Below are 72,089 nucleotides of genomic sequence, written 5' to 3'. Positions count from 1 at the left end.
AGTTCAAATAGACAAGGAACCAAAAGCTGGTATGTTGGGTATACGACTTTTGTAGTATGTAGCATCATTCACAATAGTGTAATTCATAGCTAAACTAATGGGTAAATGATATCTTCTCATTGATATTATAGACTTTTGTAATATGTAGCATCATTCACAATAGTGAAATTCATAGCTAAACTAATGGGTAAATGATAATTTCTCATTAACATTACATGATAAATGAAAAGCAAAAATAACCATGAGTTGTTTATTTTTGTGATAATGACTTGATTACTATTTGATATAATTGATTTTTCATGAAGGAAGATGTAATGGTTACCATATTGGGAGAACAAATTTATCCCCAAGAGATTAAGGATATCCCTATGAGAGTAACACATTTATGATGAAGTCCTTAGATGAGTACTTATTAAGTAGTTTTCGTAATGATATGTAATTAGGGAGAGCTCAATTATGATTCTATAGTGGAATGATTTTGTGACTATATAAATTTATAATTAATAGGCGAAAAGTTGAAACTTAAATATAAATTATTTGAGCTTTAACTATATATGTCTAATTGATCCTTTCGCTAGCTTGTTGAAATCGAAAATGAATTGCATGTAGATACAAATGAACAGAAATGATGAAGTTGGAGAAATAAGTCACATTCACAAATTAATACGTTTTCTCACTAAGTATAAAAATGACATGAGAATCAGTTTAAGGTTAATTAAAGAATTGAAGTTCAAAATGAAATTAAATTAATTAGTCATTACGAATCCGTTGAATAAAGAAATTAAATATATTTCCTCCGAGATTTTTACGGTAAAATTGTTATGATTTTAACGGAATTAGAATTAGGTTGAAATAAAAATTTATTTGGAAATTAATAGAATAAATCATATTTATTTTGGAAAATATAAAACTAGTATTGGGTTGGATTAAATTATAATGTTTTAGTTTAAAAATACTAAAAGCATATATAATTAAACTCAATACAGAAGAGACTCAAATCCCCTTATACAAGATGAGAGGGGTGGCAACCCTAATAGTTTTTATTAGGGTGTGTCGTCCACCCCTACTCTAGTTGGAGTAGGAATGTGCTTTCTGTTAAATAAATATTTTTGTGTAAGTCTTATTTAACTAGAATTCTCCTATATCTCCATATATATATATACATTGATAGAGCTATTGACACGCAAGTTTCATATATCATTATTCTGTCGGAAAGTTGTTAGAATTTATTTTTAGAACAAATTTTATTTTATGAGAATTATGATTTTTATTTCTATTGAAAATAATAGAATCATTTCTTATTTTGTGTTTGGTTCATGTTACTCGAACCTACACTTGGCACAATTTGAGATATAAGGATAATAGAGAAGGTCGTTCGATTTAAAGCCGAGAACGGTTTAAACCCACCTTGCACAATTTAATAAAAAATTATTGCTATAAAAATTGACTATTTAAAATTCTTTTAAATTTCCTTTATTGTCCTATAATAATTTCCCTTCTATATCGGATATGGGATTCCACAATACATGGTTGTCAAGCTCACGTACATAAAAGAACATATTTCAAATAAATAAGTTTGAATTGTGCATATTTTAGGGAGAAAATGAGAAAAAATATTTCAATAAAAATGGTGTAAAGATGAGAGGTTTTTTTTAAAGTTACGAGATTTGTTAATTAGTGTTTAAAATGATAATTATTAAATTCGTTGAATTAAATTTTATTATTTTAAAATTGTATATAGTAAATATATTATTTTATGTGTAATATTATGTTAGTTTAGTTTTTTATATAATATAGATAAAAAAGACATTTTATAATTCATGGATTTAAAGACTACTATTAATTTAAAACTGAAATTTTAAAATTTATAAAATATAGTAACTAAGAAATGAATAAATTAAAAATAAAATTAAATCCACAACTTACGCATAGCATAAGATTAATAATAGAATTTGATCTAATGAATATATTACCTATTGCTTGTTTGAGAACTAAATTTCAAAATTCAAAAATATTAAGATAAAATTGACTAAATTAAATTATAAAAATAAATATATTACTGCATATAATACAAAAACTAATCTCAAGTTAAACAATATTAGTAGAAATATTTGAAAAACTTTGTTTAAGTAATGTTATTTAAATTAGATTGAATTGACTAATTGGAATAATTGAATTGAAAATAAGTTAAAGTATGGGTTTGAAAAGAGTTTAGATAAATTAATTTATGAATCACTTTAAAATAAATTAAAATTAATTGAATTAGCAATTAAATTAATTTTTTATTTTAAATAATTTTAACTTCTTAACTTCTATTAATTTTCATAATTAAAATCAACTAATTAAATAAAAATTAAGGCATTGATTAACAAAATTACTGATTTTCTAAGATTCGTGCATTGTATGGCTCGAAACGTGTCCATTTCTGCATCGGCGTTCTTGTCTTGTTTTGCTCCTGTCCTGGCTCCCACGTGAGGGCGGCTTCACTCGCGCGTGCCTAACTTTTTATAGGACGCATACGAAAGGTTTAAGTGAAATTTAAAAAAATATATTTTGTGAATCGTTTTTATCATATTATTTATGATTTCATTCAATTAAAAGAAGATTTAATATTATTAAATATACATATAATATGAAAAGAGATAACATATAATTTTTTAATTAGAAGGTACAATAAATAATATGATAAAAAAATTTCATAAAAATAATTTATTGACGTGACGGAGGGATAAAGCGAGTACGTGAGTTGATGAGGATATGTTAGAATGGGAATGATGTGGCTGAGAAATGCTCAGATGAGATGGTAAGAACCCATCAATCAATCAAATCATGCCTCGGACTTTTCTTTTTCATTTGCTAAAATGAAACAGTTTAAATTTTAAAAGATGTTTGGATTGTTGTCAAGTCTTTGGTTCTTACAAGATCTATGCGTTTGATTCGGTCGGTAAGAAAGTTTGTATTAAAATATGGAGTCGATATCTTCCAAAATAGAGGTAAGTCCTAGCACTAGAACTAGAGCTGAACTCATTTGACAGAAATAATCATCATTTTCACATATCACAATCCATTAAAAATGAAGAAGCAATTACCTACAATGCAAAATTATTTATGCATTTTAATCTTTTATTAAAAACAAGTAAATTAATTTTATATAATTTTTAAATTTTTATATATATATATATTTTAAAATTTCATAAATTATAATTTTTATTTACAATTTTTTATTTATTAATATAACATATATAATAAAATAGTGCTGCGTCAATAATGAAATATTGACTGCCCAATTGCTTCAAATAAAGCAGTAGTGGTGAAGATGAATAAAATGTATAGGTGAATGACTAAATTTTGTATTATGATTTATTCATAAAGCACCAAAATAAGCAACATTAATTTTATCTCTTCCATTTAGCATTTAAGGGTTTAGTTTTCTCATTTTTACAAAAAAAAAATCAAAATACAATTCGAACTACATTATTATAACAAATATCGATAATGACGGTAGAACGATCACAAAGTAATAAGAAAAGAAAATAAGAATACATAGATTTTACGTGAAAAACTATTTTGGGGAAATTTACGGGCAAAGGAGGAGAAATTTACTAATGTTGAAAAAAGAATGATACAAGAGAAGTTTTGACTACATCTATTTAAGGGTTGAAAAATCCTATTCTAATCAAAGTAAAATAGAAGAAGTACAGTTCTATATGGATTCAACTTGTTTTGCCCCCACAAATCCCTTTATTTTGCCTATATAATTATTTTTTAACAAGTGACTGGATTCGAATTATACAATCTCTAACAAATATCATACATATATGTTATACCTAACTACTTCACTTAAGGGAATTCAACGTCATTGAAACTAATCACTTTAATCAGATGACTCGTTAAAATTTTCACATATTTTTTAATTAGATTGTGGTCATATCACATCAAAGTTGTTTTAAAAATTTCTTCAATCATATCTCATGAAATTCTTTGAGGATAGACCAACTCACGTCTAATTACATTATAACAGTAGTGGTAACACTTCATGACCCTACACGTTAATAAAGTCTCATGTCAAGCTACTTTACATAACCCTTTTCATCTCTAATAAGAGGCTAGGCACTCCCTAACTAGTAAAACTCTCTCAAATTTCTCCACCACCGTCCGACATTCTCAATCCTTGACTAGGAGCTTTTCACACCACCTTGGAAACTGCTATTGATCCCTATTTTCAAACCACTTATCAACACCATCAAATATAAGATATTGGTTCTTTCTTTTTTAAAGTAAATTTTTATTCCACTTGACATTAATCATGAAATTAGCAACGATGCCTTCGGTATTGTAACACCCCTAACCCATATTCGTCGCCGGAACAGGGTTACAGAGCATTACCAGAGTTTACAGAACAAATACAATTAATTCATGTCTTTTACTATTCATATCCGAAACAAATCATAATTCAATCATATTGTCTTTTAAATAGGTCATCGATGCCCTTAATACACGTTAGAATCAAATCGAGACTAAACCGAAAACTCAGAAATTTTTTTGTGAAATTTCAAAATTTTTCTTAGGTGTAGGGGACACATGCCCGTGTGGCTCATACGGCCAAGTGACACGTCTATGTCTTAGGTCGTGTGGGCTTTTGATGTGAGGCACACGGCCATGTCCCAGCCCGTATTCAAATTAGGGTAGCTACTAACTTGGGTCACACGGCCAGCCACACGCCCATGTGTTAGGCCGTGTGGACAATTTAATTTTCAAAAATTAGGTTCAGGATTCACACGGCTAAGACACACACCCGTGTATTAGGCCGTGTGTTTCACACGGCTGAGACACACACCTGTGTCTCTGCCCGTATGACTAATTATAAGCATTCTGTTTCTCAATTTTTAATATGCAGGGGACACACGACCAAGCCAGACGCCAATGCGCATGCCTGTGTGTCACACACGGCTGAGACACACGCCTGTGTGTCTACCCATGTGGACAAAAATAGGTCATTTTCATGGCCACTTTTCTCACCCAAATTGTTTTCAACCTACATCAATACTTACATACATGTACCAACCAATTCAAGACATTAAAACCAAGCCAATATTAACATTATATAAGATATAGCATCAAATGTATTCAAACTTGCCTTTTGTAAGACATATATACTTTCTATAATTCAATCTAACCATACTAAACACATATATATTATCCATACTATAACCTCAAATATATGTATATTCACTAAACATATCATCATTAGTCATTCCAATGGCTAAATTAAAAATAACCATTTGTAACACCCCCTAACCCCAAACCGCAGTCAAAACAAGGTTACGGAGCATTACGAAACCTATCGGACAATTTACATAAAATACCTATGTTCAACCAATCTAAACACATTTAAATATGCTCAAAACTTGCTAAATTTACACATTTTATATATTATCCAATACTCAATTCTAAGTACTTATCAAATATTATCAAATAAATCAAATTCATACTAAATCAGTCAAGTCCTATTATATACCATTACCAAAATCTAAATCTACTTATTTCACTTTTACATTCACCATTCAAAATGACACACATAAGACACCTTAGGTACATGCCATTATCAAAAATTAACACGCTTTACCTCGTTGAATTCGGGATCGGCCTGGGATGCTGATTCGCATTCTTACTTTAACTTAACCTGCGCATGAAAATAAACCGTACGCTGAGTATGGGTATACTTAGTGGTATTTCTATAATCCGAACACTTAATAAAATAAAATATAACAAACACTTAAAATCAGATAACAATCATAACTATTCAATTATTTAATTCATTGATATATTTATTGTAACTTATTTCATTATTTTCACTTACTAACCTATATAGCTTTCCACGATTTATTCACAAGTCATTAAACAATTATAATATTCACTTTTATCCAATCTAGAGCTACATAATTCATTTGTCTCAATCATACTTCAGTTTACTGTTTAATATCAATAAACTGTATTCAACTATTCACTTTTCAATCAGTGTTCTGTACATATCCATTTCAATAACAGTCATTACCATTCATATCAAATCAACTTGCTATCCCAGATAGCTTTCACTATATAATACGATTCGTGTGTTTCAGCCTACATTTCAGTTCTTCATTCAGTACCAATCTGATCACTGTTATATTTAATAACCCCTATTAACATGACTCGGACTCAGACGGATACACGGATCCAACCAAACACACTAGAATGGCACCCAGTGCCTCATCGGATAGTTCGAAGCAATATAGTGCACCCAGTGTCTCATCGGCCTAGCCGAGTAAAGTGGTACCCAGTACGTCATCGAATCTATCCGAAGAAATATAGCGACACCCAGTGTCTCATCGACTCGAGGTCGAAGTATCCCTGCACTCTTCCAATCCTATGGCATGCCAACTATATCCGACCTAACCCGATACTGTTAATAGGGTTTCCAATTCACTTTCCAGTTTCCAATCATTATACACTTCAACAATCACATTTATTCCCAATTAAATATAACTCAATTCACTTTTCAATAACAAATATTCAATTTCACAATAGTCACTTATTCATATTAGTTTCATCACATACTAAATCAATTCATTTCAATTATAAAAAAACACAATACAAATAATTCACATCTTAATTTTTATCATAACATTTACCGAATTCAATTAGCATAATTGCACAATATCACATTCACACACACATATATATTTATAATATATATAATTCAATTCAATATTGATTCAATAAATTCATAACATACCAAATCAACCCTCTTCCATTAACAAACACAATAATTCTCACTTTAACATTCACTAAAGGCATTGAATAAAATATAACAATTAATAACTAGGTTTGGATTATAGAAATACAAACCGTTCCGAGTTAGCTCTCGTCGACTTTGCATTTTTCCTTACTTAGCTAAGATTTCCGAAACAACGCTAGCTACAGAAATTAATTAAATATTATCAATACACTACCATTCAATTTTAATTTCTATTCAAATTTTGCTTAAATTCCAATTTAGTCCCTAAACCGAGACTAACTTTTATTCTTCATATTTAACTCAATGTTTTCATTCAATTTTCACTTTAGACTTATTTCAACTCTCTAATTTCACCATAGGACCATAATTTTGAAATTCTTTCAATTTAGTCCCTACCATTCAAAACTTATGAATTACTTTACAATTCAATCCTTATTTCACTTCTAACTTGAATTTCTATCAATTTAGACCATAATTCATCATTTTATTCATCATGAACAATATCTAGAAATCTAAAAACTTTCAAAATATCCTCTTAATCTCATCAAAACCTTATTCCAAAGCTTCCAAAATATCAAAATTAAGTAAAAAGGGCTAAATTAACTTACCAATTAAACTTTCAAACCTTAAAATCTCAAATTTTCCTTTTCTCCCTTTCTTTCTTTTCTTTCCTTCCTTTCTCTGTTTCGTTTCATGCTATTCTGTTTTTCTATTCTTTTCTTCCTTTTATTTGCTTTGTATATATATAATATAATAACTTATTAAAATATCTATTTAATAATCAATATATTTATTACAATTATAATATTACTTATATTTACACATGTAACATATCATCATCATACATTTGTCATGTTTTAATTTATTTATTACATAAAAATCTTAATTAATAAATATCTTTTATAATTAATAAATATCTATTAATAATTAAATACATATATTACAAATGCATATATTTTATTTATACACTTGTATCAAATCATATCTACACATTTGTCTTTATTTAATTTATTCATCATATAATATCAATTTAATAATAATAAATACATTAATATTTATTTAAATAATAAGCAAATACATACATGTATTATAAATGTATGTATAATATTTATTACATTTGTACCAAATCATTTTATACACTTGTCTTTTATTTATTTATTTTATTTATTTCATATAAAATCTATTTAAATAGAAAGCAATTAAATAAAATATACTACAATGGTACAAATATATGTATTACACTTATATATTTTATTTACCATACATTTGTCTTTATTTAATTTATTTCATAATATAATATCAATTTAATAATAACAATAACATTAATATTTACTTAAATAATAAGTAAATACATACATATATTACAAATGTATGTATAGTATTTATTACACATGTATTTTATTTTTATCACACACTTGTCACAATTTAATTTATTTATCATATAAATATCTTATAATATAATTATAATAACTTAATTTAATACCATATATTACTAATAAATATATATATATATATATTTTATAATTAAAATCTAAGTAAAATTTTAGATTTTTACTTTATATGCCACCTCACTTATGCTAAATGGCATAATTGCCATTTTGGTCTTTTTATTTTCTTTTAATCTATAATTAAACTTTCACACTTTATTCAATTTAATCCTTTTATCCAATTATCCTTAATTAAGCTAAATTTACTTAATTAAACTCTAATTAACCACTCAATTAACTTTGTAAATATTTTTGATAAATATTTACTGATCTATTTTTCAGCAACGGAGACCCGAAAATACACTTTTCTGATAACCATAAAATTCGGGTCATTACACCATTTATATGCTAACATTGGCCAAGTTAGCCTATACATGTCATTATACCAAAATAAGTTTTCTATTTATACCAAAACGAGCTGAAGGATAGCGTGATGGTGCTCTGACTGATTCTAACCTTTACGAGCTTTTGAGCACTATAAAACAGAGAAAAGAAAACTGAGTAAGCATTTCAAATGCTTAGTAAGTTCAAAACTGCATAAGATTTCAAATGCTTAGTAAGTTCGTATAACAGGAAATTAACTAACCAATCATATTCATTTAAAGTAAGCATACAAACATGCATCCAAAACTATGTGACCAATTGCCTAGACACATGTTCTCATCAAACAAGTTAGTCATGAAATTTACATGATTATCATGAAAATAGAGATGAGCTCATCATACATCTATTTCCAGGTATTTCAGGGATTTTCAAGATATAATTCATTTAATTCTCATATTTTTTCATATCAAAAGTTTTTTCTGTTGGATTATTGAAATATAGATGGATACCCAGGTAGTACACACAAGGTGTATATATCATGGATCTGTTAACTCTTATATGGGGGTATTCTTTAGAGTACATAATCGGGAATCACACTCTCGAGCTTTATCACAGGAAGATCACAAAGAGCCGTTTCAGAAAACTCACAAAGAGCTTATCAAGAAGCTTATTTGGGCTATATAACGGGAAGCTTATAGGAGCCATAATCGGGAAGTTCACAAAGAACCATATCGGGAAGCTCACAAAGAGTCATGTAACGGAAAACTTCAGATAGCCATATACCAAGAAGTTCAAGTGAGCACTATCGAGAAGCTCACAAAGAGCTAATTTAATAGGAAGCTCATGAAGAGCATATAATAGGGATGTTCATAAGAGCTAAGGTGTGTCCACAACAAATGTAGGATTACAACCTATCGGGATGCTCCGAAGTGCTGTAACGGAAAGCTCGCAAGAGCCATATACGGGAAGCTCGAGAGGCTAATATGGGATGCTGTTTTGAGCTATGGTGTGTCTGCAACATATGCAAGACCACAACCAATACGGGAAACTTGTATCCATCGATTTTCTTTTATTCAAATGGAATTTAACACTTATCAGGTAGTATTGGATTTTCAATCAATTTCATAAACATGACAATTACAAAATTCACATATACAATATATAATTCAAATATTTAAATGTACACAATTTAGTTACACGAACTTACTTCGATAAACGTTTGTATACAAGGATCTACTAATCGAATACTTTTTGTTTTCCTCGATTTAACTCAGTATTAAGTCTTTCTGGATCTATGTAAATTAATTTAACATCAATTTAATCCATTTCATACTCAATTTAATACAATTCACATCCTAGGAAAAATTACTATTTTTCCCCTATACTTTTTATAAATGACGATTTCGTCCTTAGGCTCGGAAAATGAAATTTATGCAATTTAATCCTTATTCCAAGCCTAGTCAATTTTTACATATAACATTTACAGCACATATATTTCATAAAAATAAGAAATTTTCCATGAATTTTATATCTTTACAATTTAGTCCCTAAATCACAATTTCATGAAAATTCACTTTACAAAAGTTGTTTATCTATCAATAACCTTTCATTTTCTACCATAAAGTTCAAATTTTCAACATATTCATCCATGGAAAAATTTCAATACTTTAATATCTTTTCAAATTGATCCCCAAAATAGATAGATTATGTTATTCCGATTTCAAAAAAAAAAATTACTAAAAATGGGACATGATTACTTACCTAATTAAGCTTGCTTGATTTTCTTTCTCTTTCCTAGGGTTTCTATAGAAAATTTGGGGAAGATGATGAGATAAGATGATATTAGGCTATTATCATCTTTATTTATTCCAAATTCCAAATTAGTTCTTTTCTTTTTTTAATTTTCCATGGATGATTCATCATAAATATCTACTAACTCCATTTAATGGTCTAATTACCATATAAGGATCTCAAGTTTTGAATTCCATAGCTATTTGATACTTATAGCTACTAGAACTCAACTTTTGCATTTTATGCAATTTGGTCCTTTCTATAATTAAATTTGAAATCGGTAAAATTTTCTTATCAAAATTTTTATACGTATTTCCTATCATGATGCAGACCATGCAATAATTTTAAGATAAGTTTTCTTTCTAACTCGGATTTGTGGTCCCGAAACCACTATTACGATTTCACTGAAAAATGGCTGTTACAGGTACTTTTTCAATGTTAAGGCTCCATTTATTTCATTGAAAACTACTTTCGGAAAATGATTTTTGAAAAACAACTTACTTTTCTGGAGCAGCTAATATTTTCTAGTGTTTAGATGAATTTGTGTAAAATATTTTCTTTTGTTTGGCAAGTTCATTAAAAATATTTCATAAAAGTTATTTTAATTAAACAAATATACATTTGAGATTTTCTTTCTTATCTTTTCATTGTTTAAGTGAGTTTATTTTATATCTATAATTTTATATTTTACATTGTTTTTACACATATTAAAAATATTTTGTTAAATTTAGATTCATTACAACGTCATTTTTTATTTACATGACTATCAAGTGAGTATTTTTATTTAAAATGTGACATTAATAAAATTGGCAAAAAAAATATCAATGTCAACAATTGGACTTGATTTTTAAATCGAGCAGAGAAAGACTAAATTCTTGAAAATAAAAGTACAGAGACTAAATTGTAAATTTGTGAAGAGTACATGAACTTGTATGACACATTTTAACCTTTATACTACAAAATATTTATTATTAATATATTTATAATTATAATAAATATTTATTATTAAAATATTAATATTGATATTTTCAATAATATGTGAATAATATTATTTAAAATTATTATTTTTAAATTTTATTATTAAAATAATAAATTATATTAATTATATTAATAATTTATTATATGACTAAATATAAATAATTAAATATGTATGGTTAATAATATTGAAAATATAATATTTTATATTAATATTTTAAATATTTTAAAAATAAAAATAAAATTTATTATCAATATAATAATATTAAACTTGATTTAAGTTAATTTTATACAAAAATAAAATTATTTACGGAGGAGCTCTTTTCTTGACTTACCATTTTCGAGAGGGCAAGTCATTTTACAGGAAAAATGTTTATTTTACATTGATCTATAAGTCATTTTCCGTTGACTAAACTGTTTTCTATGAAACAAGCATATGAAAATGCATAAAATATTTTCCGTAAAACATTTTACATGTAATCAAACGGGCTCTAAAATTCAAATATAATACAACTAATTAAAATTTTAAAAAAATTATGTTAACATGTTTGATTCACTTAAGAATGTGGTGTTAATTTTAAAATTACGTTCATTAAATTTATTAAAATTTTATTAATTTTAGTATTTCCAGTGATATTTATTATTATGTAAATGAAGAACATGCAAAATACATTACAGAAAAATGTCAAAAGTGAGTAACTTTGCATGAAATATGGCTACCCGAGCTATTAATGCGTGTTCTTAATAGCACTCCTATTTATCCAATGAAAGGGTATATGCCAAAAGTGGGATTTTAATATATTACAATAAGCAACTAAAACTACAACCTTTGAAAGATTAAGAAGGGAAGAAGCAAGAGCGTTAATGATTTCTAAACATTTTGTCTCTACCATAACATTATTGATGCCATCATCCATAAGCTAAGAGAGTGTCTCTCGAATCAATAATATGTGGTTCCAATATAGCAAGTAAATGACCTGATAAAGCACGTATAAAATTGCCACGATCATCGCGTAATATAGAAGCAAAAATTGGTGGCCTGATTAGCCTCAAAGGTTGCAGTATCAACATTACATTTCACCCGTCCTGAGATTAGTTTAGACTAGATAGCAGCGGTAACATCTTGGTGATTAGGACTGAGACTGTACGCGACCAAAAGCCACCTGTGAAACTTGCCAATCTTGTAAGAACTGATTTGAAAAAGAAATAATATGTGACGGGGGGGCATCAGTAGCTTTCTAACAAAAAATTATGAAAATACCAGAGGCTCTAAAACATGACTGCTGCTTGTAAAAAAAGAACATCATTAGCAAATGATAATAAGGCAAGCAACCAATTATAAAGAGATTGATTTGAGACAACTAGCCCAGCAGCTAAACCACACTTCCTTAGCCTTTGGACAGCTGAGTGTAACATAATCCAAATCTTAAATACCACTACATCGGGAACAGTTTAGGTTTACATCACAACCCTTATCAGCTAGCCGATGGCAGCATGGAACAAAACTTCTTACGAGTCTCCAAACAAAGTCTTCAACCTTGGGAGCTAGGCTTGAATTCCACAGTTTCGTCCAAGGTCCTTCAATCGCAAAGTCATGCAGATCGGTGTACGTACTTAGTGCAGTTATGTAAGCAGACTTGACGCTATCTAGGTGCATCTCAAAAATGGCCTTACGAAATTCAACAAGATGAAAAGGAGTAGTTAGAAAAGCATTATCCTGATCTCGAACCATAGCTTGCGTACCATCCAAGGCATCGAAATTCATCACAGTTTATTGAGGAAAAATATTATTAAAATAATCAACAACAATGTTACCCATACCGACCTCATCTAAACAAGGCCGCTCCTGCGTATCAAGCAACTATTGGGATGTGATCTGCTCTTCGTTTTAAAGCTTGACCATGGAAATACTTTGATTTTGCCTCTCCGTAACTCATCCAAAAAACTTTAGATCTCCATCGCCAATACACTGCCTTTTGCGCAACAAGATTATTGATCGCGTTTCTTAAAACTATCATTGAAGTATCAGTAACCCCACAAAATTGAGCCTCCTCAATTTTTCGCTTAGCCTCTTTCAGTCGAGATGCAAAATTACCACCCAAAGAAAACTACCAGATCACAAGTCAAGAACTACATGATTTTAGTTTGTCGAGAGCGTCATGCGACGGGCAAGCATGCCCCCCCTCTTGCACGACATCAAAGAAGCCATCGTCAGCGAGCCAATGATTTTTGAACTTGAAACGTCTGGGTTTTTGTGAGGGGAAATATGAAGCAGATACCAACTTTAACGGGTTATGGTCGGAGGTATCACTCACCAAGTTATCGAGTTTATCATAAGGAAAAACATCTACCCACTGTTGATTGATAAAAGCACAATCAAGCTTCTCCATGACAAACGCATTGGACCCCCTCTCTTTTTCCAAGTATAGCTAAATCCAATAAAAGGCAACTCCATAAGATGGCAACCAGCTACACATTATCGAAAACCTTCTATCAAAGAAACTAGGTGACACCACCATATTTATCGTTTGGAGACTTAAGGTTATTGAAGTCACTGATGCAAACCCATGGAAGCTCATGTAACCAAGAAAGTGATTATAGAAGTGCTGAACTAGCTTGCTTCCAACTAGCTTGAGGGTGTCCTAATAAAAAAAAAAAGTTTAAGTACCACTTAAATTCACCATTTAGAATCAATATCTTCTTTCATAATGAAAGTACCAATTGTGGAAAAAAGTTTAAGTATTAACTTGCTTCTAATTAAAAAGTAATTTAGGTACAGCTCATGACAAAGTACTAAAGTAATTAAAAAGTAGCCGGGGGAGGGGGGCATGGGCCCCGGCCCCCTAAAATGGAAAATTTCATTTTAGGTCTTTAAAATTTTTTAAAAATTTTAAATTAGTAAAGGTAAAATTACATTTTGGTCCCCTCTAAAATTATAAAAATTCAATTTAATCCTTTACAAATTATAGAAATATAAACTATAAAAAATTAAAATTTCATCCGACCCCCCTAAAAAAATTTTCTGGCTTCGCCCCAGAGAATGATGAGTTTTCATCATAAAATATTCCACTTAATTAAGGGTAAAATATTACAGAGTTATTTAGACAAAAGAAATTTACTAAGGGGTAGATTGTAGTGTGTGAGGCATGAGGTATATTCGATTTCTTAAAACAAAATATTCTGTTTTCTCAAATAAAATAAAAATGTAGCATAATTTATTACTTATTAGTAAAGATAATTAGGTTTGGTTGGAAAGGAAGGGTGAAATTGATATAAAGCCCAATCCTTAGTAGAAAGCTTCGGTCCCCAGAGGCAGGCCTTTAGCTCATTACAATGTGGGAGAATCAGATCAGACACCATAATCAGTCCACTACAAAGTTACTTTTCCATCCAGGTTCTTCAACTTTCTCAAACACTAATCTCTGTAGATCATCTACTTCTTTTTTTTTTTTCTTTACAAATTTTAAATTGAGTGGGAGGATGATTTTGCATAGATGCTCATGCCAGTTTTTTCGTTTTTGCAACATTAAAATATCATTTCGCTACACACTCGAGTCACAAGAAGAAACAAGCATAAACATACAAAGATTCACAAGACCAAGGCCGACAATCAATCCATCGGGCAAGACAAAGCAAAGCAAACCAAGACAAAGCCCAAGATCGATACATAGAAAAAACAAGACGAATCAAACATTAAGAGGCAAAATGGGGGCCAACCCCTGAACTCTTTTAAGGCAGAATGATTATACAAGTTTTCCAGGACCGTGTGGACTGCAATCAAAGCTTGAAGTGACGTTGTTTTGCAGGATCAGCCATCATTGACTCACTGATGCTTTGACAGTGTTTTGATATACTCATCCAATAGGTGAAACACCATGTATAACACCGTGAAGAAAATAATGGATCAATAAAACTGGATGTTCCTTTCCAAATAAGAACAATTGAGCTCATACATTGCTATCGAGGACGAAGAGCCAATGTGAAGGCAAACGACATAACAGTGTGGGTAGATGCTGCCTCCTAACTCAATAACAACGATGAATGATAATTTCGAAGTTATTTTTAATATAGTTTTTATAATATTTTAAGAGCTAATTTTAGCATTTAAATTAGTTTTTATTGTATTTTATAATTTTTTAAATTAATTATATTTTATTTAAATTTTGTTTGTTTTTTTTTATTTTTAAAGTTAGTTCGGGTTTACTTGTTATTTTTCTTTCTATATGGTGGATTTCGGATGAAGAATGGAAGACTTAGAGCATAGAATAAAAAGTGGTAAAGTGAAGTCTTCTATTCCACCGGATTTAATTTAGTTGTGGACTTCTAGTGGAGTAATGATTAAAAACCCTAAAAACATCGATGATGAGATTTAAGAAAAAAAGAGGAAAATGTGCAAGGAATCACTTGGAGGCTAAAGAACAACAACTTCAAACTTGCAAAGAAAATAAGAAAAAGATATCCAAAAAGCTTGGTATTAATTCCTTAACTATTTTCTCTTTAGATTATTTGTTTTTACTTTTTATTGATGCAAGTTTATTTTGAATTATTTTTGTGTTGTTTTCTCAACTTAATATCAACTAAACTCTTGCTTTGCAAGAATTGCTTCAAATTTCCAGTATAATCATTTTGCTTGATTTTGCTTGATTTTATGGTCATGAGGCTTGGAGGGAACCCACATGTTCGTCGACAGATATTTGTGACAAATCTTTTTATTCTTCGATGACAACAACCACATAATCAAATTTGCGTGTTAGTGACCGTAAAAAATTTTCCATTACTCTTACGTCATCAAGTGTTTCTCCATTCCTTTTCATTTCATTTACCACTGTTTTCACTTGGGTGACATAATCATCAACACTTTCTGAAACTTTCATTTTCAATGTCTCAAATTCGGCTTTAAGAGTTTGTAAACGTACCTTTTTGGCCTTTTCGGCTCCTTGAAGGGATTTTTGCAAAATTCCCCATGCTTCCTTTGACGTCTTGCATCTAAAATTTTTTTAAAGGTTACTTTATCAACACCTTGAAAAATAAAGAACAATACTCTCTTATCCTTTTTACGAACAACTTTCAATATTCTTTTTTCTTCGTTTGTCAAAGCCGCTTCAGCAGCTGCATTTTCGGGCTCATATCCTTCTTCGACAACATCCCGGCAATCTTGAGAACCAAGCAAAACCTTCATTTGGATGCTCTATTTGTCTTTGTTAATTTCGAGACCTGCAATTGAATCATGTTTGCCATTATAACGTAAACACGAACCTAGCTCAAATAGCAGTTGTTGGAAATATAATAAACACTTAAAATCAAAGTAATTTTATTACATACAAATATTACACAATACAAATACAAACTTTTCTTTCTCTTTATACTAGTTGTTGCTAGATTTCTATCTCTCATACTTTTTTCTCACTTTCAAGACACACATTAATATACAAAATAAATAAATAAATATATATATATATATATATATATATATATATAAACATAGTATACCGCTTTAATGATTATTTATCCTTTAAGAATATCATCAAACTTCCAGAGAGCATGTATTGATTATGTTCATCCTTTGTTAGTTGTAGGTCACTTTGCAATCATTTTCAAAGCCACATTTTGTAAAGTTGCTGGCCAATTTGAATAGCAACTCTTGGCTTCAATTTTCTGTCAACTTTGAAAGTTGGTTTAATTTGGCTTCAACAATTTGTACAAGTGGCTTACAATACCGGAATGTTATTATGCATTGCTTGAAAGTCTAGAAAAAAAACTTTGGAAAACTCTTTTTCCATGGACCAAGCGATCGCGATAATATGTTAGCTCCTTTTGCAGATTGGTTACGGAACCTGATACATACCGTTCTAGTACCTGATACCATTGCCACAAATTATTATATGATTTCTCTCACTCGCTATGCATCTTCTCTAATGTCTTCTGTTTTTCCAACCATGTCTTGTGGTATAACACGATGAAATCGTGCTCGCTACGGATGTGTGCAATCAAAATCAACATTAGAATCCTAGGACTCACTCTTACCATAGGTAATATAAAGTTGGATATCATATCTGAATCCAATTTCAGATGATTGTCTGACATGCTTGTAAAAACTCATTTATCTCACTATCCGTAATACAATGTCGAATAAAGGTCAGAATGGGAATCGAGGTTGTTAATCATGACGCATATTTACAACAACACATGTATGTGGAGTGGTAAACTTCCTGATTGTCCAGAACTCTGACTTCCTCCTCATAGATGCCATGATTTTTCATAGACATCTTGTTCCAAGCATTGCACACTTTGCCTCATACTTCTCGGATTAAGATTTTGTAATGTGAAAGTTTACCCCATGCTTTATGCTATATAGCTTCATTGCAGCAACCAAAATATGTTCGGAGGAAAACTCCATCCTAACCTTTAAGTTGCCAAAATTTATTGACGAACTCTATCCCAACCTCTTGTAGGGCATGTTTTCATTTTTTTCTCAAAAAATGACCTATATTAATAAATATAAAAAACCTAATTTCTTAAATTTTATAAATAAAAAAAACCGGCATATATCCTTAATTTTAACAGGGCACAAGTACATGACGTCCCCAATATCCTTCCTTTTCTTTATGGTAGACTTTCACAGCAGACCGTGAGACGTATGTATCCACACCAAATGGAGTTTTCCTTACAATAATCACTTCGTAAATCATCATACTGATCCTTATCGAATTTCTCTTTATTCTTCGTTGTAAGTTGTAATGGCAGGTTGTAAATCTAACATCCACAGCCCAAAAGTAATTCTGAAAAGGAAAAAAACAACTCAAAAACTAATAATATCCGCTACCACCAAAGGGGACATTCCTTTAAGATCAAGTGATAATCCATCACTGACCAGGCCAACTTACTTCATAACACGTGCCGATTGTAATTTTCAGCGCCAACAACCCCTGCAGTCCTTTCGCTTCATCATTGGTCAAAACTTAGAAGTCTGACAAAACTTGAAGTAAGATGATACCCACCATTGAAATTTGAATCCTTACAATTTAGAACTGAGCAGAAGCAGAACAAGACTCGATGCAGACCACTTAGATTCCTTTTTCCAGTTTCAATACTGTTCTAATTCTAAAAACATCCACTTTCAGGTACCTGTCTTTCACCATCACCAAAGCCAGCTGCAACACCATCAAAATGCCTAATCCATCCTTCAATTCTAGAAAACGCATTTCTATACACGCTTTACCAATCTTTGTCAGCCTGTTTTTCTCCGCCATTCCCCATTCTGCCCTCAAAATACCACCCCCTTTGCCCATTTTACCCCTTCCTTCGGCTTCTCAGCTCCAATGGCAACTCTCTTCCATGGCACTCTTTCTCCACTTTGGACCCAACACCTTCACTGACTCAGAGTGGGGAACAGGCCATGCCAGCCCCTCTGTGTTCAACCCCACCCTACTAAATGCTTCTCAGTGGGTACATGTAGCCAAGGAAGCTGGGTTTTCAAGGGTGATCCTTACTGCCAAGCATCATGATGGCTTCTGCTTGTGGCCAAGTGAATACACGGATTATTCCGTGAAGGCAAGTCCGTGGAGAGATGGGAAGGGCGATGTTGTTGCTGAGTTGGCTGCGGGAGCTAAGGAAGCTGGTATTGCTTTGGGGCTTTATCTGTCTCCATGGGATAGGCATGAAAGTTGCTATGGGAAGACCCTGGAATACAATGAATTCTATATCGGACAGATGACTGAGCTGTTGACTAGGTAATTCATTGTTTCGTTCGCCCTTTTTGAGTTTTCTCTTGTTTGCTATCTTTATTTTGTTTATAAATTTTGATATGTTTTTCTCATTTATGTTCTTGTTGGTATTGTTCATTTCTGATTTAGTACTTAGTTAATCTTTTATGTTATGCATTGGCTGTCTCTTTGGGTCTTTGGTTTTTTTTTTTTGAAGGAATTTATCCTCTGAATTTGTTCGTTGATTTATGTTCATAGGAATTGTGTTTGCTTATGCAACTGAGTGGTTTTGTAATTGTTGTATTGCCTTCTCTTTGAGCTTCTTTGCTTGAACTGTATTGATTTTGATAATTTCCTGTTGATTTAGGCACTCCATTGATTATGGTATTGTGTGACTCCTTTCTTCATAGTTTTGTTCCATTTAGGTTTTCTGAATTGGGAAGTGCAGAGTGTTAAATTTCCCGTTTCAAATTTAAGCAGATATGGAGATATCAAGGAAGTATGGTTGGATGGTGCCAAAGGGGAGGGGGAAAAGGATATGGAGTATTACTTCGATGCTTGGTTTAGTCTCATTCATCAGCTCCAACCAGATGCCGTCATCTTTTCTGATGCAGGTCCTGACACAAGGTGGATCGGGGATGAGGCTGGTGTTGCTGGTTCTACTTGTTGGTCTCTTTTCAATCGAAGTAATGCCGTAATTGGTGGAACCAATCCTCAGTAAGCATCTATTCCTACTTTTTAATTTAGGCCTTTTTGCTCAAAATTACCTGATGATTATGCCGTTGCTTACAGCAAATTCTCCATGAAATCTATGAAGTTAGGACATGCTTGCTTTGAACCATCAACAAACCATTTTCTTTTGTGCTTTTTGGATTTGGAACCAAACTAGTACCCATAGTGTTATAACATTATTTATGAATTATCTAACAGATACTCTCAAGGAGGAGACCCTCATGGTCATGACTGGGTACCTGCCGAGTGTGATGTCTCAATCAGGCGGGGTTGGTTTTGGCATGCATCTCAAGTGCCAAAGTCAGCATTGGAACTTCTTGATATATACTACAAATCAGCTGGTCGTAATTGTCTTTTGTTGCTAAATGTGCCCCCAAATTCTTCCGGTCTTATTTCAGATGAAGATATACAAGCACTCCAAGAATTCAAGGAACTTCGGAGGTCTATATTCTCAAATAATTTGGCCGAGAAAGGTCTCCTAACTGCTAGCAGTATTCGAGGAGGCAATGATAATTATCAGTTCAGTCCATATAATGTCTTTGAAGAAAGTATTTACACCTACTGGGCTCCTGAAGAGGATCAACGTGATTGGGTCTTATATTTAGACCTTCAAGAATCAGTATCTTTTAACGTTTTGCAAGTTCAAGAGCCGATTCACATGGGACAACGCATCATCAAGTTCCATCTTGAGATCCTGAGTGGAGGTAGATGGAAGAATGTGATTAGTGGCACAACAGTGGGATACAAAAGGTTGCTGCGATTTCCAACTGTTCAATCTCAGTACTTGAAGCTTGTCGTTGACATGTCTCGAGCTGATCCTCTTATTTCTTATATGGGGCTTCATATGGATCGATTTTCCATTCTGAGCCATGCATCTAATACAACCTCACAGATATATGTTAATGGTAGTCAAGTCCTTAGGCAAGTTCCAAACAAACATTCCCAAACTGCCACAGTTTAGTACATGTAATTTCAAGCTGCAATTATTGTACTGGTGAGTGTTAAAAACTCTTTCTAAAATTTATTGTTACATAACTGGGGGCAGCTTCAAATGCCTAATGTACAAATAAGTTGATAGTATTGCATGTGTGCGTGATTATTAATTTGATCACCCTTTATTCTTATAGGCAAGATAGTCTCTTGAGCGTCGAATCTCGACCATTATGATGAACTAAATTATAGCTGCAAGGGTCTGTTACTACATTTCTAGAAGGTGAATGAAACTGTCAGACCATCATAGAAACATTGTACTAGTCATCTAGAAACAAATCTGTTTCTGGTGCTTCATAATCGAGTTTTGGGATTTTTAGCTCATTAAGGGATAATTACATTGGAAGGCTTTCCTTTTTTTGTCTTCTTAGATAGCAATGTGTATAAATAAAAGGGGAATGAAAAGAGTTGGATCCATTTGCTTAACCACTGTATAAGACGCAAAGGGGGTACACTATTGATAACAATGAAGCTTTAGAAAATCTCAATTTATGTTCAGAATGTGCATGAGCAAATTGTGTCACAACAAGTGGGGTTAATTATTGGGGAGCAAGTCTCTCTGCTGTCTTGGATGATGCTAGCTTTCCCTGCATCCAGTTCTGCAGCATTTGTAATGAAGCTTTTGGTTGATCCATTGGAACCATGTGACCGGCATTATGTACCTGCATTTTTGCATTTTGTTTTTTGGTTTTAAATGTGAACAATTGATAAGCATAAAAAATGGAAAAAGAAGCATGCAGTTGCATTGTGTTTGAACCTTAAGGAAAGCGAGAGGGCCATGGCTTTTCAGTTGTCCAGCTTCTACACCATCAACCATAAATGAAACTGTGGGAGCTGCCCCAAACTCTTTCTGTCCTGACCATTTCATGGCATGAACCCAGTTTGAATTTCCTGCCTCAAGTGAAAAAGTCACATTAGTATAGCAGAGTGAATAATCTATAACATTTCTTCAAAATCTCTTTTTCAGTTAACAAAATCAAGAAGAGTTGAAGGGTCTCACCGAGCCAGTTGCATATAAGATCATACTCTCCAGCATATATAAGCACCTTTATACCATCCTCTAGAAGAGCAGGAATGCCAACTTCTAAGTTCCTCATCCAGTCTGTAATCATGGCATCGTATACTTCGGTGCTGCATGACACAAAGTCAATGTTACCGACCCCTAAGGCATCCCGAACTGTTTTCTGATTGAGGAACGTCTCCACTGCCGAGAAATCGTAGCACAATTCTCCTTCGCATTCCTTTCTAATATCATAGTACTGTGCATTAAAGATGCCAGAGTTCAGAATCATGATTTCTATTTTTGCTTCCTTCTGAATAGAAATCACTTTTGTAATTATATAATGATAGATATTGGGCTTATCTTACATTTATATTACCAGCGATGCTCAGAATCTGATCAAATAAAGTGTTGCAGGTATCAAAAGAATCCACACAAGCATCTCCACCTTTAGAGCCTGCAATGGTAGTTCAACGTTATCAATAAATCACAAAAGAAACTGTACAGATTTTGATTTTAATCTTTTACAGCTGAGAGGAAGCAATTACCACATCTTTTGATTGCTTGCACGCATGAAGGGACCAACTTTTTGATGTCGACATAATCAGATTGGGTAATTATACTTGTGTTCAAAGCATAATCTGGGTATGCTTGATACTGGATTTCAGGATCTGTTAGTCCATTCCCGATTGCAAAACCCTGTTCGAATATTAGAGTTCAATCTTAACCCGAAACATCAAAATGAAAAGTCCATATTCAAATGGTATAAAGGGAGATGAAGAAATACCTACCTTGAGATTAACATGAATTCCCTCTTTTGCCTTGTTTCCCTGGTGAACTCGAACAGCGAAAGCTGGAATATAGTGCCCGGCATAAGATTCTCCGGTTATGTAGAAGTCATTCTCAACATACTCAGGATGCTGCTTGAAAAATTCCTGAAAGTACAGAAGACAGTTAAGTCAATTTTTGAATGCTTCTGTTGTATGGAAGGAATGTTAGAACACAACAAACCTGCAAGAAGTCGTACAAATCGTTGCTGACACCAGTTTCATTATGGCGAAGGTCGTTTTCGTCTGAAGTATAACTGAAACCGGTTCCAGTGGGCTGATCTACAAACAAAATGTTCGATGCCTGCCAACGGACAATAAAATGAGGATTGATAAGCAGTAAGGAATTAAGTGTATCAGTGAAAATTTTGGAATTCTATCAGATACCTTGTCCCAACCATAGTCATTCCATACAAGCGACAAGTTTTTGGTAAGATGGAAAGGACCATTTTCATAAAACAATGCCAATTCACTGCTGCACCCTGGACCTCCAGTCAACCAAATCACTACAGGGTCTTTCTTGCTGTTCCGTGATTCGAAGAAAAGGTAAAACATCCTGCGAAAATTACATAAGGCGATAAAGAATCCACAATCAGTATTATTGTCAGCATTAAAGTATGTTACAGCTCTGAATCATACCTAGAAAACTAGACAAACCACTGCATGATTTGGACTAGGCCTACAAAATAAACTAAGTCTGGCACTAAGGTTTATATAATAGCATGTTCTTCATATAGCAGATAAGCATTAAATTCTGCTTTACATCATCAGGGATTTTGGAATCTGTATTGGCTCTTATGTTACTTGGAAATATATTCAATATTCACTGCACAGACAATCTGATTCTAAATTTATATCATTTGACATAGCATGTATACAAGATTTAGAACTCATGGCTGACCTTGCAGATACAGCATGTGGAAGTTTATAGTACCCAGCATGGTGACCAAACTCCTGAATGGAAGGCCCAGGTTCCCCAAGCACTGGGAACCTGAATTGCTTTTCAACAATCTTGGATGTCTCAACTGCAGGGGCATTGTCACCAGCATTAATAGCATCTTTAGGGAACAAATTAAGTCCTCTTATGAGCTTTTCAGCCTGTAACTTTGCCTGGCTAGAACTTGGAGATTGGTTCTTCCAATGGGAAATAGGCTTAGCCGAGGAAACATAAAAAAGCACAAAAAGAGAAAGCAAACAGAGATTTTGACAGAAAGTAGAGGCCATTTTTGTGGGGTTTATCTTGGTCGATGAATGCAAGGTCCTGTTTGATTTGTATAGAGTTTGATCATAAAGCCCCCACTTTGAATAGAGACAAAGTCCAAATACAAAGCAAAAAAAAGAAGGAAAAAAGAAAATTAACGGTCACCACTTGGCACCGGCTTTTCCCATCTAACCTGCCGTGTGAAAACTACTGATAAACATTGAACCCTCGACTCTTTTTTCATTAATTTTTTTTTGAATGCTTAATTATCTCCATTAGTGATTTAGACAGCTGCATCAACTTTGCTTTTAAACCCAACTTTATTATTTAGAAAATTAAGTGGAAATAAATATCACTATTGAAATTTTTACACAAATGAATCTTGCCTCTTTTAAAACAAAATAAAATCTTCAACTTGAACTTAAAAGGAATGTGAAAATGTCTGTCTCCATCATCTTATTATTAAATTTTCTAGAAAATTATATACAAATAATTTACATGACTTGCCTTGTCATTCAAGGATCTCCATTGTTTTTTCATTTAGGGTTTATTATATAGCATTCACATCACAATATCTGGATTATTCTGTCATTTAGAGAAATTTAATGAATGAGACAGCTGGTAACATATTTGTTTTTGTACAAGATTCACGTTTTGTTCTTCAGTATATATATATATATAAGAAATATTGTTTGATGAACCTAGTTATAACAGGCTTTCCTTTTGTCATTTGTTTTTTTAATAATCTTTTTTCCTATTCAAGAATAATAAAAAGAAGGGGGGCTTTGAAGGCAAGGCTAGAAACAAGATTAATGTTGCGTACAAGACATCAAAAACCCACACTCAAAACATGACAAAACAATAACTTGACTTCACTCAATGTTATAGAAATTGAAGAATGAAGTGAAAGGAACATGGGATCTTCCTATAGACAATACTGTGATTTCATCATTTGATGCCTGCTAACTGAAATGCCATTAGATGGATTGGTTCTGTCTACCTTTTGGATGTCACGCCAATGTTAGTCTAATAGAGTAGTTTTGAGTTTCAGCCTTATTCATGGACTAAAGAATTTTACGAGACTAAATTTTAAATTTAATCAGAATTTAATATAATTACATATTATTAAAATATAAAAAAATTCACATTTTTCATACGCATTTTTCATATGAATATTAACTTACTTTTTGAGTAAATTAACTTTAGGCATTGATATGATGAATTATTTGGTTGTAGGAAGATTGAAACCGTCATTAAAATCATCTTTTGGTCAATAAGAGATTTAAAAATGTGATGAAGATGATGAATGTAAATATGGAGGATATTCTTAACATACATCATCAAAGAATGTAAAATTAAAAATATAATCGAAATCAAATCAATAAAATCATTAGTAAGAGGTGCCTTTGATCAAGAGTTAAATTACGTTTTGTTTTTTTACTAAAAAATTAACATATTAGTCATTGTATGTTAGATAAAAAAGCAATCGATAACTTTTATTAAAAATTCCACCCATTATTATTAATAAAAACTGGCGTAACTGACCAAATAAGTAAATAATTATATATGATGTGCTATGTGTACCTGATTTTGAGGTATAAAGATAATTTTAAAATAAAAATAGATGAAATTTTTAACAGAATAATCATTTGGCTCTTTGCTCTAACAAACACTACTAATTTGCTTATTTTTTTATTATAAAAATTAAATGTAATCCAACTACAAAAGTCATGAAGTATAAAAATACTTATTTTAATACATAGACCATTTTGCCCACTGGTCAGAGCCAATCATCTGTCTGGCGCAATAAACATTTAATTTTCTTTTATCTATTTAAGAGTGAAACATGGCCTTTTCATTTCGAAAAAAATTACACTGTAAATTAGTTTGAATATTGAAATTCCTCATTATCACTATATTTTTCAGAATATAAATAAATTTATCACTTTACTTTTATATTAAACTTTATTAAATTTTAAATTTTATTAAAATTTGTCACCAACTTTATTTTTAATTTAAAACTTACCATTTAATTTGATTTTGATGGTTTAAAAGAACGGAAAAAATATTAATAAAATATTTTATTTGAATATTTAACAATAAATTAATTTATAAAAAAATAAAAATTAATAAATTAACTTGAGGTGTTGTTTTTGTAATTATGAGATTCTCTATTACAAAATTTCTTTTGGGTTAGTATAATTAGGGGTGATGGAACAGCCCAGTTTCTGCCTACATAATATTTAAGCGACCTTCTATTTTTGGGCCCACAAGTAACCCAATAGTTTTGGGTTGTATCATTAACATCTGAGAGTAGATGTTCTACTTCCAAAACCGGATAATTCCAGGGGTGTAAAAGATAATTTACTATTTTTAAAAGATTTAAAACTTTGACAAATTTGTGGGCTTGTGGATTGGATTGGCGATAAGGAAAAGAGAGGATGGGAAGGAAGAAAATTAATATACCAGTTAGCCGCCACCTATCTAGCCTTTTTAATTGCATTCTTAATCGTTGTCCATTTTATCATATCACTTGTTTTCTTTCGGATTCGATCCTTGAAATTATCAAATGTTTCGTTGTATACTTACAAATGTTATAATTAAACTGTCATACTTACAGTCAAAGTCATTTTAAAATCTCTATATTTTACACTAATTCTCTGCTTAGTGTTTGTATATTGACGTGTGGTCAAGTATCATGCGTGAGCAATGTAAGGGAAAACTCAATACTTGTTTTGAACAAGATATATTATAGAAATTTCACGTGTTACGCGTACGTAAGTAAAGAAGATCCAATACTTGTCTTTTGACATGTGTCCTTCCTTTTCTTTTTCTTATTTACTTTAATTTCTAACATTAATTAATTTTATATTTTATAATATTATTAATTAATCTAAATATTTAATACCGTTAATTTTTCGATTAAATTATTGACGTGATTTTTATTTATAAAATGTTATTCTAACAAAGAAAGTTATATTTCTACATAGTTAGATTATGCATTCTAAAATTTCCATATCAACTATTGAATTTATTTATGGTGATAATTATTTGGACTAACTAATGAAATTATAATAATAGAGGGAGCAAAATAGATAAAATAAAAATACACAAATAATAAGACAAACAAATAATATAATAATTAGAAATTATATACATGTAACAATTTTAATAATTTTATATTTTAAAAAATAATATAATAATTATATATTTTAAAAATAATTTTAATAATTTTAAAATTATTTCTTGACGTGACATATAAGAAAATAGTATCACATCAACATTTAATTATATTTGGACCGCCACATCAGCGATTAATGTTGACCGTTAGTCAACTAACATCCACACCAACATATCTGTTAAAAATAGACCAATTTGACAAAAAAAAAAGGTTAAAAGTTAAAGTGTTTAAAAAAAAAATAAAGAGCCAAAGTACCAAACAGTCAAACGGTAAGGGCTATCTTTGACATTATGCCAATTAATTATAAAGATAATAAAACAATTAAGGAAATGTAATTGTAATATAAAATTTTGAGATAACTAAATAATCTTGACTTATATAGTGTTATGGTTAAAATTTATCAGATACCCCGTTTAATATAGATTCAAGTCGTGTCATCCTTAATTTCCACTCCTAATATTTTATAAAAAAATAAAAAAAAAATGAAAAACACAGTCACTTACATAACAATTAATTAAAACTTAAAATAATACAATCAATAAAATAATAAAATAATTGTTTTGGGTTTGGATAACTGATTAAAGGTTTTCGTTTATGGGTGAGCATAGGCTACCACGGACAGGACATTTTTGTCACCTTCTTCATCGTATTGTAGGCTAATAAAGGCATCACAATGGTATTCGTGTCCACAAAATTATTAGATAAACTAAACCAAATTAGTATTTGAAATTGGCTTCCATCCACAATTAAAGTTTCATTAATTTAGTGAAGTATAGGGTTACACTTTCATGTTGATTTTGAATGATGTAAAGACCTTACTAAACTATTCATTCTTGGAACATTAGGATCCTCTTTCATATGGAAAAAAATCAGTATCAATATTCTATTATCTGGTTATTAATCACTTTTCTCAAATTTAAAACTACTGTTTTATAGGCCAAATTAATACTTTGTTTTATACCCATACTACCTATGACTTCTTTAATATTAAACCTAAGAATAGTACAATTACTCGAGGTTGCCTCTTAACTCACAAGTAGTTAAGCAACTTTGAATGCCGACAACTTTTCACCCCTATTCAACGTGTTTGAGAGCTTTTTTCGAGATTGAAATAATTTGTAATTAAATTTTGATTGTTTGTTTATTAATTATAACATCATTTAGTTATGAAGTCATTTCACTAAAGTATCATGATTATACTATCTCATATTATATATTATTACGAAAGTCACTTAATAAGTTCTCGTCCAATGACCTTGTCATGAATGTGTTACCCTCACAATGTATTCTTAATCTCTTTTGGTTAAATTCGTTTTTCCAATATAATCTTATTTTATCTCATGATAATTAAATCATATATCACTAAGACAAATGACCCGTGGTCACGTTACTATTCATCTATCATGTAATGCTGATAAGATGATATCATTTATCATTTATTGGGGTATGAATTCTACTGTTGTGGAATGATGCAACATCATGCAGAAGTCGTATACCCAACGTATCAACTTTTAGTTCCTTATCTATTTGAACTCAAGCTTTCATTTATATCAAAATATACGAGTCACACATATATAGTTCATCATCCACTCAAGATTAATGTGTGTCACACTATGAATGCCACAAGTGAATAAATCCGTACACAGATCTAGAATTTATTTTACTTAGGTTCTGCCTGATATACTGTCTGTCCAGTCAATCTCATCTATATCTCTATCTTCTGAGAATCATTCACTTCGATACCTGAGACAAAGTATCTCACTAATTAGATTTGATAGACAACATATTAGTTTTTCAATCGATTTGTTCAATTTTGATTAGACTAAGGATGTGTTTAAATTATCTATTAATATAAGTTATCTTATAGTATTATAATTCGACCATATGATATCGCTTAATATTAATTAAACGTTAGACAATCACTGAACCAATATTTGCTTTCATTTTTCTTTGCGTGCAAAAATCATTAAAGACAATATATAAAGATATTAATGATATTTGTAATGGGCCAAATTGCCCAGACCCATCAGAAACCAAAATAAAAAATAAAAAATAATAACAGTCCATTATTTTACAAGGTCCAAATAAAATACAGACCCAAACTAAAAAACCTAGCCCAAAAAATAGCCCAAAACCTAAAACAATAAAGAAAAAACCTAATGCCCTAAGGCGCCGTAGCCTCCATGTGCGCCCTCAGCGCGCACATCACCCGAGGGTCAGCTCCCTTGGCCCTGCTTGCACCAAAATGGCCACCTGCTTTATCCGTTGACTGAGCAGACCTACAGAAAGGAGAAGATAGAGCAGAAAGAAAAGTAGAAACAGAGTTAATATACAGTAACGAAACAGTAGCAAAAAATTCAAAAAAATATTGTATGGTTCGGCTATAAAGCCACTACTAACACAATGTAATTTTTTTACAGTCGAATATCAATAAAAAAATAGAAGCAAAATTCTAAAGGTGATTTTTTAGCCTTATTCTTCTAAGATTTTTTTAAAATATAAAAATAAATAAAAAAAGGAAAACTTACCAGAGACGATTCGTCTCCATCCATGATCGGAGTTTCTCTCCGACATCGAAAGCCTAGAACCCTTAGGGTTCGGTTTGGGGTTCGACGGTATGCGGTTCTTCTAAAGAAATCAAGCTTCTAGGGCCTTTTTTATTTTTATTTTATTTTTTTTGAAATAGAAGGTGAACCCTTCGAGAAGGTTTGAAAATAGGATTTTTGGGCTCTTTGGTCGCTGTGTACGGCGGTGTCGTCATCGGCGACCAACGGCTGTCACGGTGGCCGACGGCCGGCTCTTATGGCCGGAGGGAGAGAGGGAAGAGAGAAAAGAAATTGCTTCTTTTTTTTTATAGATTGTGGCTGAAATGAATTTTGAAGGTTTTTTTTTTTTTGAATTTATACTGCCCCAATACGACATCGTTTAGTGCAGGCTCCTAAAGCCCTAAAACGACGTCGTTTTACCCCTCAGGATCCGCATGTTGACCCGACCCGCTAAAAGGATCAGCTCGTTTTGGGGCGAATGAGCTATTTTCTACTTTAGTCCTTCCGTATTTTTATATTTTTCAATCTAGCCTTGCCTATGTTTTATGTATTTATAATTTTTCCACATAATTTTACTCTCTTTTCATTTCAGCCCCTTATGAAATGGTGCGTTTTGGAGGGCGGGGAATATTTTCCCATTTGGTCCCCCCATGTTATTCACGCCTTTCAATGCGGTCCCCCATTTTATTTTATTTCGATTTATGCCCTTAAATTCCATTTAAGTTTCAATCTAGCCCCTTTTATGTTTATTCATTTATTTTATTGTAATTTAGACTCTAAATTTTATTTAAATCTCAATTTAATCTTTTATTCACTTAGCTTTATTTTATATATGCATCTTGATCTGTTTTATTTGATTTATTTATTGTTACATTCATTCATTCATTTAATTTTTACTTTTCTTGTACTTAGAATTTGTATGATTCTTTATTCCTTTATTTGCACATTTTATTATTATTATTATTATTATTATTTCATTTGTTATATTTTACTTTCAATTGTTAACTAAACTTTTAGTTTTATTTGATTCTCTACTTATTATCCTTTTTATTTTAGGTTTGTTTTATTTTTATTATTATTGTTATTTCATTATTTATTTATTTACTTATGTATATATATTTTTATATATACTTTCAAAAATTTATATTATTATTATTATTATTATTATTATTATTATTATTATTATTATTATTATTATTATTTTGTTTTATTTAATATTTTTATTTTCTTTTTATTTTACAATTAGCTTGCTTTTCATTTATTCATTCTACTTACGGGATATGAGTTCTTTCTAAAACCGAATAATCAAATATTTTTTAAAATTAATAAATTTTAGCGTTTATTCTTATTTCGAGGATTTAAGGCATTGTGTCCTAATTTATGGGACGTAATCATTTTTCTCGATTAACGTGAAATATACCTCTTTTTGTAAAAATTCAATTAAACAATGTTTAACAAAATGATCGTATTTTTAAAATTTTTCTCAAATTTTTAACTTTCGACACTAAAAACACCAAGTAATCAACTAGGTACTAATTTTGGGCGTATCCAGGATGCTAATCCTTCCTCGTGTGTAATCGACTCTCGAACCCGTTTTCTGGATTTTGTAGACCAAAAATCATCGTTTTAATAAATATTAAACTTCTGTTAAAACGATTGAATTACCAGGTGATCCGATCACACCTAAATAAAAATGATTGGTGGCGACTCCCTTTTTCATTTTCAAAATCAAGTCGACCCCTTTTTTTCAAAAATGGTTTCAACAATATTGATGAATATTTTATTAAATCAATTTGTTCAAAAAAAATTATAAGTACATATAGACGAAACCACTACACTAAGGGCACTAGATCTCAATAGTCTTCTACTTGCCTTAGTGATGTAACACCCCCTATCCGTATCAGTCGTCGGAATAAAGTACGAGGCGTTACCGGAGTTTACAGAACCATTTTTCATTAAACGAGTCATTTTACTATTCATATATATATAGACATATTCATAAATTTTTATAGCATTCTTAACCATCATCTTCATCCCTATACTTATACCATCTCATCATTTGTTCATTTTAAACCCATATCTGTAATATCCTGATTTTGGGCCTAGTCGGAATAGTGGTTTCGTGACCACAATATCCGAGATAGAAATAATTATTTTATGATTATTTTGAGGTCTATGATATGATTGCATGATTGTGTGAAAATTTCGTGAAGAAATTTTATGCATAAAGTGCTTAACTTGAAATTAGGGACTAAATCGAGTAATTTGCAAAACTTGCATTCTAGAAGTTTCTAGTTGAAATTGTTTTGAAATATTAATTAGGAGGTCTTAAATAGAATTTTACCAATTTCTAAGTCCATGGACAAAAATTGGACATGGATGGAATTTTTGGAAAGTTTAGTAGTAAGGGCATTTTGGTCATTTAGGGGTAAAATGAATTAAAATACAAAATTGAAAGCCAATTTTGCTCATCTTCAACCCCATGGCCGAATATAGCAAGGAGAAACCATGTCTAGGGTTTTCAAGCTTCCAAGCTCGATTGTAAGTCCGTTCTAGCCTCATTTTTAATGATTTTACGTTTTGAAGTCCCTAGCTCGATTTAGCTTATGCTAGCAATAATTTAACCTAGGGTTTATATTTGGAAAAATACCCATAGGTGAAATTTGTATATTTTGGTGTTTTATGATAGAATATGAGGTTTTAAATTATGTTAGACAACTTGTGCTACTCGGTTTTAAGTGAAAACGAGCAAAATGGCTTAATCGGTAAAAATACCTAATAGTCATAAGTACATGTTAGAGTGAGAATTTGATGTTTCCATAGAAGGGGAAAATGATCAGCATGTCATAAAACATAAGAAAATAGGCTGAAGTTTAATTTACGAGCTTTGGGGAAAAAGTGTAAATATGCAAAAGTTTAGGGGCAAAATTGTAATTTTTCCAAAATATGATTTTGGGTCAATTTGAATAATGTGAGTCCTAATTAGACTATATTTTAAATGATAGATCAAGGAAAACTGAAATTCGGGCTAAAATGGGGAAAATACCAAGTTATGGACGAAATGGTAAAAGTAGCCATTTTTGCATACGAGGTAAGTTCATGTGTAAATAATGTAGCATAATTGTTATTTTTAAGTTATTGATGTTAATTATATGATATGCTGATTTTTTTTATCGTGAAATATTATGCTCTGTAGTTAATGTTGAGTAATATGCAAATTATGTTTACTACTTGATAAATATGAATTGCTACCGAGTATCGGTTCCGATATTCCGTGGAAGACGAAAAAGATGTGAGATTAAGTAAAAAAGCCCGTTTGAACCTTAGGAATAGATTAGGATACAAGTGACATGTCACTAGGATATTTGGGCATCTGAACTCGTTGAGTTGAGTCCGAGTTCGAGAGATGTAACTAGGCATCCGAACTCGTTGAGTTGAGTCCGAGTTCACTTATGGATGCGAACGCCCGAGCTCGTTGAGTTGAGTCCGAGTTCACTTATGGGCGGGTTACATGGTAGCTTGGCTACATATGTGGCACTTATGTGCAAACTTTTCATGTGTCCGAATTATATTCCGATGTGTTCAACGGGTAAAGTTCTACTGAAATGGAGAAATACTCAAGATGAAAGGGACGTATTGGTAAGTGTTGTGAAATGGGTACTTTGAACAGGTATGTACTTAACCCTCGGGTTGAAAAATCGATATAACAACAATATGGTAAGATGATAAATGAAAATGTGATATGAATGTCTTGGTGATGATTATGCAAATGATGTTTTATGTTTGCTTATATGGTTATGTTACTTGTTATTTGCATGTGAACTTACTAAGCATTTATGCTTACTCCCTCCTTTTCATTCCTTGTAGTTTTGACAAGCCAGCTCAGAAATCGGGAACGGGCTCGCTCACACTATCCGTATACCATCTTGGCAAAATGGCTTGTATATTTTGAGTATGGCATGTATAGCATTATAATCATTTTGTATATATGGTCTTATGATATGGTTATTGAGTGGTATGGAAATGCTTGGTAATGAGTAGCCATTGGAATGGCTAATCATGATCATATTTGGTGTTATGTATGTCAAATTACTAGCCAATCCATGGAAACCATGAAATAGGTAAAATTTACCATAAAATAGATTCAGACAGCAGTAGTGACGTGAATTTGAAAAATTACTAAAAATAGTAGAAATGAAATTGAATAATGTATAAGTTATGTAATCGAAGCTTGATGAGTCTATTTTCATATGGAAGAAGCGAAACAGGTATATGAGCTATATTTTATGAGATGTTTAAATTTTTGTGAAACAGGGCCAGAGCGATTTCTGGATCCCCTGTTCTGACTTTGGAAATTCACCATAAATTTTACAAAGATAATTAGAAGTCATGCTTTATATGTACAAATTCATTATTGAGTCTAGTTTTATTAGAGACAAATGCATAGTAATTAAAGCTCTGTACAAGGAGATATCTGATTCGTAACACAAAGAGGTCAGAGTAGTCGAACCCTGAAACAGGGGAGACTTTAACTAATAAACTGTACTAATTGGCCTGACCAAAAATTCTAGAAAACAATTAGTAGATAGATATATGAGTCTAGTTTTAGAAAAAATTTACGGAATTGGATTTCGAGTTTCGGAACTCGAGATATGATTTTTAAAGCGACTGTGATGCAGTTAGCCAGCTTGTCTGGAAATTTTAAAATGAATTGTATGAGCTATTTAAGTAATGAATTAAGTCCGTTAACACCTCATGTTCGACTCCGGCAACGGTCTCGGGTACGGGGCGTTACAATATCAAACATGATAAAATCATAATTATATGTAACTCAAAACTTACTAAATACAAGCCATACCAATGGCTAGTTACAGTTAGATCATTTATAAGCCAACATTGACTAATTAACCTATACATGCCATTATAACCATAATTCATTTACCATACATACCAAAATAGGCCGATGGATAGTGTGAGTGATCTCCGACGAGCTTTCGAAAACTCACTCATTTAAATTTAATATAAACATACAAGGCATATTCAATCATCTTGATCACAAGCCCTAACACATAACCTCATCACCCTTGTTAGTCGTACACTTCATATAAATACCAAGAAACATGTATGGGCTCAATTCTCATTAAATTTCTCATATATATAGACAATTTCACATTATGTAATAATATAACATATAGCAACCATATCTTTGTATTTTAAATACATTTTCCTAACAACTTGTCTTGATTTCATACTATTTTATATTTGAGCTTTACTCATCAAAGTATTTGAAATATCATTTTTATGCAAATAGTACACACGAGGCACATAATTCCATAATTATGAATGAACATATTTATCAAACATATTCCATGTTCATATATCATAGTCTCAGGTCTCCATATATCAATAATCATTATTTTCTTGTATTTCAGATAAATACTTATAACCATACATAAGTATGCAATTCGCTATTTCTTCCTCTCAATCACAATTTCAAAAGATAAATTCTTGTGAATACGCTCACCAATTTCATAATTCCATGTATTTACCGTTTTCCATATTTATCCCATAAAATTCCTTGAAATTTTGATGGATTTCTTGTAGTACACTCATGGTGTACAATCTCATTAACCGTCAATTCGTACACATATATACATAAGTCCTTTTCAGAGAGCACACTCTCGCGAACCTCATTTCTTACAGCAGAATTAGCAGTCCAGCTAAATCCCCTGTAAGAGAGCACACTCCCGCGAACCTCATTTCTTACAGTGAGATTACTAGTCCAGGCTAAATCCCATGTAATGACAAATACTCTATAGAGCTTTGTCTATATTACCAGTCCAAGCTAAATCCAGACTCACATTTACTTTGGATTACCCGTCCGGGATAAATCCATTTCGCACATATTTTTTGGGAGGGCTTATATCAGGATCACCCGTCCGGGCTAGATCCTTTTCACACATATTCTTTAGGAAGGCTTATATCAGGATCACCCGTTCGAGCTAGATTCTTTTTACTGTCAAATCCTTTTCAGTAATCCATCGAATTCCATTCCATTCAACCGAGATTTATTTCCCTTTTTATTGAATATTATTAGCATTTCATCAATAATCATATATTGAGCATTCAAATCACATTTTCATCACATAAGCATACATTTCAAACATTTAAGAATACAATTCAAGTTACACAAACTTACAATTTGATTTTTATACCATAACGATAATTTTAATTTCATAATAAATATTTGAAATAAAACATTATATCATTTCTAATTCAACGTTTATCTATTATTATCGGGCATGTGATCAATTTATGTACAAGTCATTCATATATTTTCCTCCTCCTCCTCTCCATTCCACATCCTTAATGTATATATCACGCTTATAAGTAACATTATCTACAATTTCACTATTTACTTATATGTATATTAAAAGCTGTCTGTCCATGTCATAGTCACTAAATTATTTTCATCTTGAGCTACAGAACTCCAAATTAAGATCCGCTTGATGTTTTTGAAACTAGGTTCATATATCCTTCTACCACAAAAATTTCAGAATTTATAGTTTAGCCAATTAGTATAGCAAAATCTTCAAATTTATCCATGTTCTGTTGTTTGACAACTTTGACCTTTGTTTACTAAAAATTAATTATCTCTTAACACAGAATTTGGATGATATTCTCATTTATTTCTATTGAAAATAGACTCATTAAAAATATAAACATATAAATTTAATCCCCTAATTATTTCTCTCCAATTTTTGATGATTTTCCAAAGTCAGAACAGGAAAACCCAAAATCATTCTGACATTGTCTCACAAAATTTATTATATCTCATGATTTACAATTCTATTTACTTACGCAGTCTCTTCTATGAGAAACTAGACTCAATAAGCTTTAATTTCATATTTTATTCATCCTCTAATTTAATTCTCACAATTTTTGGTGATTTTTCAAAGTTAGACTACTGCTGCTGTCTAGAACTGTTTTAGTGCAAAATGTTGATTACTATTTTTCCCCTAAACTTTTAATACATGACGATTTCGTCCCTAGGCTTGGAAAATGAAATTCTTGCAATTTAATACTTATTCCAAGCCTAATTATTCTCATACATACCAATCACAACCCATGAATTTCATGAAATTTCAGAATTTTTCATAAATTCAACACTTTTTAATTTAAAGCCTAAAACATATTTTCATCCAAAATTCTTTAATAAAACACCTTTAAACATCCATTAACATCTAAATTTCATCATAAAATAACAAAAATCATATGAAATTATCAATGGTAACTTCCAAAAGTTTCAAAAAAATCAAAAACTAATAGAATACTAAGTTGGACCTAATTGTAAAAGTCCAAGAATATAAAATTTCAAGGAAAAAGCAAGAATTGAACTTACTTGAAGCTAAAATATGAAAGACCAGCTCAAAAACCTCTTCCATGGCTGTTTTTGGCAGAAAGTTGAAGAAGAAATGGCCTAGAAATCATTAAAATCAACTTTGGCCATGTAACTTTTGTTAAAATTCCGATTTTATCCTTTTCACATAAAAATCTTTGATTTTTTTCATGCTATGCCGCCTCTGCCATTTGAAAATGGTCCATTTTCGCTTTTAGTCCTTCCTTATTTAATGGTTAAGCTATTTAATCACTTTAGCAAGTTTTGCACCTTTTCAATTTAGTCCTTTTTATCTAATTCACAACTGAAACGTTAAAATTTTTTGACAAACTTTTAATACTACCTTATTAACACTCCGTAAATATTCATAAAAATATTTATGGCTTGGTTTATAACACCGAGATCTCAATACCTCTTTTTCTCAATTTCTTAACTAAATAAATCTTTGTAAAACACAGTTTACTATTTCAAAAATATTTTAAAAGCTACATTTGGCTCGTAAATATTAAATAATATAATTTACGAGATCATTTGCTTGATTTGGTGGTCTCGAACCACTATTTCCTACATCGCTGAAATTTGTGCTATTACAAGTGAAGTCAATGAGTCGTATTTCTCATTTTCATACCCTCTATATGTTTCTCAAAATTACTGCCTTCCTATCCCAAGGTTGTCCTCTAATGCGACTTTAACTATATCCACGATATCCCATAAGTTACTACCTCCCTTATGATATGATATTTTCTATTAACGTATTTTATCCTCTTATGGTTTCTAGTTTCTTTAGTGTTAGCTATTGTTGCACTATAATCATTAAGGGTGAACAAAACTCAATTTAATTCAAAAAAATTAAAAAAAATAAATTTTGAATTAACTGAATCGAGTTATTTGATTTTTTCGAGTCAACTCGAATAAGTAATTCAAATTTCAAGTTCGAGTCAAATTGAATTTTATAGTTTGAATAATTCGAATAACAGATTGGTGTAAATACTCCTTTCTTCCTTATCAATTTTAAAAATGAGTAAATTAGTCTCTCTCAACAAAATTACAAAAAATCAAAATATTTTTCAAAAGTTTAAAATATTTATAAAAATTTCAAAATTTAAAAAAATTTAAAAATTCTAAAGAATATATAAAAAGTTAAAATTTTAAAATTTTTCAAAAATAATAATTTTGTAAGCTAAATAAGTTAATTAATGATTCAATTTTATTATACTAAAGTATATTTTCTTCTTCTTATTTTGCTTTGAAAAGAATTTCAAATATATATGGTTTCAAATTTATGTGCTTTAACATGGACTTAGTTATATTGCAGCAAGATTTTAATTAGGCATATTTAATTTTTTAATTTAACTCGATTTGAAATTTTTTGAATCGAATTAGAATGATAAAATAGGACTCGCCAACTCGATTAACTCGAAATTCTTTCACTTGATTCAACTCGATTCAATCGAATGTTCACCCCTAATTTTCATAATACAATGTGATAGTTTTTTTCATATTAGGAACGACTTTTCAGATCCGTAAGGAACTCCTGAAGCTATATATCTCTTCTTTTGTTGCCTCAGAAGTTGTCACATATTTGATCTCCATAGTAGAGTCAACAATGCAGCTCTACTTGACACTTCTCCACACTATGGACTCATTGCCTAGGACAAAGACACAATTCAATGTTAATTTTCTCGAATTCCAACATATTTGAAAGTCAAAATCTATATAATAACTAATAAGAGTAAGATTTCCCATGGAATATCAAGCTTATAATCCATCGTTCTACATAAATACTTGAGTATATAGTTAAATATTTGGAAGTGTGTAGGATTGGGATTCGTTTGATATCGACTCACCAATACTACTACGAAACAGATATTTGAACGCGTGCACAACATAGTATACATGAGACATCCTACTGTCGAAGCATAAGGAACATTTCTCATATATTCTCTTTTTTTCATTATTTTAAGACAAGGCTCTAAAAAAATACGAAAGCTCGGTACAGAAGTTGTGTTACCGTCTTTGATTTGGTCATTGTAAAACGATCCAATATTTTATCTATGTTTAAATTTGTAATAAAATTATCACTTTATTTTTTTTTGATCCTTTAAAATTCTAATACCTAAAACATAATTAATTTCTTTCAAATTTTTCCTAAACTGATGTGTTAACTACAGTTTAATGGAAAACAATATCCCTAAATTATTCCCAATCGACATATAAAACGAAAAAATAATCTTTCTTTTCTTATTATAAATACAAAATTCATCTCAAATCCAAAAGCTTTTATCTAAAAAAAGCTTTCATTACCGTTTCATCTTTTACTTCTCAAAGTGAACTAACCGAAATAGCAAGTTTGATACCATAAAAGCAGTGAAACTATATATATATGTCAATTGTCACATCAACCATCTTTCCTCACATTTATAATAAGTTTTTCAAGGTTTTGTCCGCATGCACAGCTACCCCCATCAACCAAAATTTCACCGTATATATGGTGGGCCTTCAATCTCCTTATTTATACCAAGTGTATTGCCACACTCTTCCATGCACAAACCAGTTTTCATAACCTTCTTCAATATTTGGTCCCAATATGCATTTAATCATTTAGTCGTTTTTGTTTCTCTACTGATTGTCTGTTCTTCTTTGCCTTCTCTTTTCTGTCTCCCGTTTATGGCTCCAATTTTCTCTCTGTTTCTTTCTTTCGTCATGCTTTCATGGAGCATTGCTCAGGGACAGGGTCCACCTTCCCCAGGATACTCCCCCTCCACCAGTGTTCGTACTTTGAAATTTGATCAAGTTTTTAGAAATCTATGGGGTCCTCAGCATCAGAGAGCCGATCAGGATTCAATAACTATCTGGCTTGATAAAACCTCAGGTTCTTTCCCATTGTTTTTTCTTTTCCATGATGTTTCTTCTCATAGACCTTCCTTGAGATGATCACTTTGCTTTCATGGTGAAAACAGGAAGTGGTTTCAAGTCAATTCAGCCATACCAATCTGGTTACTTTGGTGCTGCCATGAAACTCCAACCTGGTTATACAGCAGGAGTCATTACATCTTTCTACGTAAGATTAATTTTTAGTTTACATACACAAAGTTAAAAATAAAAATACCACTGAATTTGACGCAAATTCTGACAGCTTTCAAACAACGAAGATCACCCTGGAAACCATGATGAAATTGATATTGAGTTCCTTGGAACAACACCAGATGAGCTCTACACTTTGCAGACTAATGTGTATATTAAAGGAAGTGGCGATGGAAATCTAATTGGAAGGGAAATGAAATTTCATCTATGGTTTGATCCTACGCAAGACTTCCATAACTATGCTGCACTGTGGACCCCTAGTGAGATTATGTAAGTAATATTTAAATCGTTAACTTCAGCTTTTCTTCGCTTTAATCATGCTTGACTACATCCTTTTCATGCATGCATACTTTACTTTCCATGCTTTGGGGTCGAATAATTCAACTAATTATTCCGTTTCTGGTTTTTTCTTACTGATAATAACGGTTTATATATATATATATATATATATATATTTATGTTGTAAATATAAGAGTTTACAATCAACTCGTTACTCATTTTCTTTCTCAATTATTAAAAAGAAAAAATTATAGTGGTGTGGTCGTGGGTCAAATCATGTTAATTGTGAGAAGACATAAAATTAAAATACATAAAAATAAATAAATTTTAAAGGTTATATTAATAACTATTTTTTTTATAAAAAGTATTCTTTTAATCATTACCCCATTCTTTCTATTTTACTCTTTTAGAATGTAATTTATAAGTTATTGGGAATTTTTATTTTATTTAATTGAAAATGAAAATATTTAATATTTTAAATATGTTTCATATTCATTTTAATTTTTACTATAACAATTTTAACGAAAAATATTGGATAAAATATATAGGTAGGTAGCTACTTATAACATAAAGTAAAGAGTATTAAGTTAAATTTTATTTTATTAAAAATTAAAATAATTTTTTTTTAAAATGAGGTATTCAAATTAACATATTTATTTTTATCTAAAATTATCTAAAATAATATAAAATATTAATAATTAATTAATCTTTTAAAATTAATATTTATTTTTATCAAATAACTTAATTATATTCTGTACTTATATGTACTAATTTATCAAACAACTTTCTAATATCAATTCAACACTTATAAAATTTAGTGGCAATTATAGTGAGAACTTTTAAAATGAGAACCAAAATAATCCTAGACATTAGATCAAAATAAATGGCTTTAAGCTTTAGATTTTATATTTATCTTACCTTATTAAAATAAAACTAATACACTCTATATTTTTCTTCTATTTTTCTTTGCAATAATTGAAATCTTAGGGTGAAAAAATAGACAATTCATAACTTTCAAATTTGATTTTTTTGAAAGATTTGGACATGAATTTTATTTATTGTAGTTATACACATGAAACTTATATAATAATCCATATGTATACACGAAAACTAAACTTTAATTTAATTGTATACATTTATATAAATGAATGCATACATTTATTTTCATATTTAATAATGTTACTAATAATTTATAAAACTTAAATTAAATAAAATTTTTGTATAAATTACACAAAATTAAAGTTCATAACATTGCAAGTTAAATCAGAATTCGTATGTAACTTTACATATTACATTAAAATTTACATATAATATTACACATTAAATTAAAATTTATATAAAATTATATTTACCACTTTTTTTATAAACAAATCAGTATACATATAATGTACAAATTATCATGTCCAGTCATATATTGAGACGTGGATTGGTAATGGGGTCACAACTTTTATTTTGATGGGCTTTACTTTTGTTAGTGCAGTCGTACGATTACGGAAAGCGATATATGTGCACAGTATATTTTTTGTCGGTTCCCCTGAGAAAAATCTATCCTAATAAAGTAACCCACTCTTCCTAAACTCAGATTCTGAACTCGTTAAATTTGGGTATAATATATGATTCAATCAACAGATTTTTCGTAGACGATGTGCCAATTAGGAGGTACACAAGGAAGAGTGAAGCCACATTTCCAACAAGACCGATGTGGGTGTATGGATCAATATGGGATGCATCAACTTGGGCCACTGATAATGGGAGATACAAAGCTAATTATAACTACCAACCCTTTGTTGGTAAGTATACAAACTTCAAAATCAGTGGCTGTATAGCCGGTGGCCCTGCCTCATGCCGCCCGCCCTCGGTCTCTCCATCCGACACTGGTAGCCTTAGTCAACAACAACTCGAGGCCATGAATTGGGTCCAAAGGAACTATTTGGTGTATGACTATTGCCAGGACCCTAAGAGGGATCATGGTCAGATACCCGAGTGCTAAATTAAGAACTGGATATTTAAATTTTTTTATTAAGATGCAAATTTGTTATCATTGTTGAATTGGGTGCTGAGATGGGTCCTGCTTGCCAAGAACAGGTGCAAGAGTGATGAAGCGTCCAAAGTCTTCTAAGATTTACAAGTTGTTTGTTGTTTTTGTCAATTTGTGCTGTTTTTGGTGTTAGTGTTTTGGATTGTGGGTTGGAATAAAAATATGATTGTGAAAGTGCTGCTTTTTTTTTTAAAGGAAAGAAAAGCACGAAGGAAAATTTGACACGAGACATCAAAAGAAAGAGAAATAGCCAAAGGGGCCTTTAAGTGTATGTAAGTACTATTAATGGAAAGAGATGGTGTGATTCTGTTTTCTTTTGGTAATAATGAATTTGGTTGGGAGAAGAAAGAAGAAACGATGATGAAAGTCAAGACGCTAGTCTAATCAACCCTTCATTCGAATTTAAATATTTTTTATTAAATCAGTTAGAATTGAATGAAAAATTTTAAATTTAATTAAGTTTGTAAATTTTATTTTATTATTTTAATTTAATTTAAATTTTTTAAATCAATTTGAGTGAAATGAGATTCGAGCGAGTCGAATAAATTTATTCTAATTAAACTAAAAAATAAATTGGCCATGTTGAAATAATATTGACAAAATGACTAAATTTTAAATTAAATAATATAAACACCATATATATTTTTGAGAACTCTTTTAATACAAAATAATAGAAAAAAAGATAATTAGTATGATAACTTGATTTAATAATTTGCTTGTTTAATGAATCAAATTTATCATTTTGATTTTTTTAAAAATATATAATTTAGCATTTATATATTTGTAAATATTTTTAATAATTTTATTTTTTGAATATATATTTATAAAATATTGGAAAAAATATTTTGATAATGTTTTGAATTTTTGAGAAGGATTGATTTGCACATTTTCAAAATTATCGAGATTTAAGAGGTATTTACATCAGTTTATTATTTGAGTTATTCAAATTTTTCGAGTTTTAAAATTTAGCTCGACTCGAACTCGAAAAACCAAATTACTTTTCGAGTTTATTCAAAAAACTGAATAAGTCAATTCAATCTACTCAAGTTCGGGAAAAAAAATCTTGATTTTAATTATTATTAATTATTAAAGTTTATTTATTAATTTCCAATCCATGTGACATAACAAAGTTTAAGATTTAATCTTTATACTTAAAATTTTAAAATTCTAATCAAATCATTGATTCATTAGTATTTAGAATTATCTATCAAAACTTACCATCAATATGCTCATTTAAGCATATGAACTTAATAAAGCTAAACGGTGGCCATTAAAATCATTAACTAAAATAACGTGATATTTTTGTGAGTACCATATAAAAATAACGAATTGATATGATATTACACATATGATAATATGTTTATCGTATAAGATTTTAGAAATATCAAAATATAACAAATTTAACATCCACCATTTAATTCATGATTAAAATTTCAAAATTCTAAAATCACATAACTTAAAATTGATCAAATTAAAATTTAAGTACACAACTTATACCAATACAAGGACTAGTAGTATAATTTTATAAAAATAAACAAACCTTTTTTCTGCCTCAACAAACTTGAAGTTAGTACTTAGTTACTAACAAAGCAACCCAAACTATTGGTATTTAATAAAAACAGCAAATAACATTCACTTTGTAACATTATGAATTAACTTTTTCAATCTCAAATTAGGCAATTTCTTTTGTTGTATAAATCCATGAATAATCTCTCCTTATTCTTCCATCTTCCAAAAGAGAAAAAAGGAATTAAAGATAAAAAGAGTTCAACAATGGCTATAATATTATCAAGGTGCTTAGCATGGGCTCTTTTCATGGTCTTTCTAATGGCAAGTTTTAGTTCAAGTTTGGCTAATATGAATGAAATCGATAAATGTTGGAGAGGTAACCCTCTTTGGCGGAGTCAAAGACAACAATTGGCCAAATGCTCTGTTGGTTTTGCTGGCAAAATGATCAACAACATCGGCAAAGATGTCGTGAAATACAAGGTCACCGATGCTTCTGATGACCCTTTAAGTCCTAAACCAGGGACCCTTCGTTACGGAACCACAATGATCAAAGGCAAAGTATGGATCACATTCAAAAATAGCATGACCATCATACTCCAAAGACCACTTCTCTTAAGCAGCTTCACCGCCATCGACGGTCGTGGTATCGATGTCCACATAACCGGCGTCGGGTGCCTGCTAGTGTACCAAGCGACCGATATTATCATCCACGGGCTTCGCATACACCATTGCAAAGCCCAACCACCTAGCACCGTGATGGGTCCAAATGCGAAGGTGATCCCTTTAGGAAAAATGGATGGAGACGCTATAAGATTGGTCACTGCAAGGAAAGTGTGGATCGATCATAACACATTGTATGAGTGTCAAGACGGTCTCCTCGATGTTACTCGTGGTTCTACAGACATCACCATATCGAACAACTGGTTCAGGAACCAAGACAAAGTCATGCTCCTTGGGCACGACGATGGTCATTTGAGAGACAAAAACATGAAGGTCACTGTCATTTTCAATCATTTCGGACCTAACTGCAACCAAAGAATGCCAAGGTAAATAATGATGATGGATCAGTGAACTCCATATTTTACTGAATATATATTTACATCAATAATTTGACATTGTTATACATTAACTATGTTGTAGAGTTCGCCATGGATATGCGCATGTAGCTAACAATTTTTACCAAGGGTGGGAGCAATATGCCATAGGTGGAAGCATGAGCCCCAGCATCAAGAGCGAAGCTAATTTTTTCGTCGCTCCGAATGATGCTGGGAACAAAGAGGTAACATGGAGAAAAGGGGAAAAAGGGTTATGGAAATTTTATTCGGTAGGGGATGTTTTCAAAAATGGAGCATCTTTCAGTAAGCAAACAGGTGTAGGTGGGGCAAAGCCTAACTATAACCGAGAACAGGATTTTAAAGTTGTCGATGCTGGGTCTGTTAAAGAATTGACAAGTGAATCTGGTGTTTTAAGATGCTCTAGGAGTTTAATGTGCTAAAGGTTGCTACTTGTGTTGGCACTTTAAGTTTAGGGTTTGAGTCTTGGTATTAATACCCTCTCTAAATTGTAATATAAACTTTGATTAAAAAATTAAAAACCTATGTGAGAAGGGAAATAAAATTAATAATTACTTGGTATTTGAATATTTCGCTCAAATGAACAAAAAGATGCTTTGCTTATATTTTGTTTGATGTAAAAAGACGTGGATATTTGTACAAGAGATGAACTTTTATTTTACAAGAGAAATGTATAAAAAAATAGATTATATTTGATGCACCGTCAATGTATAAATTTTATACATTATCAATAAACTATAATTTGTCACCTCAATCATAAATAAAATAAAATAAACTAAAGAATTTATAAATAAATATTAATAAATTTATTTAAACCTAATTAAAAGTTAATTAGAGAACTATGAATTTACCCAATCAAATTTTATCTCAACATAGAAACTTGTTATTTGTCTTTCTTAACTCTCTATATAATGGAGGGATTGGACGAAATGCTTAATGAAAAGAGGCTATTTCGATGAAGACAAAACCCTTTTGAAAATGATGACTCAGATTTGAAAGAAGTCAATAGCACAATCGAAAGAATGGGTTAGAGACCCATCTAAAATCCCCAATGCTTTTTTGGGGATTTGTTAGTGTTACAATAGCTAATGAATTATGGAAGTGGTGGTTGTTTGGTAGTAGAAGAAACCAGAGCAAACAAGGTCCATGTTTTTTATTTGCCATATTCATTTAATCAAAACCCAAAATGAATCCCCAATGCTTTTAGGTGTATTGCTACTTACGTATTAAAGATTCCCAATTTGTTGGTTCATTCGCCACATTCTCGGCTTTTTGAACATTGAGGCCCATTATTTAACTAATAATGGGAGTAAGAAGAGTTGCAACAATATGAATATTTTTTATCAAAACATAATTGATGATAGTGATAAAAAAGTAAATATTTTTATTTGATATAGTTTTTTGGATTGGAAAGAAGGATTAGATTGAAAACGGATTAATAAATGAACAAACATTGAGGAATCATAGTAATGCTATTTTGAGAGATATATGGAAGAATGAGATGGGATTGAGTGGTTGAAATCCGTCACGTTTATTGTTAAGAGAATTGAGTGGTTGATAGATTAGGTTTTTTGGCTAGCAACAATGGTATCGCTATCCAATATTACAATTATCCTCTAGATGATGTACTTAGATTTATTCATGAAGATCTAGAGAGATATACAGCGACTATAATGGTGCATGTTTAGGTTTGGAGTTTAAATCTTCTTTTATAAATATCATGGGTTATTATTAGATACATGTTAGTGGAAAGAAAAAAAATACTAATAAGGTTAATATGATCACATATGCCCATTTATTTATTTTTTAGATTTTTAGATATGAATCAAGGAACTCTTACTTGTGGATTTTGATTTTAAGTAACTTTGTTGGATTTTATGATAAACTTTTAGATACACGCCATAGCAGGATGAGTTAAAAGAATAGAATAACATGTTCTATTTTTAGGTAACTGGAATTATAGAATGAGTTTTCGTGCTCTCTAAGTTTTAGATTTAATTTGTGGATGAAAGGTGAGAACAAGAGAATTTAATTTGTGGATGAAAGGTAAGAACAAGAGAAATTAGTGAGTGAAAAAATCATAAAAGATTTTGTCATTCAGTTAGACCTTTAAAATTTCAAATTATTATTCATATATTTTTCATTTGTATTAATGGGCAGTATTACGATGAGAGGAGGACTGACAACCAATGAATTGTTGCCTTTCACTGTGCATTTGATCAAAGGACGATGGTTTGCACTTTTTGCATCCTTCCTAATCATGGCTGGAGGTGTCGCCACATATTTATTTGGAATCCACTCAAAAGAGATCAAATCTACTCTAAATTACGAACAAACAACACTTAATCTCGTAGGCTTCTATAAGGATCTTGGTGCCAATGTTGGGGTTATTTCGGGTGTTGTTGCCACCGTTAACTCCAATTTGGTTTTTGTTCTTGCTGGGCGCTGCATTCAACTTTGCAGGCTATTTCATGATATGGTTAGTAGTGGCAGGAAAAATAACCAAGCCAAAGATTTGGCAAATGTGCATTTACATCTGCATAGGAGCCAATTCTCAGAATTTTGCAAACACGGGAGCTCTTGTCACCAGTGTCAAGAACTTCCCTGAAAGTAGGGGTTCAATGATAGGTTTATTGAAGGGTTATACTGGGTTAAGTGGAGCTATCATGACACAAATTTACTTGGCTGTATATGGAAATGATTCGACGTCCCTAATCCTTCTTATTGCGTGGCTGCCGGATGCAATTTCAGTACTATTTGTGTACACAATCCGGGATGTAAAATCTGTTAACACCTCAATGACCTTAATGTGTTTCAGCATTTTCTCATCATCTCAATAGTACTAGCAGTTTTTCTCATTGCATTGAATTTATTTGAGAAACTCGAAAGGAGGATATATTGCATCTGCCACATTGATTTCTTTCCTTGTAATTCTCCCTCTCGTTATTTTCTCATTTGGAACGTCAAAAAACAAGCCATCGATCCTCCGACCAGGATAACGGTAGAGAGGCCGAAACCCAAAGCTGTTTCTCCAAAACAGGGTGATGAAAAGTCTAGTTTGGACGCCATTTTTTATAAGCCCGAGAGAGGAGACGACTACACAGTCTTGCAAGCACTGACAAGCATAGACATGTGGGTTCTGTTTCTTGCAACATTTTTTGGACTTGGATCAAGCTTAACGGCCGTAGACAATTTGGGGCAGATCGGTGAGTCGCTTGGCTATCCCAACAAGACAGTTACCTCCTTTGTGTCGCTTGTTAGTATCTGGAATTTCTTTGGAAGGGTGTTTGCTGGATTTGTGTCTGAAATCATGGTTGTTAAATACAGGCTTCCACAACCACTCATGATGACGATGGTCCTTCTTCTAGCATGTGTTGGCTACCTCTTGGTTACCTTTCCATTCCCAGGTTCACTCTATATAGAATCAATTGTAACTGGATTCTCATTTGGTGCACAACTGCCAATGAACCTCGCCATAGTTTCCGAGCTTTTTGGTCTAAAATACTACTCGGTATTGTTCAATTTTGTACAATTGGCTAATCCTCAGGGAGCATTTGTATTCAATGTGAAGACCACTGGGACTCTATATGACAGAGCGGCAATGAAGGGTCTTACAAAGAAAGATCTAAGAAGGTCTTCAGTGAAAGATTTGACCGGCATTGGCACTCATTGTTATAGACTACCATTTATAGTTTTGGCTTCTGTTACATTTTTTGGAGCCTTGAGTTCTCTTATTTTGGTGATACGAACCCGAAACTTCTATAGTAGCGATATATACAAAAAGTTTAAAGAAAATACAGAGAATTAATTGAAGACACAGAAATGGTTGATTGGGTGTTGGGATTAGCCAATGTGAAAATGCCATGACTTACTCCGGTTATGTTCTTTTTTCATATCTAATTTGCAAATTAGTGTTTTCATGGACATGATGGATTGATATTGCAATCTATTATATGTTAGAAGTGGCAAACCGGATTCAGATTATTTGGTGTTGAAACAAGAAGCAATGACTTAATTTCTTCACCTAACTTTTCAATATATAGAAAATAAAACAATATTTAAATTAAAATATTAAAATGTTTCTATACTTTATCAATGAAATATTAAATGAAACTATCTATAAATAAATGTACAACTCATACATACATACTATAAAAATTATGAGTTTCAAATTTATAGCATAATATTTATTGTATCCAACTTACATAATTTATTGAAGTGATACTTTTAACAGAAGGGATAATGACAAATTTTTCATTGAATTTTAATATAATATCTATAATTTTAATTTGTCAAATTTGATACATATATCATTTGATATTTCGATCTAACCATGTTAATTTTATAAAAAATTTGACATGTAAATCTTTAAAAAAGTCAAGAGGAGAAAAAACTAAACAATCATATATTTGCATTAAATTTTCTTTTTTTTTCAAGATCAAATTTATTAAATAAAAAATTATTGCAATTTTAATTTCCTTTTATATTTTCCCTATCTTTTTCAGCCTAATAGAAAACCCATATTTTATCTCTCATGAGATTGGCTTATAAAAAATTTTATAATCTTCATTTGCTGGGTTTCCTTTTTTTTTTTTTTTTTTTTTTTGCATTCTCTTTCGTAAATTAATCCTTTTCGCCGGACCTTGAGTGGGGGTTCCACGGCCCTCGACCCATTGGGTTTTTATGTGCCTCCTAAGTGAAGCTTCATTGAGGTCAACCCACTTTCATTCACCACCTTTGGATCCACCAGCATTGTCGAAGGCTATAATCACAACCATTAAATCTATAATTTTATGGTTGTAATTTTACATTTATTGTTGTATTTTGATCAATAAATTTATGGGCGAAACTCATTTTCATTTTAAAATAATCCGAACAAGGGAGAGTATATTTACACCAAAACATTTATCCAAGTCCTTTTCAAATTAGTTTTCAAAAGAATTTTAAACCAAAAACCACATGCAAACCACGAAAAAGAAACCTATTTTGATACATATTTCCTTTTAGAAAAAAAGAACCTACAATATCATAATATTTTTGGCAACTCTTCTTCTTTTTTGTTTGACAGACACACATCATTGTTGGTTAAAACATCCATTGGTCTTACTTGAGAAGAAGAAAAAGTAAGGATTAGATGAGCTTTTAATAAATTATTATTGGGTCAAATTTTATGACGTAAAGATAGGATATGTTAAAAGATGAGATATATCCAGGTCTGTGGATAGGCAAATGGTTCGTTTAACCTTCGTATAAAACATTTACTCGTACATATGATTGTGCTCTAATAATTATAATTATATATATATATATGTTCACACATATGATAGTGCTTCATTGAATTTTCAATTATGTCGGCCTCATCATCGTTATCCGTCTATCGAAAATGACCGCATAATTTATGCAGTCCAAGAATTTGCAATTTTACTAAACAAATTATTGTCGAAAACACTGAAGAAACCTCATCTTATCTTTACTGCCTCATAAATACCATTTCTTTTTTCGCCCTAATGGATATAATAATCAAATCGCCCAAATAAAAAAAATAAAAGAATTATTTTGATTCAATCTTATCTTGCCTACTCAAATTCTATATTTTTTACATCGTCTAAACTAATCACACAATATTCACAATTTTTTTTTATCTTTTTTATGCAATTCAGGATACAATAATTGATTCCATAGATCTATGTAGTTCCAAAAACTAATTTATTTATCTTATTATTAATCAAGGATTTCGTATTTATTTAGAATGACTCTCACAAATTGCGACTACTAATTTGTTAAGAATTAATGAAATTGAAGCTATATCGTCATCATTTGTTGGAATCAAAATATCTACGAGATCAAGAAGGCTATTTTTTTGATTAAATAAATTATTGGAATTTTCAAAATGATACATTCTCAAAGAGTCGTATATTTTTCTTGTTGATCAACGATGATTATAATATCGAGCGCGTCTCGTCATATATTTAATCTTATCTTTAATTAACATAAATTAAAATTTTGGAAGAATGTTGAAACTATACGTCGGAAAAAAATATAACCAAAAATAAATAAAATTTAAAAATACTTAAATCAATAATTAAAATAAAAAATTGATAAAATTCATAATCACAAATTAAAAAAAACTAAAATCAACCGTTAAAATTCTAAAATAAAACACAGTAAAAAAATCATATTTTGAAAAATATAACCACCATTGTTGGTTTCATCAAATTCTGAGAATTAGTAAACATTAAAAAAATCAAAATTAAAATTAAAAAAATACTTACCTACAACTTAAAAGAAATAAAAAAATTGACTCCATAAAATAGAACATGATTTGAAAGCAAAGAAATAAAAAATGATTAAATTTTAAAATGATTAAAATGATTTAAAATTTATAAAAAAAACATGTTTTTTATTTATCAAAATTTTAATTTATTAAGTAATTTAATTAAAGTTAAATTAAGTTAGAAAAATATTAAATATAGATGAATGTACAATAAGATACTTACATTTTAAAAATTGATGAAGTGATATTTTATTATTGGTGCCTAAAATCTATATATTTTAGGATCACCCTAATATAATTTATTCCTTTATAATTGTTAAGTATGACTCCTATTTCAGTCAAATTTAAGATATAATCTTCTAGTTAAACTTTATTTATTTGTTTCAATCAAACACTAAATAGTTTAGATTATTTTTTATTATTTAACCTATGAATTTAGCCTATAAATAGGCTCTTTTACAACCTTAGAAAAACACATCCATTAGATATTAGAACTCATAACATATTTAAAGAATTTTGTGTGTACGTTTTAAGAGTTCTTTGTTTTCGAGTTTTCGGGGTTTAGTTTTTATCTCCATCTTTTGTACTCTTCGTTCTTTTGCCATTATATTAAAATTATTTTTACCCGTGGTTTTTATCCTCTTTAGAGGGATTTTTTCATGTTAAATTTGTGTGTTCAATTTCTCAATTTATTCCACTAATTTTTTTTACTTGTTGCTTAATTGGGTCAATCTCAACAATAATATATTAATTTAATATGGTTTAGCTTGGATATAAGCTAAATTTACACTATTACACTTAATATAAGATTAATGGTAAAATTTAACCAAACACATAATTGTTACTATTTTAGTTAAGGCTATAATTTAAAATTCCAAAAGCAAAGGTAAAATATATCAAATGTTTATGTACTCCTTTAAATTTTAAAATTTTAGTCTTTATAAATTTATTTTGGTGACCCTTATAAAAAAGGTAAAATAACTTTTTAGACCTCAACATTTATAATTTTTTTGTTATTTTGATCTTTACCCTTTAAAAGTAAATTAAAAATTAATTTTTCCACTTTTAAATGAAAATATAAAATTAAATAAAACTCTTTAAAATTCAAAAATAAAAATTGTTTTAAATATATAAAAGTTCCAAAATCCAATGTTGTCTAAATTGGACCAGATCAAATCTATTTGGATCGAGAATCAAATGTGGTATTGATTTGGTGAGAGGTAAAAACCGAATGACTTGCGAATCGGTATGGACTAATTGAATTGAGCTAAAGACCAATTGAACTGATTTTTATAATTTTTAAATATTTTTATTTTTATTTTTGATAATTTATTTACTTTGACCTAGTTGGATTGTTCAAAATGAGAATTGATTGGTCTTACTCGTTCAACCACTAGTGTTGTTCGAAAAACATCGCCAAAATTTCAAAAAAAAAAAGTGTTATTTACACCTTGGATGAAAATAAAAGTTGTTTATGGGTCATGTCACATAATCAACCTAATTGACGCATTTTAAATATAAGTGATTTGTTAGAATTAAATGACCTGAATCCTTATATAATGGTAAAATAAAATAAAAGTAAAATCCATATAGAACTACACTTCTTTTATTTTATTTTAGAATAAGGTTTGTTAAACCTTATTAAACTCCATCTATTTTATATTGATTAGAATAAGATGTTTCAATCTTACTAGAATATGGTTTTACAAGCCTATAAATAGACATAGTCTATTCCTCTTGTTATTATTCGAATTCGACATAGTGAATTTTCTTCTCCTCTACCCATGGTTTTTTTCCCGAAAGGGTTTCCATATAAAATCTGTGTGTTCTTTATTTTATTTTATTTTATTTTCACAAATTGGTATTCGAGCTTCCGGGTAGTTCATCTCGATCACGGTAATAGAATAGTGTCTTTGAAGTATGAAATTTCGCTGTTGGATTGCAATACCAGATTTGCGTTGTGGCAGATTAAAATGCAAGCACTTCTTGAGCAAATGGATCTGGAGGATGCCCTGCCAGGGATAGATAAGATACCTTCGACATTAACAGATGAAGATAAGAAGCGTAAGGATCGAAAGGCGTTAACACAATTACATCTGCATTTGTCCAACGAAATTTTACAAGATGTGATGAAGGAGAAGACCGCCGCTGCATTATGGAATAGACTGAAACAAATATGTATGTCGAAAACTCTAACAAGCAAGTTGCATATGAAGCAGCGTCTCTATGCTCATCGTTTAGAGGAAGGTGCGTCTGTACACTAACACTTAGCAGTGTTTAAAGAAATTCTCTCAAACTTGGAGGTCATGGAGGTTTAGTATGATAAGGAAGATCTAGGGTTGATTCTACTTTGTTTGTTGCCTCCGTCTTATTCAACCTTTAGAGACACGATTTTATATAGCCGCAAGTCTCTCACAGTTGATGAGGTTTATGATTCTTTGACCTTGTATGATAAGATGAAGCATCTTGTGGTTAAACCCAACTCTCAGGGAGAGGGTCTCATTGTTCGTGGGAGACAAGATCGAAATGTTGATGATGATTGTGGAAGGACACAAGAACAAAATCCTGCGATAAATCTAAGGGTAGATCTAATTCTTCAAACAGAGGTAAAACTTGTAACTTCTGTAAGAAAAAAAGGCACATTAAATTTGAGTGCTATAATCTACAGAACAAGATTAAAAGGGAGGCTACGAATCAAAGGGAAAACAACCAGAAAATTCTGGTGAAGCTGATATTGTAGAAGACTACAGCGATGGTGAACTTCTAGTCGCTTCTATCAACAATTCTAAAGTGAGCGATGAGTGGATGTTTGATTCAGGTTGCACCTTCTACATGAGTCCCAACCGAAATTGGTTTACAACTTATGAAACAGTGTCTGAAGGTGTTTTGATAGGAAATAATGTTTCATGTAAAATTGTAGGTGTTGGAACAATTAAAGTTAAGATGTTTGATAGAGTTGTCAGAACTCTTAGTGACGTATGACATGTTCCAGAATTGAAGAGAAATTTAATTTCGTTGAGTACTTTTGATTCAAAAGGGTACAGATACACAGCTGAAAGTGGAGTTTTAAAGATTTCCAAAGGTTCCTTTGTTGTGATGAAAGGGCTGAGAAAGATTACCAAGTTATATGTTTTGTAGGGTTCTACTATTACTGGTGATGCAGCTGTCACCTCCTCTACCTTGTCAGATGATGATATTACTAAATTTTAGCATATTTGCCTAGGGCATATAAGTGAGAATACCATGGCGAAATTGAGTAAAAGAGGATTTCTTGATCGGCAAAGAATTTGCAAACTGAAGTTCTGTGAGCACTATGTTTTTAGGAAGCAAAAGAGAGTTTGATTCACTAGAGGAATCCATAACATGAAGGAAATGTTGGAGTATATTCATTTTGATTTTTGAGGGCCATCTAGAGTGCCTTCGAGAGGTGGAGCTAATTATATGTTAACTTTTATTGATGATTTTTCTAGAAAAGTTTGGGCGTTCTCCCTAAAGCAGAAAAGCGATGTGTTTTCTGCATTTAAGTCTTGAAAAATTATGATTGAAAAAAAGACAGGAAAACAAATAAAATACCTCCACACATACAATGGCTTAGAGTTTTGTTCTGATAAGTTTAATAGACTTGTAACATTCCGAAATAGGGCCTAAACGGAACAGTGGTTGCAAAACCACAAATTTAGGGTAAATATATATATATATATATTATTATTTTGAGGTTCATGGTATGATTACATGATTGTGTGAAAATTTCGTGATAAAATTCTATGCATAAAGTGCTTAAATTGAGGTTAGGGACTAAATCGAATAATTTGCAAAACTTGCATTCTAGAAGTTTTTAGTATGAAATTATTTTGGAATATTAATTAGGAGATCTTAAATGGTAATTTGACCAATTTTAAGTTCATGGACAAAATTAGGACATGGAAGGAATTTTTGAAAGTTTAGTAAGGAGGACATTTTGGTCATTTGGTTATTAACATTAATAAAAGGTGAAAAGATGATAAAATTGTATCATCTTCTTCAAGTTACCAGCAGAACCTTACCTCTCTCCATAGTTGGGGTTTATTCAACTTTCAAGCTTCATAGTAAGTGATTCCAAGCCCGCTTTTAATGATCTTTACGTTTTGAAGTCCCTAGCTCGATAAAGCTTATGCTAGCAATAATTTAAGTTAGGAATCAAATTTGGAAAAATACCCATAGGTGAAATTTGTGTATTTTGATGTTTTATGATGGAATATGAGGTTTTAAATTATGTTAGACAACTTGTGCTACTTGGTTTTAAGTGAAAACGAGTAAAAGGCTTAATCGGTAAAAATACCTAATAGTCATAAGTACATGTTAGTGTGTGAATTTGATGTTGCCATAGAAGGAAAAATGATCAGCATGTCATAAAACATAAGAAAATAGGATGAAGTTTAATTTACGAGCCTTGGGGCAAAAGTGCAAATATGTGAAAGTTTAGGGGCAAAAATGTAATTTTGCCAAAGTTTGAGTAAAGGGTTGTTTTGATAAATGTTGATATTAAATAAGCTAAATGTGCTATTATAGATCAAGAAGAGCGAAATTCGAGAGTAGACCGGGGAAAAGAAAAAGTAAAGGACTAAATTGTAAAGTTTAGTCACATTTTGTATCGAGGTAAGTTTACAGTAAATAAATGCAATATTCTTTTATTTTACATTATTATTGTCAATTTCCAGCATTTATATATTTATGTTATGAAAATATTTAAAGTCGAATTTAAGGTGAAGTGACAGAGAAAAAGTGTTAGAAAGCCCCGGTTGAACCCTAGGAATGTTAGGATATTAGGGTTGACAGGACAGAACAAAATGAGCCATGTAAGTCCATATTAGAAATATGGCTTTGGAGACAGGATTGAGCCATGTAAGTCCATATTATATATGGCATTGGAGACAGGAATAATTCATGTAAGTCCATGTCAAAGACATGGCATTGGCAGGATATTGATAGACAGGAACGACCCTAGTATCCTTAGTATTCCGAGTGGTTCAACGGGTCAGGATACGAGTTAAATTACAGTGAATTAACAGCAAAGGAAAAGTAGATTATACTTATGAAAAGGAAAGGTCGGTAAGAAAGAAGGTAAGGGAATAAAGAAGAAGATAGAAATTGAGAAGTAAAGAAATTTATGATGTTAGATGATATTATGCATAATTATCCATTATGTTGAATGTTGTGATTTATTTGCTTGTAAGCTTACTAAGCCTAGTGCTTAATCTCTTTATTTTCTTCTTCTTATAGTACTTATCTAGCCACTCGGGATCGAAGGAAACGTCGGAGGACGATCACACTATCAAAGAAATAACTTCGGTATAATTAGACGTTTTGTTTTGTGTATGGCATGTATAGAAACTTAGCCACTTTTGGTATAATATGAACAATGAATGATGTGTAAATACTTGCTAGTGATTAGCTAATAAAAATGGTCGATGATATGCATGTTTATTAATATGTATGATTGAATGGTGATTATCACATGAAAATTTTGAAAATGTGAAAGTAACCTAAAACAGACTCAAGTAACAGCAATGACGTAACTTTGAAAAATCACTAAAAATTACATAAACATATTTTGAAGATGAATAATATATTAAATTAAATCTTATTATGTCTATTTTCTTATGGAATAAGAAAAATAGGTAAAGGTATTATATTTCATGATATATCTGAGTTTTAGTGAAACAGGGTCAGAGCGATTTCTGGAACCCTGTTTCAACTTTGAAATTCACCATAAATTGTAAAAACTAATTAGAAGGTATACTTTATATGGTTATAATCCTTGTTTAGTCTAGTTTTAAGAGAAACAAACGGCTTAGTGATATGAATTTTGTACAGGAAGAAACATGGTTCGTAGTAACAAGAGGTTAGTGCAGTCGAGTTTTGAAACAGGGAAACTTTAACTAATAAACTGTACTAATTGGCCAAGTCAAAATCTATGAAAAAATTAGTAGATAGATATATGAGTCTAGTTTCAGGAAAAATTTACGGATCTTAATTTCGAGTTTCGAACTCAAGATATGAATTTTAGGCGACTCACGACGCAGAATGGCAGTACATTCCGAAATGCTTAAATAAACAATTTAAACCTATTTAAGGGATAGAATAAGTTTAGTAATGCCTCGTGCTCGATTCTGGCAACAGTCTCGGGTAAGGAGTGTTACATTTATTGGTATCAGAGTAGGTTTAGTCGGTTCTCGGAACAGTTAGTGTGAGAAAAAGTCTAGCTATACATGCCATACTTGTATTTTGATAGTGTGACGACTCCTGACGATTTTTTTTAAATATTTTGTTTTATAGTAATGGATCCCGGGCGAGCCGGTGATGATGATGTAGAAAGTAATGCTTTGCTTCCACGTAAGAAGCAGCGCCATCGAGAATAGGCCAATAATAGTTGATCGGGAGGAGTGACTCGAGAAGCTCTCTTCGAGCTTTGAATGATTTATTTGCCGAGTTCGTTCGTGCGAATCCGCGATAGACCTCCACCCCTCATGATTCTCGGGCTACCCATGCAGCTCAAGCTTCCCGATCACCGCATGCAAAGGTAAGAGAAAACCACCAGTTGATAGAATCAGAAACAAGGCGTAAGAGTTCGAGCAACAAAAGATGATGATGCGAGAAAGAGCAAAATTTTGGTTAGAAAATACTATCGAGTCTTTGACGAATTATCTTGTACACCCGAGGAATGTATGAAATGTGTAGTATCACTTCTTAGAGACTCACCTACTACTGGTGGAAGACACTTGTATCGGTTGTACCGAAAGAGAGGTCACTTGGGATTTCTTTCAGAAGAATTTCGTAAAAAGTACATCATCGAGGTTTATTGATCAAGAGAAAGGAATTCTGGAATTGAAACAAGGCAATATGATTGTGACCGATTATGAGCGTGAATTTGTCGAGCTCATAAATATGCTTAAGAATGTGTGTCCACAGAGGCTATCCTGTGTAAAAGGTTTGAGGATGGGTTAAATGATGATATTCGACTGTCAGTGGGTGTCCTAGAAATAAAAGAGTTCGTTATTTTAGTTGAGAGAGCCTGTAAAGTAGAGGAGCTATTAAAAAGAAAAGGCAAAGTTGTGACAGAGACACAAGATACAAAGAAGAGACAGATGAGCAGATCATTTCAGGCTACATCCAAGAGGCCCAAAGAGTTTTCTACCAGATCTAGCTTTTCGGCAGGGCAATCTAGTCAGAATAGAGGTAGCAGATTTAAGGATCCGAAGGCTCAGACCACCTCGACTACGAGTGTAGGTAATGTCAGATAGGGTAGATCAGGGTGTCCATGGTGTGGTAGACTTCATTATGGTCCTTGTCGGGCAGGCGAAAATGTTTGCTATAAATGTGATGCTCCAGATCATTTTGTACGAGAATGTCCAGAAGTGGCTAGCCGAGAGGTAACACAGAGTGCTAGATCTAGAAATGCTCCTACTAGAGGCAGATCATCGAGGCAACCGGGAGTAGGAGCAAGTAATAGAGGTACCTCTAGAGATTCGTGTGAGACCGGATGTTAGAGCCCTGCAAGGACTTATGCTATTCGATGCTGCGAAGAGGCATCCTCCCGATGTGATTACGGGTACATTTTCTCTACATGATATTAATGTCATTGCTCTGATTGATCCGGGTTCAACTCATTCTTATGTTTGTATGAAATTGATGCCTAGTATAAGTATGCCTATAGAATCTACAGAATTTGTGATTAAAGTATCGAATCCATTAGGCAAGCATGTATTAGTAGATAAGGTATGTAGAAATTGTCCTTTAATGATTAGAGGCTCTTGCTTTTCCTACCGATCTCATGCTATTGCCATTTGATGAGTTTGATGTGATTCTTGGTATGGATTGGTTGACTACACATGATGTGATAGTGAATTGTGGAAAGAAATTCATTGAGTTGAAGTGTGAAAATGGTGAAATTCTTCGGGTTAATTCAGAAGAGTCAGATAGTTCATTTCCTATAATTTCTGTTATGTCTGCTCAGAAATACTTGAGAAAAGGGTATGAAGCTTATCTTGCTTTTGTGTTGAACACTAAAGATCCGAATTGAAAATTGAATCGATTACTGTGGTATGTGAGTTTCCGATGTGTTTCCTAAGAACTACCAAGTTTGCCTCTGTTAGAGAAATTGAGTTTGGTATTGAGTTGATTCCGGTACCACGCCCATTTCTATTGCTCCTTATAGAATGGCTCTATTGGAATTGAAAGAATTGAAAGCTCGATTCGTGAATTAACAGATAAAGGCTTTGTAAGACCCAAGAGTTCACCATGGGTGCACCAGTGCTATTTGTGAAAAAAAAGCGGATCGATGAGATTGTGCATAGATTATCGGCAACTTAACAAGGTAACAATAAAGAACAAGTATCCATTGCCTAGAATTGATGATTTGTTTGATCAACTGAAGGAGCTACTGTGTTTTCAAGATAGATTTGAGATCCGGATACTATCGGGCCATGAGTTAAAGAGTCGATGTCCCAAGATCGCTTTCCGGACTAGGTATGGTCATTATGAGTTCCTTGTGATGCCATTTGGCTTGACTAATGCTCCTGCCATTTTATGGACTTAATGAACCGAATTTTTAGACCATACTTAGATAAGTTTGTAGTTGTGTTCATTGATGATATTTTGATTTATTCTCATGATGAGACCGAGCATGCGAGCATTTTAGAACGCTTTACAAATTCGAGAGATAATCGGTTGTATGCCAAGTTCAAAAAAAGTGAGTTCAGTTACGAGAAGTTGGTTTTCTTGGACATATTGTCTCGTGAAGGTATTAAGGTTGATCTGAGTAAGATTTCAACCATTGTTGATTGGAAGCCTCCTAGAAATGTATCGGTTAGAAGTTTTCTTGGTCTTGCGGATATTATAGACGATTTGTGGAGGGATTTTCCATGATAGCTACCTCGTTGACGAGACTGCTACGGAAGGATGTTAAGTTTGAATGGACTGAGAAGTGCCAACAAAGTTTTGACAAGTTAAAGGCATTGTTGACGGAAGCTCCTATCTTAGTACAAATTGAACCGGGTAAAGAATTTGTGATTTACATGATGCATCCTTGAATGGGCTCGGTTGTGTACTCATGCAGAAGGAAAGGTAATTGCTTATGCCTCTAGACAATTGAAGCCACATGAGAAAAATTATCCGACACATGATTTAGAGCTAGTTGCTATTGTATTTGCATTGAAGATTTGGAGAAATTATTTGTATGGTGAAAGGTGCTTGGATATTTACCGATCATAGAAGCTTGAAATACTTGATGACTCAAAAGATTTGAATTTGAGGCAAAGAAGATGGTTGGAATTGCTTAAAGATTATGAGTTAGTGATTGATTATCACCCGTAAGGCAAATGTAGTTCTTGACGCTTTAAGCGAAAACTTTTATTTACATTGCGAGCTTTGAATACCAATTTAGCCATGTCGATGATGGTTCTATTTTAGCTGAATTTAGAGCTAAACCGGTATTTCTTGAAGAGATTTGTGAAGCTCGAAAGATGATAATGAGTTACAAGCTAAAAGAGTTCAATGTGAGTCGGGCATAGAATCGATTTCGGATTGGTTCGATGGTTGTTTGATGTTTAAAGACGTAATTTGTGTACCAAAGAATGATGAGCTTATTCGGAAGATTTTACAGGGAAGCACATAGCGTTCTTTATCTATTCATCCAGCAAGACAAAAATGTATAATGATTTGAAGAAATTGTATTGGTGGGTAGGAATGAAAAGAGATATTTGAGTTTGTTTCTAGATGCTTGATTTGTCAACGGTAAAGGCCGAACATCGGTACCCTCGGGATTATTGCAACTTTGTGCTAGTTCCTAATGGAAATGGGACAGAGTTACTATGGATTTTGTGACAGATTGCCGTTAACACTTGAAAAAGAAAGATGCAATATGGGTTGTGATTGATAAGCTAACTAAGTCGGCTCATTTTATCCCAATCCGTATGGATTATTCACTTGACAAGTTGGCCGAGTTATACATTTCGTAGATAGTTAGACTACATGGAGTGCCATTATCGATCATTTAGACGAGATCCAAGATTTACTTCACGGTTCGGAAGAAGTTACAAGAGGCTTTAGGTGCGAAGTTGAGTTTTAGTACGACTTTTCACCCTCGGGCCGATGGTCACGAGAGAGTTATTCGTACTTGAAGATATGCTTAGATGTTGTGTATTAGAATTTCAAGGTAGTTGGGAAAAATACTTACCATTGGTAGAGTTTGCCTACAATAATAGTTATCAATCAAGTTTGAAGATGGCACCTTATGAAGCTTTGTATGGACGTAAATGCCGCACACCTTTATATTGGACAGAGCTTAAAGAAAGCCAGATTTACGGGTTGATCTAGTTAAAGAAACGGAAGAAAAAGTGAAAGTTATCGAAATTGTTTAAAAGCGACTTGAAGACGCGTAAGTCGATGCGATTTAAAAAGAAAAGAGATCAAATATCAAGTTGGTGACAAAGTTTTTTGAAAGTATCCCGTGGAAGAAAGTTCTCAGATTTGGCAAGAAAGGCAAACTAAGTCCACGTTTTATTGGACCGTTTGAAGTGATTGAGAGAGTCGGACCATTAGCATATCGGTTAGCTTTACCGATTGAGTTAGAGAAGATTCATAATGTATTTCATGTGTCTATGCTACGTCGTTATCGTTCAGATCCGTCACATGTGATTTCTCAAACAGAGGTTGAGATTCAGCCAGACATGACTTACGGTGAAGAACCCAGAAAGATTCTAGCTCGAGAGGTAAAGCAATTAAGGAACAAAAGTATTGTACTTGTGAAAGTACTATGGAATAGACATGGGGTAGACGAGGCTACATGGGAACCCGAAGAGGCTATCGAAAACAGTACCCATATCTCTTCACGGTAAGATTTTCGGACTGAAAATCCCTAAAGGGGGGAGAAATGTAACATTAGAAATAGGGCCTAAACTAACAAAGGTTGCAAAACCACAAATTTAGGGTAAATATATATATATATATATATATATATATATTATTTTGAGGTTCATGGTATGATTACATGATTGTGTGAAAATTTCGTGATAAAATTCTATGCATAAAGTGCTTAAATTAAGGTTAGGGACTAAATCGAATAATTTGCAAAACTTGCATTCTAGAAGTTTTAGTATGAAATTATTTTGGAATATTAATTAAGAGATCTTAAATGTTAATTTGACCAATTTTAAGTTCATGGACAAAATTAGGACATGGAAGGAATTTTGAAAGTTTAGTAAGGAGGGCATTTTGGTCATTTGGTTATTAACATTAATAAAAGGTGAAAAAGATGATAAAATTGTATCATCTTCTTCAAGTTACCAGCAGAACCTTACCTCTCTCCATAGCTGGGGTTTATTCAACTTTCAAGCTTCATAGTAAGTGATTCCAAGCCCGCTTTTAATGATCTTTACGTTTTGAAGTCCGTAGCTCGATAAAGCTTATGCTAGCAATAATTTAAGTTAGGAATCAAATTTGGAAAAATACCCATAGGTGAAATTTGTGTATTTTGATGTTTTATGATGGAATATGAGGTTTTAAATTATGTTAGACAACTTGTGCTACTTGGTTTTAAGTGAAAACAGTAAAAGGCTTAATTCCAAAAATACCTAATAGTCATAAGTACATGTTAGTGTGTGAATTTGATGTTGCCATAGAAGGAAAAATGATCAGCATGTCATAAAACATAAGAAAATAGGATGAAGTTTAATTTACGAGCCTTGGGGCAAAAGTGCAAATATGTGAAAGTTTAGGGGCAAAATGTAATTTTGCCAAAGTTTGAGTAAAGGGTTGTTTTGATAAATGTTGATATTAAATAAGCTAAATGTGCTATTATAGATCAAGAAGAGCGAAATTCGAGAGTAGATCGGGGAAAAGAAAAAGTAAAGGACTAAATTGTAAAGTTTAGTCACATTTTGTATCGAGGTAAGTTTACAGTAAATAAATGCAATATTCTTTTATTTTACATTATTATTGTCAATTTCAGCATTTATATATTTATGTTATGAAAATATTTAAAGTCAATTTAAGGTGAAGTAGCAGAGAAAAAGTGTTAGAAAGCCGGTTGAACCCTAGGAATGTTAGGATATTAGGGTTGACGAATGAGAACAAAATGAGCCATGTAAGTCCATATTAGAAATATGGCTTTGGAGACAGAGATTGAGCCATGTAAGTCCATATTATATATGGCATTGGAGCAGGAATAATTCATGTAAGTCCATGTCAAAGACATGGCATTGGCGAGATATTGATAGATAGGAGCGACCTAGTATCCTTAGTATTAGAGTGGTTCAGCGGGTCAGGATCTGAGTTAAATTACAGTGAATTAACAGCAAAGGAAAAGTAGATTATACTTATGAAAAGGAAAGGTCGGGTAAGAAAGAAGGTAAGGGAATAAAGAAGAAGATAGAAATTGAGAAGTAAAGAAATTTATGATGTTAGATGATATTATGCATAATTATCCATTATGTTGAATGTTGTGATTTATTTGCTTGTAAGCTTACTAAGCCTAGTGCTTAATCTCTTTATTTTCTTCTTCTTATAGTACTTATCTAGCCACTCGGGATCGAAGGAAGCGTCGGAGGCCGATCACACTATCAAAGAAATAACTCGGTATAATTAGGCGTTTTGTTTTGTGTATGGCATGTATAGAAACTTAGCCACTTTTGGTATAATATGAACAATGAATGATGTGTAAATACTTGCTAGTGATTAGCTAATAAAAATGGCCGATGATATGCATGTTTATTAATATGTATGATTGAATGGTGATTATCACATGAAAATTTTGAAAAATGTGAAAGTAACCTAAAAACAGACTCAAGTAACAGCAATGACGTAACTTTGAAAAATCACTAAAAATTACATAAACATATTTTGAAGATGAATAATATATTAAATTAAATATTATTATGTCTATTTTCTTATGGAATAAGAAAAATAGGTAAAGGTATTATATTTCATGATATATCTGAGTTTTAGTGAAACAGGGTCAGAGCGATTTCTGGAACCCCTATTTCAACTTTGGAAATTCACCATAAATTGTAAAAAACTAATTAGAAGGTATACTTTATATGGTTATAATCCTTGTTGAGTCTAGTTTTAAGAGAAACAAACGGCTTAGTGATATGAATTTTGTACAGGAAGAAACATGGTTCATAGTAACAAGAGGTTAGTGCAGTCGAGTTTTGAAACAGGGGAAACTTTAACTAATAAACTGTACTAATTGGCCAAGTCAAAAATCTATGAAAAAAATTAGTAGATAGATATATGAGTCTAGTTTCAGGAAAAATTTACGGATCTTAATTTCGAGTTTCGGAACTCAAGATATGAATTTTTAGGCGACTATGACGCAGAATGGCAGTACATTCCGAAATGCTTAAATAAACAATTTAAACCTATTTAAGGGATAGAATAAGTTTAGTAATGCCTCGTGCTCGATTCTGGCAACAGTCTCGGGTAAGGAGTGTTACAAGACTGTGCAAGTCAGAAGGGATTGTGAGACACTTGACAGTTCGTCATACTCCACAGCAAAACGGCGTTGCAGAACGAATGAACAGAACGATCATGGAGAAGGCTCGATGTATGTTGTCAAATGCTAACTTACCAAAGTTATTTTGGGCAGAAGCAGCCTCTACTGCATGTTTTTTGATCAACCGATCTCCATTTGTTGCCATTGAGAAAAAGACTCCACAAGAGGTATGGTCTGGTAATCCTACTAATTATTCTGACTTAAAGATCTTTGGTGTCTTGCGTATGCTCATGTTGATAATGGAAAATTAAAACCGAGATCCATTAAATGTGTTTTTCTTGATTATAAAGTCGGTGTAAAAGGGTATAAGTTATGGTGTCCTGAAAATAGAAAAGTTGTGATTAGTAGAGATGTCGTTTTTGATGAAACTACTATGCTACTTAACTTATCTCTTAAAGACTCTTCCAATAAAGAAAATCAAAAGCAGGTGGAAAATCAAAGTAATACAGAGTCGACTCCCCAAGCCAGTACAAAAATTGAGAATAGAGTTACTTCTTCACCACAATACTCTATTGCCAAAAATAGAACTAGAAGAGAAATTAAACCTCCAAAGAAGTATGCCGAAGCTGATCTAGTTGCTTATGCTTTAAATGTGGCCAAAGATGTTGTAGGCCAATTTTAGCCCATTTACATCAAAACCCAATTTAGCCTTACCTAACCCACCAAAATTAAACCCAAAACCCAAAATCTTAACTACCCAAAACCCAATTTACATCAAAACCCCAATGGCCCAAACCCTAAGCCCAAATCAAAATAAAAAAACCCTAGCCCACAACTTAAACTTTTCTCAACTAAATTTTAACCTTTTCCACCACCAACTCCACTAGCCACACCTTTTCCACCACTAACTCCACAAGCCACACCTTTTCCGCCACCAACTCCACTAGCCACTCCTTTTCCACCACCAACTCCACTAGCTACACCTTTTCCACCACCAAATCCACTAGCCACACTTGCTCCATTACCTACTCCACTAACCACACTTGCTCCACCACCACTTGTACCTACAAATGAAGACATAAACAATAAAAAATATTTTGTAAATGGCTATATAAGCCTTCTCATATTTTGTATTTAGAGGAGGAAGAAGTTTTGGGGGAGAAAGTTATTGTAAAGGATTTTTGAGAGGTTTTTTTAGAGTAATGAAGGAGAAGAGTTATTGTAAAGGCTAGTTTTTGGAGAGAGTAGTTTTTTTGGAGATTAATCAAAGATCAAAGCAAAAGAGGTTTCTTCGTCTATTCTCGTTTTAAGTTCTTTATTTGCTTATCATTTTTTCTTTCAATCTTATTTTGTTTCTTTTATCCGAAACTAAAAATAAAAGGAGGAAACTTATCCATTTTTACCGAAAAAGTTTTTTTTGAGGTCTGGCTGCCAGGACGGTGGCGCGTGATGGCGACTTCTTGGCGTCCCGGTGACCGGACGGGGCCGGCCTTGTGGCCGGAAATCACCCACTCTCTCCCTCTCTCTTTTTTTGTTATTATTATATTTCTTAATATTATATTATATTATATATATTCTTTTAATATATTAGGTGTAACGCCCCCACGCCCGAAACCGTCACCGGAGTCAAGCTTGAGGTGTTACTAAACTTATCTTACCTTTTAAACAACTCTAAATCACTTATTTTAATTTTCGGAATAAACTATTTTCTGCGTCATGGTTGCTTAAAAATTCATTTCTCAAGTTTCAAAACTCGAAATTAAGATCCGTAAATTTTTCCTGAAACTAGACTCATATATCTATCTATTAATTTTTTTCTAGAATTTTTTACTTAGCCAATTAGTACAGTTTATTAGTTAAAGTTATCCCTGTTTCAGAATTCGACTACACTGGCCTCTACTTACTACGAACCACTTTTCTCTCTGTACAAAATTCATATGACTATACCGCTTGTTTCCATTAAAACTAGATTCAATAAGGATTCTAAACATATAAATTACACCACCTAATTATTTTTGTAAAATTTATGGTGAATTTCTAAAGTTGGAACAGGGGATCCAGAAATCACTCTGGCCCTATTTCACTAAAACCCAGATATCTTATAAAATACAAAACCTTTACCTGTTTTGATTATTCCATATGAAAATAGACACAATGAGCTTTAATTTCATATATTATTCACCATCAACCCATGTCTCTACAATTTCTTGTGATTTTTCAAAATCACGTTATTTCCGATACTTGAATCTGTTTTAAGTTACTTTCACATTTTCATAGTTTTCATGTGATAGTTACTACTTAATCATACATACTATTAAACATGTATATCATCAGCCATTCTATTAGTTAATCACTAGAAAGTATTTACACATCATTCATTGATCATATCATATTAAAAGAAACCAAGTTCCTATACATGCCATACACAAAACGAAACGTTTAACTATACCAATGTGGTTTCTTCGATAGTGTGATCGGTCTCCGACGTTTCCTTCGATCCCCGAGTGGCTTGATAAAACTATAAGAAAAAGAAAATAAAGAGAGTAAGCACTAGGCTTAGTAAGCTTACAAGCAAATAAATTACAACATTCAACATGTTGAATAAATATACATAATGTCACCTAGCCTCATAAACTTCCTTTACTTCTCATTTTCTACCTTCTTCTTTACTCACTTACCTTCTTTCTTACCTGACCTTTCACTATTCATAAATATAATCTATCTTCCCTTTTTGCTGATAATTCACTGTAATTTAACGTGTACAATGACCCGTTGAACCACTCGGAATACTAAGGATACTAGGGTCGTTCCTGTCTATCAATATCCTGCCAATGCCATGTCTTCGACATGGACTTACATGAATTATTCCTGTCTCCAATGCCATATATATATATATATATATATATATATATATTATGGGCTTACATGGCTCATTCCTGTCTCCAAAGCCATATATCTGATATGGACTTACATGGCTCATTTTTGTCCTGTCCTGTCCTGTCAACCCCAATATCCTAACATTCCTAAGGTTCAAACGGGGCTTCCTGATGCTTTTTCTCTGTTACTTCGCCTTTAATTCGACTTTAAATATTCTCATAACATAAATATATAAATGCTGAAATTGACAATAATAATGTAAATAAAAGAATATTGCATTTATTTACTGTAAACTTACCTTGATACAAAATGTGACTAAACCTTACAATTTAGTCCTTTACTTTTTCTTTTCCTCGTTCTTCTTTGGATTCTTGATCTATAATATAAAATATTTCTACTCATTAGCATTTATTTGATTTCTATTTCACTTCACAATTTATGCTGTTCAAATTTTGAAATTGCACTTTTACCCCAAAATTTATAGTTTTTTTACAATTTAGTCCCTGTTCAATTCACCCATCAATTGAACTAATTTTTTCTAAATTAAAACTTTTATTTTATCATTATAAACTATTTCACAGCCTTTGATATTCTGAATTTCAACACCAACATCTAATTCACAATTTTGCTCACAATTAGGTCCTAAATACCATTTTCTATCAAAATGACTTAATAAAACAACCTTAATATGAAATTAGAACTTCAATTTCATAATAATTCATCATAAACTACCCTTACTCAGCCAGGGTAACTTCCAATTTCACCCACCAAATCAAAACTAATGAATTAGATGATTGGACCTAATTGTAAAAGTCACAAAACATAAAATTACTAAGAAATAGTAAAATTGAACTTACATGGTGAAAAATATGAAAAACCAGCATAGGAGACCTGCTACGGCGTTTCGGCTGAGAAAGATGAAGAAATGTCTAGATTTTCAATTACATCATTTTTTAACTATTAACTTTTATGCTAATTCCAATTTTGTCCCTTGTTCACATTGTTTTCTTGCTTATTTCATACCCAAACCGTCCAGCCATTAACCTTTGGGTCTAATTGCTCTTTAAATCCATCTTTTAAATACTTAAGCTATTTACTCACAATTTAACAAATTTTGAGCTATTTTCGCTTTAGTCCTTTTAATTAATTAGCTATCCAAACATCAAAATTTTCTAACTAAACTTTAATAATAACTCAATGACACTTCATAAATATTTATAAAAATATTTATAGATCGATTTTCAAATTCGAGGTCTCGATACCTCGTTTTTGACCCGTCGACCTAATAAATTATTTTAATTCACTAATTTCACCATTTCACAAATTCTTCTAAATTCTTACTTGACTCATAAATATTAAGTTACTATCTTGTTCAATCTTATTTGTCCGATTTAGTGATCTCAAATCACCATTTTGACACCACTGAAAATTAGGCCGTTACATTCTACCTCGGATTTGTGGTTTCGCAACCACTTGTTCGCTTAGGCCCTATTTCGGATGTTACATTAGGTATATTCTAAATTTATATTACGTATATATATATATATATATATATATATATATACTATTTTATGTATATATCTTTAATACTATATTATTTATATATATATATATATATATACTTTACATGTTATCTTATGTATATATTTTAATTATATTATGTATGTATTTTTACACTATATTATGTACATATTTTTAATATTATCACGTATTTATTTTTATATATGTACATATTTATGTAGTATTATTAATAGTATTATTTTTAAACATCATTGTTATTTCTAATACATATATTATGTACACCTTTTATTTCTATTTTATTTTTTATTTGTCAATATTAATTATTATTATTCTAATATTTTGATATTTTAATATTTTATATTATTCACATCACTATTCGCATTTTTACAATAATATTCTTAGATTTTTTTACTATCATTTTAGAAACTTTTTACATTTTAATTTTAAGAATAAGGCAATATACCGATTTTAACATTAAGTCATTAATTTCATTGCTATGTTGGGTGAAGTTAGTCGGCTCTTGTTAAAAACGGGATATTCTTCTAAAAAACCCAAAACTTACAACTTCTCATTTCCTTCAATCGGATCACACTTAAATGTCAAATTGAATTCGTATTTTTGAAAATCAAGACAACACGTGTTTAATAAAATACCAATTTTGGGTGTCGCGAGGGTGCTAATACCTTCCTCGCACGTAATCGACTCCCGAACCCAACGTTACTCTGGCTTTTGACGTAGACCTAAATTCGGCCTTCATTTTTGTGCAAGAATAAGTTTTCTTTTCTAAAAAAGGATGATTTATTAGGTGTCCGGTCACACCTAGAAAAAAGATTGGTGGCGACTCCCTTTTTTAATAAAATCGAAAGTCGATTTTTAAATTTTCAAATAATCGCCTCAATTAGCGACCGAAAGAGAAATTTTTACGTCGCTACAACTGGTGACTCCACTGGGGACCCTTTTTGAGAGTCGTGTCTGAAATTAAACTCGCGTTGTCAAAATTTTCAAAGTTCCTTGTTCAAATTAACATTTAGTCGTGATCCTCAAATTTTTTTGTTTTCAAAAAATCATGCATTTGCATCGTGTTGTATATATTCTAACTTTGTTTTATTCGGTTGTTTTTCAGCTTTAAATTTTTGTGATTTTAGTTTTGGTTTAGTTCTTAAATAAAACGTAAAGGTTTGTGAGTTTCTCCCCACACACTGTGCACATATGTCTTTGCATAACATGAGCTCTATACCCGGGCTCCGTCCGTTTAAGAGAAAGTAAACGCTACGCCTTCGTGAGTTAACTCGTCCCTCTGCACAGGCTAGTGAATACTTTCGGGTTACATATGACTTATGCTTTCGTAAGTTAACTTGTCCCTCCACATAGGCATAAGTAAATGTAATCCCTCGAATTGATCTCGTAAGCCTATGATGGGCCATGACCGAGGCTCTGTACTAATCTTAGTAGATGACAGTACAGACGATTCGAGTACCCATCTAGAACCAAAACCACATATAGTGAACCATACGAGCCATCCAACTAGAGCCATGCTGAACCTCCGTCCGTTTAGTAGTCACCAAAATAAGTGCACGGGAGGAACGCCTCTTACCTTTTGCACTTTCGCTTTCTATGCAAGGGAATCGAGTCCATTAGACCAAGTAGCTTAATTTGTTAGATTTTCCACAATTTTTCTCTAATCATATGTGTTGTGCTAACCAAGGTTGTTTGTCTGTATTTCTATTTTTCATCATGCATCATAGACATCTTGTTAGGAAGGTGTTGATTAGAGATTGGTTGCCAAAAAGGGGTTTTTGATGGAGGAGTCAATTACACGAGTGACCGAAACGTTGTGTAATAGACTCTTTTGATTAAGGAAATGCCTAAATAGGGGCTATCTTGAAATTAACACCAATTTCTTGCATTTCTTTCATGACTAACAGTCATTTGACATTCATGCATTCATTTATGCATTCACTCATTGTATATACATATCCCATAATTATTCGCTAAGGTTAGAATCATATAATTCGCAGTTGCAACACTTCAAATCTGAAACCACGCCATTCGTATAAAACACGTCGACAGGCTAGAGCAATGGAGGCTGAGTTCAATGAAAGAATCGAAAGAATGGAAAGAGTCCAGAAGGAATTACAAGAACAACTGGCTAAGTCACAGCAAGAAACGAGGGATTTGATAGTAAGATCTCGAGAGGAATCACTTAAACAAAAGGATCAAATGACTAGAATGATGGAGATGATGTCAGTTTTGGTCAAAGGAAAAGGACCCATGTAGAACCCCGACAGTATGGAACCTCAATCAAGAATTAATCATGACCAGGATCCACTCTATCCTCTAGGATTCACTCCACCACATGCCCACGTAGCACAAAGAGGGTATACTCAAGGAGAATCCACAGGCTTGGAACAACAACCTATGCCATTTGCTCATCTAGGGCAAGGAACATTTATGTCAAATCCCGGAGCAACCCCTGCCAATCCTGTAGTTCTAGATTTAGATGATCCGGCAGAAATAGCCAAGTTGAAAATAGATGATCACGAGGCTCAAGAGAAGTATAGGAGTTTGGAAGAAAGACTCAAGGCAATAGAAGGCACTGAAGCCTTCTCGGTACTAGGTGCTAAAGAACTCAGTTTGGTACCTGATCTAATTTTACTTCCGAAGTTCAAGGTGCCTGACTTCGAAAAATACGATGGGATAAGATGTCTAAAAGCACATCTTGTCATGTTTTACCGAAAAATGATCGGTTACGTGAACGAAGATAAGCTACTTGTACATTGTTTTCAAGATAGTCTAGTAGGATCGGCTCTTTGGTGGTACAACCAGCTCAATAAGGAAAGGATCCGATCCTGGAAAGACTTGGCGTTGGCATTCTGTGAGCAGTACAAGCATGTATCAGATATGGTGCCTGATCGGATGACTTTACAAATGATGGAGAAAAAGCCGTCAGAAACTTTTAGACAGTATGCGCAGAGATGGAGGGACGTCTCAGCCCAAGTGGAACCCCCACTTACGAAAACGGAGATAAC

The 72,089-nt window shown here is 31.8% G+C and overlaps 4 protein-coding genes, 1 long non-coding RNA gene and 1 pseudogene across 5 annotated transcripts; 5 read left to right on the top strand and 1 right to left on the bottom strand.

The window, feature by feature from the left end:
- Window positions 1–18,183: 18,183 nt before the first annotated feature.
- On the top strand, window positions 18,184–20,921 carry LOC108470038 (alpha-L-fucosidase 1). The gene is made up of 3 exons (XM_017771216.2): window positions 18,184–19,085; window positions 19,539–19,775; window positions 19,989–20,921. The coding sequence occupies exons 1-3, from the start codon at window positions 18,523–18,525 to the stop codon at window positions 20,749–20,751; spliced, it is 1,563 nt and encodes a 520-aa protein (XP_017626705.1). The 5' UTR covers window positions 18,184–18,522; the 3' UTR covers window positions 20,752–20,921.
- A 276-nt stretch (window positions 20,922–21,197) lies between these two features.
- Window positions 21,198–24,212, bottom strand: LOC108470039 (serine carboxypeptidase-like). Its single transcript, XM_053017955.1, has 9 exons — window positions 23,509–24,212; window positions 22,995–23,163; window positions 22,792–22,911; window positions 22,572–22,715; window positions 22,329–22,479; window positions 22,149–22,237; window positions 21,781–22,039; window positions 21,538–21,671; window positions 21,198–21,442 (listed from the first exon to the last, which is right to left on the bottom strand). The coding sequence occupies exons 1-9, from the start codon at window positions 23,829–23,831 to the stop codon at window positions 21,320–21,322; spliced, it is 1,512 nt and encodes a 503-aa protein (XP_052873915.1). The 5' UTR covers window positions 23,832–24,212; the 3' UTR covers window positions 21,198–21,319.
- An 8,351-nt stretch (window positions 24,213–32,563) lies between these two features.
- On the top strand, window positions 32,564–33,559 carry LOC128296463 (uncharacterized). Its single transcript, XR_008287075.1, has 2 exons — window positions 32,564–32,626; window positions 33,403–33,559. It is a non-coding gene; the product is annotated as an uncharacterized LOC128296463 (long non-coding RNA).
- Window positions 33,560–39,472: 5,913 nt separating this feature from the next.
- LOC108468951 (xyloglucan endotransglucosylase/hydrolase protein 31-like) lies at window positions 39,473–42,661 on the top strand. The gene is made up of 4 exons (XM_017769822.2): window positions 39,473–39,806; window positions 39,895–39,995; window positions 40,071–40,288; window positions 41,927–42,661. Exons 1-4 carry the CDS (start codon window positions 39,476–39,478, stop codon window positions 42,285–42,287), a joined length of 1,011 nt encoding a protein of 336 aa, XP_017625311.2. The 5' UTR covers window positions 39,473–39,475; the 3' UTR covers window positions 42,288–42,661.
- Window positions 42,662–44,067: 1,406 nt separating this feature from the next.
- Window positions 44,068–45,458, top strand: LOC108469529 (probable pectate lyase 4). The gene is made up of 2 exons (XM_017770401.2): window positions 44,068–44,890; window positions 44,985–45,458. The coding sequence occupies exons 1-2, from the start codon at window positions 44,109–44,111 to the stop codon at window positions 45,337–45,339; spliced, it is 1,137 nt and encodes a 378-aa protein (XP_017625890.2). The 5' UTR covers window positions 44,068–44,108; the 3' UTR covers window positions 45,340–45,458.
- A 1,439-nt stretch (window positions 45,459–46,897) lies between these two features.
- LOC108468736 (uncharacterized) lies at window positions 46,898–48,791 on the top strand (annotated as a pseudogene).
- Window positions 48,792–72,089: the final 23,298 nt, after the last annotated feature.

This window comes from Gossypium arboreum, chromosome 8, assembly GCF_025698485.1.
Source record: "Gossypium arboreum isolate Shixiya-1 chromosome 8, ASM2569848v2, whole genome shotgun sequence".
Taxonomy (NCBI): Eukaryota; Viridiplantae; Streptophyta; class Magnoliopsida; order Malvales; family Malvaceae; genus Gossypium; species Gossypium arboreum.
The sequence above is the reverse complement of the archived record's forward strand: the minus strand, read 5'-3'. Positions and strand labels throughout refer to the sequence as shown.

What these genes read in the sequence shown, in the direction of transcription:
- LOC108468951 (XM_017769822.2), top strand. Translation starts at nt 39,476, where the DNA reads ATGCACAAACCAGTTTTCATAACCTTCTTCAATATTTGGTCCCAATAT. An exon ending in CTGGCTTGATAAAACCTCAG is followed by an intron (nt 39,807 to 39,894) that starts GTTCTTTCCCAT and finishes TGGTGAAAACAG; the next exon opens with GAAGTGGTTTCAAGTCAATT. An exon ending in GAGTCATTACATCTTTCTAC is followed by an intron (nt 39,996 to 40,070) that starts GTAAGATTAATT and finishes AAATTCTGACAG; the next exon opens with CTTTCAAACAACGAAGATCA.
- LOC108469529 (XM_017770401.2), top strand. Translation starts at nt 44,109, where the DNA reads ATGGCTATAATATTATCAAGGTGCTTAGCATGGGCTCTTTTCATGGTC. An exon ending in TGCAACCAAAGAATGCCAAG is followed by an intron (nt 44,891 to 44,984) that starts GTAAATAATGAT and finishes ACTATGTTGTAG; the next exon opens with AGTTCGCCATGGATATGCGC.
- LOC108470038 (XM_017771216.2), top strand. Translation starts at nt 18,523, where the DNA reads ATGCCTAATCCATCCTTCAATTCTAGAAAACGCATTTCTATACACGCT. An exon ending in ATGACTGAGCTGTTGACTAG is followed by an intron (nt 19,086 to 19,538) that starts GTAATTCATTGT and finishes AAATTTAAGCAG; the next exon opens with ATATGGAGATATCAAGGAAG. An exon ending in ATTGGTGGAACCAATCCTCA is followed by an intron (nt 19,776 to 19,988) that starts GTAAGCATCTAT and finishes ATTATCTAACAG; the next exon opens with ATACTCTCAAGGAGGAGACC.
- LOC108470039 (XM_053017955.1), bottom strand. Translation starts at nt 23,831, where the DNA reads ATGGCCTCTACTTTCTGTCAAAATCTCTGTTTGCTTTCTCTTTTTGTG. An exon ending in CCACATGCTGTATCTGCAAG is followed by an intron (nt 23,164 to 23,508) that starts GTCAGCCATGAG and finishes TAATTTTCGCAG; the next exon opens with GATGTTTTACCTTTTCTTCG. An exon ending in GAATTCATGTTAATCTCAAG is followed by an intron (nt 22,480 to 22,571) that starts GTAGGTATTTCT and finishes ATATTCGAACAG; the next exon opens with GGTTTTGCAATCGGGAATGG.